Source organism: Gobio gobio (genome assembly GCF_949357685.1).
Source record: "Gobio gobio genome assembly, chromosome: 3".
Taxonomy (NCBI): Eukaryota; Metazoa; Chordata; class Actinopteri; order Cypriniformes; family Gobionidae; genus Gobio; species Gobio gobio.
In genome coordinates, this window is record NC_137099.1 from 70,094,909 (window position 1) to 70,166,997 (window position 72,089).

Consider the following 72,089-nt stretch of genomic DNA (forward strand, 5'->3'; position numbering starts at 1 on the left):
GCGGCCTGAGGGGACTTGGACGCCTTCCTACGGCTTCCTCCGCGACCCGGCCCGGGTGAAGGCTGCTGCTTGGACCGGGCGGGAGGGGCGGGAGCCTTAGGAGGGCGTCCTCGGCGGCGAGCAGCCCCTGTGCCGGGGCAGTACGTGTTTGAGAGCCTCAGTCTGCTTCTGGGCGGTTGAAAACTGTTGGGCGAGGTTTTCAACCGCTCCGCCGAAGAGGCCAGCCTGGGATATGGGGGCATCGAGGAAGCGTGTTCGCTCGGTGTCCCGCAGATCGGCCAGGTTTAGCCACAGGTGTCGCTCCTGGACCACATTTGTGGACATCACTTGACCCAGGGAGCGTGCGGTCACCTTCGTCGCCCGGAGAGCGAGGTCGGTGGCGGCACGCAGCTCATTTAAGAGCCCCGGATCAACTCCACCCTCATGCATGTCCTTGAGGATCCTGGCCTGGTAGACCTGTAGGATCGCCATGGCATGCAAAGAGGCGGCAGCCTGCCCCGCAGCTCTGTGCGATTTCGCCACCAATGTAGATGTGAATCGATAGGCTTTGGAGGGGTGCTTAGGATCGCCTCGCCAGGTCGAAGCGCTCTGAGGACACAGTTGCATCGCAACAGAACGTTCAACCTGGGGGACCCCAGTGTACCCGTTGGCCGCGGCCCCATCAAGGATGGAGAAGGCGGAGGAGACTGCAGACCGGTCACGGGAAGACAACGGGGACTTCCAGGACCGGGCAATCTCCTCATGCAGCTCGGGAAAGAAAGGTATTGAGGGCGGGGACTGACGTGAGTCAGCACGGGCCCCCAGATACCAATCATCGAGCCGCGAGCGTTCGGGACAGGGCGGAGGGTTCCACTCTATCCCTAGACTCGCGGCTGCCCGTGACAGCATGGCTGTCAGCTCTGGGTCCGACTCGGGCAATGCTGGCGCGCCCGAAGGCGGCAGCACAGCCGAGTCATCATCCTCAGAGGACTCAAGCCCATCCTGTGATGCGGTGACCGACATCGCGTCATCTTCCGGAGCGCCAAACGAAATGCACGAGGGAGCCGGAGCTGGCCCCGCGATTTCAGCCTGGACACTCGCGGGTTGCGGAACGCTAGAGGGGGTGTGGCCCGAGGCATGAGCGTCGGGGCTTTGTTCCACACCGTAACCCTCAGGTCACCCTGACCACCAGCCGAAGTACCGGCCACGGGGGGCACGGTAGATCGGGGTGTGGTTGAGGGGACTCTCACTTCATAACGAAGATCCTTGAGTCTTGACCGCAGGACCGCGATGGTCATGTTCCCGCAGTGGGAACATGACTCGTCCACGAACGCTGCTTGAGCATGCTGAACGCCCAAGCATACCAAGCAGAGATCGTGCCCATCAAAAGAATTCAGCGACCGGCCACACCCAGAAGTACACGGGCGAGACATCCTGAAAAGGACGTGCCACGTGTAAGCTCTTTTATGAGAGGAAGCTTCGCAGAGACGCCGAAGCGCCCAGGGACCACACACCAGCTGTCAGACGGACCACTGCGCAGATCAGCAGGCAGGCAGTATGCGATCACTGGAACGCGCCGTAGATCCAACGCCTCTGGAAAGCTGCTCGTCTCGAAGGCTTGACAAAGACTCAGTTGTAGGCTTGAAGGAGTGAAGAGGTTCTCTTGGCTCCAAAGCAGAAACATAATGCGATGTTGGCAGCGCACTTCCTTATATACCCACGCGGTGGGGCGGAGTTACGCATGCAAATTCCGCATTGCCCATGGCATTGGCACGCCATTGGGCGCTGTTTAACACCTCGAAGGTAATTGGCTTCTAGGCGAAACCCCCATTCGTTAGTCACTAACGTACGTCGTAGTGACTGAACGAAAGGGAACACTATTAGTTTACAGATTTTTCCTTATTTAAATTAAGACATTTTACTTTAATTTTCTGTTTTACAGTGTAGGTGTATTTTTACATTCAAACTGTAATTCTGGATACAAATATAACAAACTATATAGCAAACTAAATATCAAACAATAGTTGTTTTTAAAGAGTACAACTCTGCACTGCTCTCCAGGTTGAAACTTTCAGGCTATTTGCTGTCTTTCCGTGTTCTTTTGAGCGTGATTGGTCAATCTGAATGTCATCCAGAAATCTGGCCAATGACAACTGTGCACGCCTTCTACCGATCAAGTTTGAATACTCCCCCGTGGCCGTTGGAGTGGCTCGCGGGCGCGGCTTCTAGTGCTAATCTGCAACAGGACTGCTTCGTCGGTCCATTAATGGCATTACATGGATAATTTTACATCTGTTAAAATCTTATTTTGGACGAATTGATTTTGATCGTGGGATGTCGACTGAGAACGGAAAAACATAAATACGAACAGACTAAGTTACCAATGGCGGACAACAGACAGCAGAAGGTAACGTAAATCCCTTTATATTTTTTCTACTGTCACATCAAGATATAACGTTAGTGCATTAAAGACATCTGCTAATCGCGATTAACTTACATATTCTGTTTCTGTGTTTTGCTGTGTTGTAATACTGTTAAGATAGGGCTGGGTGTTATGACGATCATACTGACTATTGTTAGCGATTTTGCAGTTAACGTTAAAGCAGCACTAGGTAACTTTTCAACCTTTATAATTTATTTTCAAACCTCTTGTGATGATACATCGACTTACAATAGGTTGAATGACACGTCTGCCATAGCCTGACGGGGTCTGTATCGTTTTTAATCGTACTTTTAAACTTCGGGTTTCGGGTAGTAACCCGAGAAAAAAAAGAACTACAAAATCCGACTGCTTTACGCCATATACGTCACTTCCACCACCACCCCCACTTCCTTAAATTCGGACGTGCGAGCCCAACTATCATTTGTTTGCCGAATGTTATAGTCATGGCCGAAGCAGCACAGAAAAATAAGAAAGCAAAGGTTTTGTCGGAGGAAAGCAAAAAGAGCAAACGAGAAAGTGATCGGATTAAAGGCAGGACGAGGATCAACATTGGGCAGCGTTTGCTCGTTGGCGTGAGCTGGAGGAGGGGGGGCTACATTCTTGCAAGTAAATACGTAAGACGTACAAAATCATATTTTAGGATACCTAACATGTCTGTGATATTGGTTTATTTGTCTTGCCTCAAGCTATAATGCAAATCGATTTTTCAAATTTGCAGATTCATCTATGGTAGCTTGATATTATAATATTGACGATATATGGTTATTACCTACCACTCAAACATTGAATTGAAGTATCATATAGATTCTGTAAAACGGGAACCAATAGACTAGGCTACTATAATGACGCTGGCTTATAAACGTGAGCATCGCGATCATTTGGCGTTTGAAAAAAAATAAAACCCATGAAATTATATTCATATGACATGCTGAAACATATGCCACTGTACCTGGGATGAAGACATTTCACACGCGATGCAAGAAGAACACCTGCATGTGAACTCCTGCAGTGTTCAGGGCTATCATGGTTGTCATGTCAATAAATGCACGTGCGATTTATCCCCTGATGTAGAATGACAGTTTACGACAGTAGTAGAGGACAATACTGTTTCCCAACTGTAGGGGGACCCAGAGAGCAAAAACTACCTAGTGCTGCTTTAACATTACCTTTTTATATCGCGGAATGTGAATATAGCGTATATAACGTAGCACTGACTGTACTAAAAGTTTTTGACATTTTGACAAAGAAACATGCATGAATGTAGAATAATAAGCGGGACATGCATGTGTTAAAATAAGCCTCTCTCACACAGCATGCGATCCCGAAATCAATTATATTTCTGTAAAATGCGCACAGTTATCTCAGAAACCCTGTCATGTGAGGTATTCACTTGATTTAAACAGTCAGTTATGTCTGAAGTAGAGTTAAACAGTTCATGTTAACGTGGTGAAACCCGGATGCGTGTCATTGTGCATTCATTTCTAAAGGGGCAGTAGCTTAATAAGCTGCTGTCTGTCATAATTAATCAAAAAACAAAAGACTAGAGAAGACCTTCTGCTTCTTTAAGAATCAAATGTTCAGAATCAAGTGGTATTAATTCATAGAATACCATATAGTGAAGACTTTTAAAGCAGTATTATTCTGTAGCATTTTAATACAATTTCTATCAAAATAAATATATTGTGATATCGTTATTGTGAAATAAAATTTCTCATGTATGAATAATATGGTCATAATGCCCATCCCTACTGTCAGCTAGTTTCAAGATCAAGCTTGTCATAAAAAGTAAAGGAGCTTTGGGATGAGTAATCTGAGAACACTGTCATGTACAATCATTCACAGAGAGGACAGGAAACCACCATCCTTGGACTCTGAAGAATTAGAGGCAAACCAAGATTTTGGCTCTACTGTGAAGTTTTTGTATGGACCTGGTGAGTCCGTTTTGCAAGTCCATGTCAGTAAGTTGATAATTCATATTAATGTTTTACCAAACAAATTAATATTCATTTGTGTGTGTGTGTTTGTGTTTCTTCCCCCCTCATGATCCAGAAGTTTTGGGATCCATGATCCTGAAGAATTAAGGACAACTTTTACAGATGTTGACCCTGAATGTGTAAAAGGTAATCTTAAAAATGTTGTAATTATTTTAACGTTCTCAGTTTTTTTCTGTAATGTAGACGCATGCATTTTCTGTGAAGTTGCTTTGAAACTATATGTATTACATATATTTTTCATGATTTATTTGGCAGGTTGCAAGATGCATTTTATTTTGTGAGACTTTGCGGAGGAAGTATTCTTTGGCTCAGTCTGAAAAGGCCCAGAAAAGAAACGTTATGAAGAACATCACAAAGAACCGTCAGAGAAAGAGATGGGTAAGTTAAGAAAGTGGTTAAAGGGATTGTTCACCCAAAAATGAAAATTAGCCCATAATTTACTCACCCTCAAGTCATCCTAGGTGTATATGACATTCTTCTTTCAGACGAATAAAATCTGAGTTATATTACAAAAGTCCAGGCTAATCCAAGCATTAGAATTGGATTCATAGTTGCTCTGTTTTTGAAGTCCATAAAAAGTGCATCTGTCCGTCAAATAACTGCTCCACAATTTTTCCATAAATTGAACAGGGAAGGTGGTCGGCAGAAATTTTATTTTATAAAGTTTTAAATATGGATATTTTTCTTACACAAACGCATCGATTCGCTCTTTGTGTTAATAAAGGCCTTCTGAAGCGAATCGATGCGTTTGTGTAAGAAAAATATCCATATTTAAAACTTTATAAAATAAAATTTCTGCCGACCGCCTTCCCTGTTCAATTTATGGAAAAAATTGTTGAAAGTTCCCCTGCCGATCGAAAAACTAACACGACCAGGTCCGCACGTCATGACGTCAAGTACGCATCTTGAGTTTCACTTTCAACATTCAACACTTTTCCACAGAAGGCGGAGGCCGAAAGTTTACTTGATACATTTTTAAATATGGATATTTTTCTTACACAAACGCATCGATTCGCTTCAGAAGGCCTTTATTAACACCCCAGAGCCGCGTGGAGCAGTTATTTGATGGACAGATGCACTTTTTATGGACTTCAAAAACAGAGCAACTATTAATCAAATTCTAATGCTTGGATTAGCCTGGATTTTTGTAATATAACTCAGATTTTATTCATATACACCTAGGATGACTTGAGTGTGAGTAAAGTATGGGCTAATTTTAACTTTTGGGTGAACTATCCCTTTAAGCAGTTTTCCCCCCAGAATGTTACTATACTCCTCTCTGAGTTTTAGTGGTTAAATTACTGTCATGTTTTGTAGTGGCTGGAGACCAGGTCCTGGGTTGCACAAACCAACACAGAAAGGGACCTGTGGAAGACCGCAACTATAGAGCTGATGTCTGAAGATGATGCTGTTGTTGATGGAAGGCATGGTTAGGCTAGGTACTACAAACCAGACTAGGCTGACCCACACTACACATCACATCACCAGCCCATCATGGCAGTTTGAAAAATGTTCAAAACTCAAACAACATTGTGTTAGAGTTGGTCACAAATCCTTTATATTTCTAATTATAATTTTAATATTCAATTGTTCCATTTTATATTTTCTTTATTCCTATGTTTATATACTTAAACTTTTGTTGGTTCACATATATAGAATATTTACATATATTTTATATACACTTTTTAATTTATAGATTTCTTTCTCGTTTTATATTGTATACTTTGTATGTTTGTTCCTTTTTAGATGTCCATGTTCAATTCAATTCAATTCAATTCAAATTTATTTGTATAGCGCTTTTCACAATACACATTGTTTCAGAGCAGCTTCACAGAAAGTGCATTTCATAAATGTACATTGAAAAATGTTAGAAAAGAGAATGTTAAAGAAAAATGTTAGGATAAGTTAATCAATCATGTATTATTTTAGGCCATAACAACGCTGGCGTTGAGTCGTCTCTTCACAGGCGTCGAGTCGTCTCATCACAGGGGCATCTGAAGTCTCCATGAGAGGCTGGATACAAACTGGAGCTGACGAACTAGTTACCTCGGGACTAGTGTCCCGAGATAACAACAGAAAAGCAGATGGGAAATAATTAGCATAGCTGCTGTTCAGAATATTAATGCTGTTGGTGCGATTTAACTGTAGTATAAAACTTATTTATAATGTGAATGCTTGGCTAAAGAGATGCGTCTTTAATCTAGTTTTAAACTGGGACAGCGAGTCTGAACCTCGAACAATATCCGGAAGACTATTCCAGAGTTTAGGAGCTAAATGTGAAAATGCCCTCCCTCCTTTAGTGGACTTAGATATCCTAGGAATGACCAGAAGCCTCGAGTTTAGTGATCTTAAAGAGCGCGATGGATTGTAGGGCGATAAAAGATCAGTTAAATACACTGGAGCTAACCCATTTAGGGCTTTATAGGTCAGTAGCAATACTTTGTAATTGATACGGAACTTAATAGGTAACCAGTGTAGAGATGATAAAATTGGTGTTATATGATCATATTTTCTTGACCTAGTAAGCACTCTAGCAGCTGCGTTTTGGACTAACTGTAGCTTGTTTATTGATGATGCAGGACAACCAGCTAATAAAGCATTACAGTAATCTAGTCTCGAGGTCATGAATGCATGAACTAACTTTTCTGCATCAGAAATAGATAGCATGTTACGTAGCTTGGCAATGTTTCTAAGGTGGAAAAATGCCGTTCTTGTAACATATGAAATATGACTTTCGAAAGACAAGTTGCGGTCTAATATAACACCCAGGTCTCTTACTGTAATGGATAAAGCGACAGGACATCCTTCCAAGTTAAAGTTGTATTGTGAGAGGTTTTGTGGGCAATTTTTTGGACCAATAAGTAACACCTCCGTTTTATCTGAAATTAATAGCAGAAAATTACATGTCATCCAGTGTTTAATATCATCAACACACGCTGTCAGTTTAGATAATTTAGCGTTTTCATCTGGTCGTGATGAAATCTAACCTTGAGGTCATGAACATTGCTCTGACACACACACACACACACACACACACACACACACACACACACACACACACACACACACACACACACACACACACACACACACACACACACACACACACACACACACACACACACACACACACACACACACACACACACACACATTTCTTTCTCGTTTTATATTGTATACTTTGTATGTTTGTTCCTTTTTAGATGTCCATGTTCAATTCAATTCAATTCAATTCAAATTTATTTGTATAGCGCTTTTCACAATACACATTGTTTCAGAGCAGCTTCACAGAAAGTGCATTTCATAAATGTACATTGAAAAATGTTAGAAAAGAGAATGTTAAAGAAAAATGTTAGGATAAGTTAATCAATCATGTATTATTTTAGGCCATAACAACGCTGGCGTTGAGTCGTCTCTTCACAGGCGTCGAGTCGTCTCATCACAGGGGCATCTGAAGTCTCCATGAGAGGCTGGATACAAACTGGAGCTGACGAACTAGTTACCTCGGGACTAGTGTCCCGAGATAACAACAGAAAAGCAGATGGGAAATAATTAGCATAGCTGCTGTTCAGAATATTAATGCTGTTGGTGCGATTTAACTGTAGTATAAAACTTATTTATAATGTGAATGCTTGGCTAAAGAGATGCGTCTTTAATCTAGTTTTAAACTGGGACAGCGAGTCTGAACCTCGAACAATATTCGGAAGACTATTCCAGAGTTTAGGAGCTAAATGTGAAAATGCCCTCCCTCCTTTAGTGGACTTAGATATCCTAGGAATGACCAGAAGCCTCGAGTTTAGTGATCTTAAAGAGCGCGATGGATTGTAGGGCGATAAAAGATCAGTTAAATACACTGGAGCTAACCCATTTAGGGCTTTATAGGTCAGTAGCAATACTTTGTAATTGATACGGAACTTAATAGGTAACCAGTGTAGAGATGATAAAATTGGTGTTATATGATCATATTTTCTTGACCTAGTAAGAACTCTAGCAGCTGCGTTTTGGACTAACTGTAGCTTGTTTATTGAGGATGCAGGACAACCAGCTAATAAAGCATTACAATAATCTAGTCTCGAGGTCATGAATGCATGAACTAACTTTTCTGCATCAGAGATAGATAGCATGTTACGTAGCTTGGCAATGTTTCTAAGGTGGAAAAATGCCGTTCTTGTAACATATGAAATATGACTTTCGAAAGACAAGTTGCGGTCTAATATAACACCCAGGTCTCTTACTGTAATGGATAAAGCGACAGGACATCCTTCCAAGTTAAAGTTGTATTGTGAGAGGTTTTGTGGGCAATTTTTTGGACCAATAAGTAACACCTCCGTTTTATCTGAATTTAATAGCAGAAAATTACATGTCATCCAGTGTTTAATATCATCAACACACGCTGTCAGTTTAGATAATTTAGCGTTTTCATCTGGTCGTGATGAAATTTATAATTGAGTGTCATCAGCATAACAGTGGAAATTAATTCCATGTTTTCTTATAATATTACCAAGTGGCAGCATATATATAGAGAATAGCAGAGGGCCTAGCACGGATCCTTGCGGCACCCCATAGTCTACTGATGTTATCTTTGATTTTTCCCCATTTAGACAGACAAAATGGTAGCGGTCTGATAAATACGATCTAAACCAGTTTAATGCCTGTCCCTGAACACAAGTGTAATTTTGAAGTCGATCTAATAGTATTTTATGATCTATAGTATCGAACGCAGCACTAAGATCAAGTAGAACTAGTATTGAGATACAGCCTTGGTCAGAAGCTAGAAGTAAATCATTTGTGATTTTAACGAGTGCGGTTTCTGTGCTGTGCAGTGACATCATCACTTTGTGGTATAATATCTATATCGGTTGGGTTGGTTCCATGTGATATAATTAAATCTAGTGTGTGATTAAGACGATGAGTGGGACCAGTGACGTTTTGCTTGACCCCAAGGGAATTTAATAGATCTGTAAACGCAGCCCCTAACGCGTCATTTGTGTTATCTACGTGTATGTTAAAATCTCCAACAATTAATGCTTTATCGACGTTGACCAATAGATCTGAGAGAAAGTCTGCAAACTCTTTTAGGAAATCAGCATAGGGCCCTGGAGGTCTATATACAGTAGCTAAGGCTAGAGATAATACAGATTTCTTTCTTACATCTAATAGCGTAACATTTAGCACTAGTACTTCAAATGAATTAAACCTGTGACCTGTTTTCTGGGTAACATTTAGAATATCTCTATAGATTGTTGCAACATCGCCGCCACGACCAATCAGACGGGGCTCATGCTTATAACAGTAAGCATGTCGGATATAAGTAGCGATATCAAAGCAATCCGATTGTTTTTTATAGAGAATCGTATCGGAGATATGTTCACACGCTGTAAATAATAGAAAGTATTCGTTTGTAAGCGAGTATTAAGAAGAAAATCAAGGATTATGAATCAATTTGACGGAGCTCAAACACAAACAACGCGCTCACAACCCGCGCATGCGCCGTATGTTGCTTTTGATCTCCACGTTTTGTATTGTTGTTCCCTTTACGTTGCCTTCCTTTAGATGCATTTTGTTCACTTATCTTTTCCCCCATTCATTTTAACGTCTGTTTATAAGGCTCTTTGTTCTTTTTACTTGGTTACATTGTTTACTTGGAATATTTATGTGTATTTTATATACACTTTTTTTTTGTCTTGTAAATTTATTGTTCTCATTTTATATTTTTCACTTTGTATATTTATTCCTTTTTTTTAGATGTTCCTTTTTATGTACACTGTGAATTTTATTCCTTTACATCTCTGTCCTTTAAATGCTTTTTGTTCACTTTTTTTTCCTTTTGTTTCTTTGCCAATTCATTTTAACATATGTTTATAATGTTCTTTGGACTGTTTATATTTTTACATTTGTTCCTTTACTTTTTCATCCCTTTTAAATACATTTTGTTCACTTGTTTTTGTTTCCCCATTGTTTTAATGTTCTTTTATAATGCTCTTAAGAATGTTTTTTTTTTATACCTTTTTAATAAATATTTTAGACTTTCTCAAATAGTTTTGTGTGTATTTTTCTTTTCTTTTTTGGGGGGGGGGGGGTATATGTTCTATATTATATATGCATATATATATATATATATATATATATATATATATATATATATATATATATATATATATATATATATATATATATATATATATATATATATATATATATATATATATGAGCAAAATCTGCATAGCTGGCCTATAACCAATCAAGTCCCTATGCTACAAAACCTAGCCCACCCTTAGCCTTAGAAGTAACCAATAAAGTCACTTGACTGGGTTTTCAATGCGTCCTGTCCTCCGATAGCAGTCTGGGTTTTGGGAGTGATTTTAAAAAAACAACCAATCCAGTTTGAGATAAAGGACCAATAGGGGATAGAAGGCAAAGCTGTGAAAAGGAGAAGTGTGAAAATGTCTCCTGGGAAAAAACATTGATGGGATAACTTGCCATGGCAACAAATGGCTGTAGCATGGAAGTATACGGCCACAACATACATCCGAATTGGTATCATTTCGGATGTATACGGATATATACGGATCCATGGAATTTGACCTATATGGCCAGTATACTCCTGGATTCTTCCGAATTTCAGCAGTGTATACAGGAGTATACTGGTCCGGATACACCTTTTTTCATGCAGTGTAAACCATTTAGTGCTTTGTAAGTAATAAGCAAGATTTTAAAATGTATGCGATGTTTAATAGGCAGCCAGTGCAGTGTTGACAGAACTGGGCTAATATGGTCACACTTCCTGGTTCTAGTAAGAACTTGAGCTGCTGCGTTTTGGACCAGCTGGAGTTTGTTTATTAAGCGAGCAGGGCAACCACCCAGTAGAGCATTACAATAATCTAACCTTGAGGTCATGAACATTGCTCTGACACACACACACACACACACACACACACACACACACACACACACACACACACACACACACACACACACACACACACACACACACACACACACACACACACACACACACACACACACACACACACACACAACACACACACACTCACACTTATACACATTCAGTACCACATTCACTGAACCCCTCAATGCTGGATTTAGGGTTAAAATGAACTCTTCAGTATCTCTGAAGATTAGACTATAATTAATGTTATTTATTAATTTATCAAGTATAAATATTAATCATGTATAATAAATTATGATTCTATTTGTAATATACAATTTATGGCATTTAAAAAATTCTGCTCACATCTATTTTAAAAATACTCCAGATACTCAGACTTGACCGAACATGCCGTGGTCACTTGAAGAAAGTAATTTAATCGTTTAGGGTAATGTGATCCAGGGTGATAAGTCCTCAAGATTTTTTATTTTTCACAATAATTTCAAAACTCCATATTGGACACACAGTTTTGAAACAAATCACTTTTTAAAGTGGGCAAGGGTGTGTCTGAAAGAAAAAAAGCTTAACATTAAAGACTGAACAATAATTCAAAAGTGATCACAGCTTTATCAGAATCCCTAAAGAAAGCATGTTTGATTAGAAGAATTGTTAGAAATTGTTTTTGTTTCCTGCTTTCCACATCAACGCTTCACATTCCATCCCAGTAGGTGGTGGAAGTGCACCAAACCACCATTAAGTTCAAAAGAAGAAGAAGAAGAAGAAGAAGAAGAAGAAGAAAAGTCACGTCCCCTTAAAGAATCATATATCACGGTAAGTTCAACTTTCAGCCTTTAATATTGTGTAATGATGTTATATGACGTTCTGTCTTTATAAGATCATATCAAACACTGAACTGAAAAGAACAAAAACTGTGATGCTCATGAAATGGATTAGATATCAAAAGTGAAAGTTAAAAGTTGGTCGTCTCTGTTGATCTATGAAAAGTGAGACGTTACTTAAAGTGGTATTTCCATCTTTCTGACACTCCCTAATGGTTTGACATCAGAATGCCAGGGATGTTCTAATCTTTAGCGAAACTATAATGTAAAGCAAAACCATAAATGTGTTTCCACTGAAGCTATGTTTAGGTGAACAAACTAGACGTCTGTTAAATTAGAAGAGAAAATATAAGTTTTAGTCCATTTCATTTATGATTTATTGATGCCTTCGTTGTGTTCATATCATTGATGTTCGCAGGGAACATGTGCTGAAATGTTTAGCTTGAATTCACTGTAAATCATTTAAAAATAACGCGTCTGCTGAATGTTATGTTAATGTAATGCCCTCAGTGTTTCCATATAAAGGGAAGATGTCAGTCTTTGAGAACGAGTGCAGCGTCTCCAGAACCCAGCAGTGAGTCTCTGAGGAGTGACAGATCCATGAATAATCCCACAAATCCAGGGGATGGATTCAGTGACCTCTAACCCCAGGTGAGACACTGTCCACTACTGGAGACAGTAGACAGACTCTACAACATCACATATGATCTAAACTACTTATTTAGTGTTAATTACAGTGTAAAGAAGTGGATGAATTATCATACCTTTCCTTAGTATCTCCAGCAGAGGGAGTCAGAGATCTTCATCTCCAGATCCCAGCTGTGTGTCTCTGAAGAGCAATCAATCCATGGATCCGCCTGTTAAATTCAGTGACAGATCCATGACCTCTGACCCCAGGTGAGACATCGTCCAGTACTGGAGATAAACAGACTCATAAAACATCACAGATCATCTGAACTAATTATATTGTGTTAATTACAGCATAAAGATGAATTATCATATATTTTCTTAGTATCTCCAGCAGAGGGAGTCAGAGATCTTCATCTCCAGATCCCAGCTGTGTGTCTCTGAAGAGCAATCAATCAATGGATCCTCCTGTTAAATTCAGTGACAGATCCATGACCTCTGACCCCAGGTGAGACATCGTCCAGTACTGGAGATAAACAGACTCATAAAACATCACAGATCATCTGAACTAATTATATTGTGTTAATTACAGCATAAAGATGAATTATCATATATTTTCTTAGTATCTCCAGCAGAGGGAGTCAAATATCTTCATCTCCAGATCCCAGCTGTGTCTCTCTGAAGAGCAATCAATCCATGGATCCTCCTGTTAAATTCAGTGACAGATCGATGACCTCTGACCCCAGGTGAGATATATAATCCAGTACTGGAGACAATAGACATACTCATACATCACCTGAACTAATTATATTGTCTTAATTACAGTGTAAAGATGAATTATCATATATTTTCTTAGTATCTCCAGCAGGGGGAGTCAGAGACCTTCATCTCCAGATACCAGCTGTGTGTCTCTGAAGAGCAATCAATCCATGGATCCTCCTGTTAAATTCAGTGATGAAGCAGTGACCTCTGACCCCAGGTGAGATATAATCCAGTACTGGAGACAATAGACTCATACATCACCTGAACTAATTATATTGTCTTAATTACAGTGCAAAGATGAATTACCATATATTTCCTCAGTATCTCCAGCAGGGGGAGTCAGAGATCTTCATCTCCAGATCCCAGCTGTGTGTCTCTGAAGAGCAATCAATCCATGGATCCTCCTGTTAAATTCAGTGACAGATCCATGACCTCTGACCCCAGGTGATTATCAGCATGTGTTTGGTGATTTAACTACTCTAGTGAAACTAGTGTGAGACATTTATTTATAATAAAATAAGTGCACAATGTCAATGTTTACTTATATAGCAACATACATCTAATAAAATGTAGTACAAATGTGTACAGACCTAAGACCAAAATTTGTAGTTGTAATGTCAGGAAAAGTAATGTCTGCTTGTTGTTAAAAAAAAAAAGCAATTAGACATGCGCTGATATACGGTAATAGGATATATAACAATAATGACCATGCACTGTATTACTATCATGGGAACTAACTTCAAAATACAGTGAATAAGAATTTATTACGTATTTCATTTTGAGAATACTTTTCCATCAACCATTTAACTGTATTATATAACTGTATTATTTAATGGACATGAGCTAACATAATAATAATAATAATAATAATAATAATAATAATAATCAATTTTATTTATATTGCACTTTACATTTAAAACAATCTCAAAGTGCTACAGGGTCAAGAGTTAAAATTGAGTTTAAGAAATTAAAAGTAAAATTATACATTTCAGTTGTATGCTTTTTTAAAGAGATATGTTTTTAAGTCTTTTTTAAAAACATCTGTAGTCTGTGGGGCCCTCAGGTGGTCAGGGAGGGCCACAGCCTGGGGGCAGCAGAAGCAAAAGCCCTATCACCCATACGGCAGAGCTTGGTGCTGGGGGTGAGGAGGGTGTGTGAGGTTGCAGACCGGGTGCGTGAGGAGGTCTGGGGGTAGAGGAGTTCCTGTAGGTAAAGGGGGGCATGTCCATGAATGCACTGGTGAATGAGGAGGGAAACCTTGTACTCAATTCTGAGTGGGACAGGGAGCCAGTGTAGGGTTTTCAGAATGGGGGCGATGTGGTCACCCTCATCAGGATCCTGGCAGCGCTGTTCTGTATGTACTGGACACTCTACATGAACTGACAGTGAGGAGTTGTATTTTTAAACGATTGTTAACAAAGACTAATAACTTCTGTAACAATCGTTAATGTTAGTTAATACATTAACTAATGTTAACTAATGAAACCTTATTATAAAGTGTTACCTATTGTTCTTTATAATTCTTTTGCACTTGAATCTGTTTAACCCCCTCGAGTCGGCGGCCGCGCCGCCGCAATCGGCTCTCTTTTTTTCTTATCAGTGCCAAAGAGACTCAAATAACTGTCGTTTTTTATCATTCATGCAAGTGTTATACATCATTATATTCTGTTAAGTTTCAAATTATTTTTGTGTACAGTCACAATAAAAACAAATTGTTGTGCTTTTTGCAAAATAAGGGAAACAAACATGATTCGTGATCTTCAGCCTCTCTCTCAATGATGTCTAATCTTATTCTCTTCAGATAATGATCTGTAGCTTAGTAAAAACTTGACACACAAACATGAGACATATGTCTAATGAAACTTTGAAATGGCAGGTTTTAAATCATGTAAATCAAAATGAAAACAAATATTCTATGTTTATGATGTAATCTGTGTGAGATATCAGATAAAGTGGGAGATATCAGTCGACTCATTACTGACTTATTATCCGCTAATGCGGCCACGCCCATGGACCGCACACTCATTCAGATTCAAATACAGGCAATCCATGCGTTGACGCACACACATCAACTCATAAAAACACAACTAGTGAAGCTATGGTTCAGATACATCGCTTTGAGTAATAATCCTGGAATAATTCTCCTCACGGAAAGCTGATTCAGAGCTCATTGTGGTAGGCTAAGTTTATTCAGCTAGCATCTGTGAATATTAAACGCAAAAATACTGTTTAAATATAAATCCTGATGCAACAAATCCTAAGATGGCGCTGCGAGTAGTTCGCGAGGCTCTGGGTTTCTCCAGATTCTGCAATTTTGCTGTATTTTTCTTGCTCATCTCGGGTCTGTTCGTTCAGAACAGTTGTGCCTTAACATCGTACACCCGTGGTGAGATTTTGGATATTGGTTTGCGAATTTCCGACAGTTTTATGGACAATCTTCGACTCCTTCCTGAGATCGCTAGGACACCCGAGGCATGCACTCTACCCGGCCGGGCGAAAGTGCTCGCAGGCGGCATCGAGATCTTAAACAAAGGCGGGGGAAGCGCGGAGGTCTGAGAGCTAAGCTAAGGCTAAAGCTAAGGCTAACCCCACATCGGCTCTTTTTACCCAGCATTTTCCTTGCCAATGTACGGTCGCTAGTGAACAAAATGGAGGAGATTCGACTCAGCATCACACACAGCAAGAAACTTTTGAACTGTAACGTCCTAATCTTCACGGAAACCTGGCTAAACGGCGGAATACCGGACACCGCTATTGAGCTAGCGGGATGCCACACGCTCCGGGCGGATAGAACATTAGATGGCTCCGGTAAGACCAGAGGTGGTGGATTGTGCATTTACATTAACAAAGATTGGTGCACAAACTCTGCTATTGTTGGGAGTCATTGTTCAGCTAACATTGAGTTTCTCATGGTTAAATGTAGACCGTTTTATCTACCGCGGGAGTTCACTTCCACCATTATAACTGCAGCCTATATTCCCCCGGATGCTGATGCCAAGCTTGCTATGAAAGAACTTCACGCAGCCATCAGTAAACAACAGACTGATCACCCGGAAGCTGCTTTTATTGTTGCAGGTGACTTTAATCATTCAAACTTAAAGTCAGTGCTACCCAAGTTTCACCAGCATGTTTCCTGCCACACCAGAGGAAACAAAACCTTAGACCATGTTTACACAAACATGGCTGGCGCTTACGTTGCGACACCCCTCCCCCACCTGGGACAGTCAGATCACCTGTCTTTGTTCCTCACCCCCAAATATGCACCCCTCATCAACCGTGTGAAGCCATCAGTGAAGACCATCAAGGTGTGGCCTGCGGGGGTTCATTCCACACTCCAGGAAAGGTTTCTACACACAGACTGGAGTGTGTTTGCTTCTCAAGCCACCAGTGGTGCTCACACAGACATTGACTCTTACATCTCCTCTGTACTGGATCATATCAATACCACCATTGACAGTGTTACAACCCAGAAACAGATCACCACTTACCCAAATCAGAAGCCATGGATGAACAGGGAAGTGTGACTCCTTCTGAAGTCACGCAATACTGCCTTCAGATCAGGAGATTCACAAGCCTACAGTACATCCAGAGCAAACCTGAAGAGGGGGATCAAAAAGGCCAAGCACTGCTACAAGCTAAAGATAGAGGGTCAATTTTCCAACTCTGACCCTCGACTAATGTGGCAGGGCATTCAGGCCATCAGTGACTACAAACCCACCCACTCCACCCCCGCAGCCACTGATGTCAACTTCCTGAACAAGCTAAATTACTTTTATGCTTGCTTTGAAAGAGACAACAGAGAAACTGCCACCAAGCACAAACCCTCAGCTGACCCACCAATCACACTCTCCTCCACAGATGTCTGCAAGGCACTGAGCCGGATCAGCGCGCACAAGGCTGCTGGACCAGACAACATCCCTGGACGTGTTCTCAGGGCATGTGCGGAGCAGCTCGCTGGGGTTTTTACAGACATTTTCAACCTGTCTCTTGCCCAAGCAGCTGTACCATCATGCTTTAAACGCACTTCCATTGTGCCAGTGCAAAACAATCTAGCCCTAATGACTACCGCCCTGTAGCACTCACACCCATCGTTATGAAGTGCTTTGAGTGGCTGGTCCTGGAACACCTAAAAGACTCTGTACCATCCACATTGGAGTCACACCAGTTTGCCTATCGCAGCAATAGGAGCACAGAGGATGCCGTTTTTCCATGGCACTGCACTCTGTGCTCACTCACCTGGACAATAAGAACACTTACGCACGCATGCTGTTTGTTGACCTCAGCTCAGCATTCAACACTGTCATCCCAACCAAGTTAATAGCCAAACTTGGAGACCTAGGCATCAACACTTCAATGTGTAACTGGATTTTGGACTTCCTAACTGACAGACCCCAGAATGTTCGATCAGGATTTACCTGCTCCACGTCCATCACACTTAACAAGTGTGCTAAGCCCGTTTCTCTACTCCCTCTTCACCGCCGACTGCAAGCCTGTGTATGGATCTAATTCCATAGTCAAGTTTGCGGACGACACTACGGTGATTGGTCTCATCAGCAACAACGATGAGACTGCCTATAGGGAGGAGATCCAGTACCTGGCCACATGGTGCACTGAAAATAACCTGCTCCTCAACACCACCAAAACGAAGGAGCTCATCAGGGACTTCAGGAAGGAGTCAAGAGGCACACACGACACCATCCACATCAATGAAATGGCGGTTGAGCGTGTCTCCAGTTTCAAGTTCCTGGGGATCCACATCTCGGCGGACATGTCGTGGACGACCAACACCTCCAGCCTGGTCAAGAAGGCTCACCAGCGCCTCTTCTTCCTGAGGACACTGAGGAAGAATCAGCTCTCCTCGGCTATCCTGGTGAACTTCTATCGCTGCGCAATAGAAAGCATCCTGACCAACTGTGTGGCAGTGTGGTATGGGAGCTGCTCTGTTGCGGAGCGCAAGGCACTGCAGCGGGTGGTGAAAACTGCCCAGCGCATCACAGGGACTTCACTACCTGCCATCGAGCACATCCAGAGGAAACGCTGCCTGCATCGAGCTCGCAGCATCCTCAAGGACTCCTCTCACCCAGCCCACAGACTGTTTTCTCTCTTGCCCTCCGGCAGGCGTTTCAGGATCCACCGGACTAGGACCAGCAGACTAAAGAACAGTTTTTTCCCCAGAGCTGTCTCTTTACTGAACTCAAACCCCCGTTGATCCACTTCCCTCATATACTGTTAACTCTCCTCTCCCCCCTCACATCTGCCTTCACTTTGTTATTTGCACTACCGACTGTTTATTACAGTGACAACTGTTTACTTATGCACTTTGCACTACCATACCTTAACTGGATTATGCTCATTTGCACTGCAGACTGTTATTTACAGTACCTACTGTTTACATTTGCATTTTGCACCGTACTTCTAACTGTAATATGCAACCACCTTACACTTTCTCGGATAGCTTCTGTCCATAATTTATTGCACTACCTTAATCCACTACTATATTCCTCATTTAGCCTAACATATCATTGTGAATGAATGAATGAATGAATTTATTTTTATTTCGAGCAATATATAAAGACGCATAACAAAGACAATAAAGAAGCATTTTGTTTAGTCTGTACAACTAGTTAAATTCATCATACTTTAACATCACAATTCCAACTGTTGCTCGAAAAGGAGTGAGTAGAAGTCAACTTATTTAAACCCACCCCGGTTACAATTTAAACAGGAAAAACAACAAAACAAGAAAAGGAAAAAAACTAAAACAAAACAAAACAAAAAAATACAAAGATAAACAAAGGTAGTGCTTCCTTAATTATTGACATTATCCAAACCTTCCATTACAATTTTATATAAATTCATATGAGAAAAACTCCAAAAAGAAAAGAAGGGGAAATCCCCCCAAAATAGCAAAACAAAAAACACACATTCCTTAGATACACACCATATATTACCGCATGTAACAATTATGATAATACCAACAATGATAATCAGAATATCTACGAGGTAAGATAACACAGACTGTGAATACATAGATCTATACTATTATAGTAATACCAACAATACCAACAATGGTAATCAGAATACCTACAAAGTAAGATAACACAGACTCTGTATACATGATTTTACACCACACAATTAAACCACGCACTCCTTATAATGAGACAAGACCTTCTGTTTATACAGTGCTTTAAATTGATGGATGCTTTTACATTGTTTATGTTCGACTATTCCATAGCTTAACTCCACATACAGACACACAGAAACTTCTCCTGGTGGTTCTGATCGTTGGTAGTAAAAAGTTCCCATAACCCCTCAAACTATATAACTGTTCTCTCTGCGTGAATAACTTTTGAATGTTAGCAGGTAATGAGTTGTAAAATGCTTTAAATAAAAATTGTGCTGTATTAAATTTAACTAGGTCATGAATTTTTAATAATTTTGATTTAAGAAACAGTGGTTCCCTTTCGTTCAGTCACTACGACGTACGTTAGTGACTAACGAATGGGGGTTTCGCTTAGAAGCCAATCATCTTCGAGAATTCAACAGCGCCCAATGGCAGTGCCAATGCCATGGGCATGCGGAATTTGCATGCGTAACTCCGCCCCACCTCGTGGGTATATAAGGATGTACGCTGGCAACATCGCATTATGTTTCTGCTTTGGAGCTAAGAGGATCTCTTCACTCCTTCAAGCCTGATCTGAGTCTTCGACAGCTTTTCGAGACGAGCAGCTTTCCAGAGGCGTTGGTGTTACGGCGCGTTCCAGTGATCATCATACGGCCTGCCTGCTGATCTGCGCAGTGGTCCGCTAGACAGCTGGTGTGTGGTCCCTGGGCGCTTCGGCGTTCTCTGCGAAGCTTCCTCTCCTAAAAGAGCTTACACGTGATGCGTCCTTTTCAGGATGTCTCCTCCGTGTACTTCTGGGTGTGGCCGGTTGCTTTCTTCCTCTGATGGGCACAAACACTGTCTGGTATGTTTGAGCTTTCAGCATGCCCAGACAGCGTTTGTGGATGAGTCATGTTCTCACTGCGGGAACATGACCATCGCGGTGTTGCGGTCAAGACTCCATGACCTTTGTAAAGAAGTGAGAGTCCCCTCTACCACACCCCGATCTACTGAGTCCCAGAGGCCCAGTACTTCGGCTGGTGGTCAGGGTGACCTGAGGGTTACGGTGTGGAACAAAGCCCCAACGCTCATGCCTCGGGCCACACCCCCGTCTTGCACACTGCAACCCGCGAGTGTCCAGACGCAGATCGCGGGGCCGGCTCCTGCCCCCTCGCGCATCTCGTTTGGCGCTCCGGAGGAAGATGCGATGTCGGTCACCGCATCACAAGGTGGGCTCGAGTCCTCTGAGGATGATGACTCGGCTGTGCTGCCGCCTTCGGGCGCGCCAGCATTGCCCGAGTCGGACCCAGAGCTGACAGCCATGTTGTCTCGGGCAGCCGCGAGCTTAGGGATAGAGTGGAACCCTCCACCCTGTCCCGAACGCTGAAGGCTCGATGATTGGTTTTTGGGAGCCCGCACTGACACCCGTCAGTCCCCGCCCCCAATACCTTTCTTTCCCGAGCTTCATGAGGAACTCGCGCGGTCCTGGAAGTCCCCGTTGTCTTCCCGTGACCGTTCGGCGACTTCCTCCGCCTTCTCCGTCCTCGATGGGGCGGCAGCTAAAGGGTACACTGGGGTCCCCCCAGTTGAACTTTCTGTTGCGATGCAACTGTGTCCTCAGAGCGCTTCAACCTGGCGTGGTGATCCTAAGCACCCCTCCAAAGCCTGTCGATTCACATCAACCTTGGTGGCGAAATCGCACAGAGCCGCGGGGCAGGCTGCCGCTTCGTTGCATGCCATGGCGATCCTTCAGGTCTACCAGGCCAGGATCCTCAAGGACATGCACGAGGGTGGAGTTGATCCGGGGCTCTTAAATGAGCTGCGTGCCGCCACCGACCTCGCTCTCCGGGCGACGAAGGTGACCGCACGCTCCCTGGGTCAAGTGATGTCCACAAATGTGGTCCAGGAGCGTCACTTATGGCTGAACCTGGCCGATATGCGGGACACCGAGCGGACCCGGTTCCTCGATGCCCCCATATCCCAGGCCGGCCTCTTCGGCGGGGCGGTTGAGGTCTTTGCCCAACAGTTCTCAATCACCCAGAAGCAGACTGAGGCTATAAAACATGTACTGCCCCGGCGGCCAGCCGCTGCCTCCACCCAGCCGCCGGCACAGTCGCCTCAGTCTGCTCCACGCCGAGGACGCCCTCCTAAGGCTCCCGCCCCTCCCACCCGGTCCAAGCAGCAGCCTTCACCTGGGCCGGGTCGCGGAGGAATCCGTAGGAAGGCGTCCAAGTCCCCTCAGGCCGCCCCGCGCCCCGCTAAACGCCAGGCCAAGCGGCACTCCTGAGACGGACGGCTCAGGGATGGGAAATTCTTTCGAGGAGATGGTAGCAGGACCACTCCTTCCCCCGGTGGAGGGCCGGGGGAGAATCCTTTGTTCAGCTGCTGGCCCCTGGGTCAGCAGCACTCTATGTTGGTCAAAGAAAGAATTAACACTCCCATCCCTGAGCCCACAGAGTACGGTGATGACGGTGCGCGCCACCCACGGGTCCCGCCACTCGCATCCCACTCTGTCGCCAGCCTCCTGGCAGAGCAGACCCCAGTGGAACGTGCGTCCTTCCCTGGTCTCCTCTGTCAGGACGCAGCAGTCAACCGTGCCCCCGCACCGGGACGCCCCTCAGCCTCCCATGTCCGGGCCGGTGACGCTGCATCGCTGCAAACCCACACCGGGTACGTCTGTACTCCGTATGACCCCGCTGGCACAGTTTCTGGGAGTCTGGCTTCAGCTTCCAGGGCTGTCCCGCTGGGCCGCGCGGACCATCAGGCGCGGCTACGCGATTCAGTTCGCGCAGGTTCCTCCCTGCTTCCGGGGAGTCCGTTCCACCATGATCGGGGCCAACGCCCCCCGTCATGCGAGCGGAGATTGCCACCCTACTGGCGAAGGGTGCGATCGAACCTGTCCCTCCAGCCGAGATGAATTCCGGGTTTTACAGCCCGTACTTCATTGTACCCAAAAAGACCGGTGGGTTACGACCGATCCTGGACCTGCGCGTCTTGAACCGTTACCTTCACCGGTTTCTGTTCAAGATGTTGACAGCGAAACGCCTTTTCGAATGCGTTCGTCCAGACGATTGGTTTGCAGCGATCGACCTGAAGGACGCCTACTTCCATGTCTCCATCCTACCTCGACACAGACCGTTCCTACGGTTTGCTTTCGAGGGGCGGGCATATCAGTACGCGGTTCTACCATTCGGGCTATCTCTGTCCCCTCGCGTCTTTACGAAGATTGCCGAGGCAGCCCTTGCGCCCCTTCGGCAGCATGGGGTTCGCATCCTGAACTACCTCGACGACTGGCTCATACTGGGTCACTCTCGAGAGCAGGTTTGCGGACACAGAGATTTGGTGCTCCATCACCTAGCCCGTCTGGGCCTTCGGGTCAACTGGGAGAAGAGCAAACTTTGCCCCGCGCAGAGGATGTCTTTTCTCGGTATGGATATCGACTCGGTCGCCATGTGCGCGCAGCTTTGAGCGAGCGCGCGCAGTCTCTGCTGACTTCCCTTCGTCAAATCGAGGGCAAGAGTGCGGTTCCACTGAAACATTTTCAGAGGCTCCTGGGGCATATGGCATCTGCAGCCGCGGTGACGCCGCTCGGATTGCTTCATATGAGACTGCTTCATATGGCCCAGACGGGCTAGGTGATGGAGCACCAAATCTCGAGTCCCGAGATGGGCATGGCGGTCTGGCACGCTCCGGGTACAAGTGACTCGGGCCTGCTTACAGACTCTCACCCCGTGGTCGAACCTCAGTTTTCTACGGACCGGAGTGTCCTTAGAACGAGTTTCCAGGCATGTTGTTGTATCAACAGATGCATCATCCACGGGCTGGGGTGCCATGTGCAATGGACAAGCAGCCGCGGGCTCCTGGATAGGACCCCAGCGCCTTCTGCATGTCAATTGCCTCGAGTTACTGGCAGTACGGTTCGCCCTGCACCGCTTCCGAGCGTTGCTGAGGGGTCAACATGTACTAGTCAGGACAGACAACACAGCCATAGTAGCGTACATCAACCACCAGGGCGGTCTACGCTCCCGCCGTATGTCTCAACTCGCCCGCCATCTCGTTTTGTTGAGTCAGAAGCACCTGAGGTCCCTTCATGCTGTCCACATCCCCGGAGACCTGAACTGTGCAGCCGACGAGCTCTCACGGATTCAGCCTCTCCCTGGAGAATGGAGACTCCACCCCCAGACGGTCCAGCTGATATGGGAACGGTTCGGCGACGCACAGGTAGATCTGTTTGCCTCCCAGGACTCTTCCCATTGCTCCCTGTATTATTCCCTGACCAAGGGCACCCTTGGCACGGATGCACTGGCGCACAGCTGGCCGTCAGGGCTACGCAAGTATGCGTTTCCCCCAGTGAGCCTTCTTGCACGGGTACTGTGCAAGATCAGGGAGGACAAGGAGCAGGTCATGTTGGTCGCCCCGTATTGGCACGGCCAGACCTGGTTCTCAGAACTTCTACTCCTTGCGACAGCCCCTCCCTGGCCTATTCCTCTGAGACCGGACCTCCTCACTCAGAGACGGGGCACCCTTTGGCACCCGCGTCGAGCGTTCTGGAAGCTCCACGTGTGGCTTCTGGACGGGACGCGGCAGGTTTGAGGAGCCTTCCACCTGCTGTGGTTGCTACCATCACTTCCGCTAGAGCTGAGTCTACGCGACGTCTCTATGCGTTGAAGTGGAACCTCTTCGTCACATGGTGTTCTTCCCGCCAAGAAGACCCCTGGAAATGCCCGATCGGGTCCGTGCTATCGTTTCTCCAGGAGGGGGTGGAGCGAAGGCTGTCTCCTTCCACCCTTAAAGTGTATGTGGCCGCAATATCTGCCTACCACGATCTCCTGGGAGACAAAAAGGTAAGTCAGCACGACCTGATCATCAGGTTCCTGAGGGGGGCGAGGAGACTGAATCCTCCTCGCTCTCCTCTCATTCCCTCTTGGGACCTCTCAGTAGTCTTAAGTGCTCTGCAGAGGCCTCCCTTTGAGCCTTTGCGGTCGGCTGAGATTAAGTTCTTGTCTATGAAGACGGCTCTGCTGACCGCATTGGCCTCGCTTCAGAGGGTCGGGGACCTGCAAGCATTTTCGGTTGACGAAGCGTGCCTTGAGTTCGGGCCGGCTAACTCTCACGTGATCCTGAGACCCCGGCCCGGATATGTGCCCAAGGTTCCCACCACTCCGTTCCGAGATCAGGTGGTGAACCTGCAAGCGCTGCCTTTGGAGGAGGCAGACCCAGCCTTGGCATTGCTCTGTCCAGTACGCGCTCTCCGCGCCTATGTAGACAGTACGCGATGTTTCAGGACCTCAGACCAGCTCTTTGTCTGTTATGGTGGAGAGCGGAAGGGAAGTGCTCTCTCAAAGCAGAGGTTGTCTCACTGGATAGTGGACACCATTGTTTTGGCTTACCAGCAGCAAGGCCGACCATGTCCCCTTGGTGTGAGGGCACACTCCACCCGGAGTGTGGCCTCCTCTTGGGCTCTAGCGCATGGCGCCTCGCTAACAGACATCTGCAGAGCTGCAGGCTGGGCGACACCCAACACATTCGCCAGATTCTACAATCTCCGAGTGGAGCCAGTGTCCGACTTTGTACTCGCCCCTACGGGTGGCCGGTAATGGGCCAGGCTCAGGTGTCTTCGCTTGCTCGCCATTCCACTCCAAGGACTGGATACGTGCGATTATTTTCCTCAGGTGAGTTCCCCGAGAGCCCTGAGCTCCTCCAGCACTGCTTACGCCAACATCAGTTCAGTCTGCCCTTTCGAGCCCAGACCCTCATGTCCGGCCAGGTGCTCCGTGTGCATGGTTCCCCTCCGGCGACCCCCACACAAGTATTTCCACCGTAAGCCTCCTCAGCGAGCAGGTGTCTTTCCCTTGGCAAGTCCCTGCCACCCCTAGGGTTAAAAATCCACCTTCGGCTGGTACCCTAGAGATCTTCCATATGCAGCCCTTAGCGAGTCATATGTGTGTTCTTAAGCCCTCCCTACGGGTAGGCATCTTGGCATTCCCTCACTGAGATATGCTTCCCAGTGTACCTTGGTATTCCTGTGATAAGTGGGAGTCCTTCGTCCGTACTAGTCTTACGACAGGGTACTCACACTTACGCAGGGCACTGGATGACAGTTGAGTGGCGTTGTTGTATTGGAACCCCCATTCGTTAGTCACTAACGTACGTCGTAGTGACTGAACGAAAGGGAATGTCTCGGTTACGTATGTAACCCTCGTTCCCTGAGGAGGGAACGGAGACGTACGTTTCCTTTTCCACGTCAGCTGTGCTGCCTGGAACGCGGAGTTCAGTCTTGGCTCCTGCAGCAGCGACATAATGCGATGTTGCCAGCGTACTTCCTTATATACCCACGAGGTGGGGCGGAGTTACGCATGCAAATTCCGCATGCCCATGGCATTGGCACTGCCATTGGGCGCTGTTGAATTCTCGAAGATGATTGGCTTCTAAGCGAAACCCCCATTCGTTAGTCACTAACGTACGTCTCCGTTCCCTCCTAAGGAAACGAGGGTTACATACGTAACCGAGACGTTTGGCTTTATTTATAATTGCAAGGCTTTTGGAGACTTTGGTTTTTATGTGTCTGATGTGAGTTTTCCAAGTTAGTTTATTGTCTATTATAACTCCTAAAATTTTTATTTCAGAAACATTTTCAATTTGTATCCCATCTATCTCAATCGTCTTATCCATTTTTTTTCTTATAATTACCAAAAAAATATAGCTTTAGTTTTTTCTAAGTTTAAAGATAATTTATTACTATCCATCCATTTTTTTATATTGTCCAATGCATTTGATAATTCTTCAGTTGCATCAATTATAGCCATAGATGTAGATCTTTTGCTTCTAAATCCATATTGACTTTCATTAATCAGATTATATTTATCAACACATTTTTCTAATCGATTATTAAATATTTTTTCTAAAATTTGTGAAAATTGAGGAAGCAATGAAATTGGTCTATAATTAGTAAATGTATGTTTATTGCCATTTTTGAATAGAGGAATAACTTTTTGCAATTTTCATTTTCTTGGGAACACAACCATTTTGAAGTGACAGATTACAGATGTGCGTTAGAGGTGTTTTGATGTTATTTATAACTTTTTTTAATATTGCCATATTGATGGAATAACAGTCCATAGAGAAGTTATTTTTGGACTTTTGGACAATATCCATTACTTCTTCCTCACTAACTGCTGAAAGGAAGATGGTGTTTGAATTGTTCTCAATTTTATCAATATTGTGCTCAACATCTGGGATAAAATTGGATTGTATAACTCTATCTGTAAAATTCTGTTTATAGTAATAACCATCTGTATATTATATTCATAGTACATATTCACCTTTAAATTCTGTTTATAGTAATAGCCATCTGTATACTTATTCACTGTACATATTCACCTGTAAATTCTGTTTATAGTAATTACCATATCTCTATTTATATATATATATATATATATATATATATATATATATATATATATATATATATATATATATATATATATATATATATATATATATTTATATATATTCAGTACATATCCATGTCCTGCACTTATGCAACCGTTGTATATCCTGCACTTGCTGCTATTGCACTTCTGGTTAGACCTAAACTGCATTTCGTTGCCTTGTACTTGTACTTGTGTAATGACAATAAAGTTGAATCTAATCTTGAATCTAAAACATGACGCAAGACTGTTTAGACAAGATTTATTTGGCCTGTTTTCGTTTTGTATAAATTGTATCTTCATTTTAAGCAATGTTTTTAATATAGTTGCTTCTTATTTTATAAGAAATCAATATAACAGACAATAGCCTTAGCGTTGTATGGCACGCGTCTCATAAATTAACTTAAGATTGAAATGATATTTGAGTATTAATTGCCTTTTTTACAGTGAATTTCGTTTTGTATAAATTGTATCTTAATTTTAATCAATGTTTTTAAAACGAATTTTGCTTCATATTGATGTTTAAATATTATACCTATGTTGTTATTTTTTTGTTTGTTTTTTTAGAAAGTTAATTGCTTTCTTTAAACTGAATTTCGTTTTGTATAAATTGTATCTTAATTTTTTAATATACTTCATATAATATAACAGACTTGTATAATAAATATATTAGTATATTTGATACCAATATAGCAGACAATAGCCTTAGCGCTGGCTCATGCATTTCACGTGTTTCTGACTGAAGCTCGAAATGATATTAGAGTATTGTGTATATTTGATCGTTTACAAATGATTCAGAAAATATTTGCCATTGAAATGACTGGGAAAAAGTGTCCCAATCAACCTAAAGTCACCATATACTATTTGATATCATAATTGCATTGCATTATGTTGTTTTAAATCCCAAATATTTTACTTATAACATTCATCATTACCAATTATTCAGTTATTTGTATTTATTGAATATTGAATTGGGTTCAGTGTCACAATATTGCTGTTTTTTTAGCTCTTCTTTCAAAAACATTTCTGATTGAAATCTTGTTTCTTTTTTTGGCAGAAAAATTAGCTTGCTTTAAGTAGATTTTTCCCCCAGAAACTTTTATTTTTATTTTTTTTATTGTTACTGTACTTATCTAGTAAACCTAAAATCTATTAGGCCTACCTGAAGCTCATTCATTATGCAGCTCATTATTATGCAGGTCTTTTGTTTCTCAGGAGTGATCACATTATTATAAGGCCTGAGTAAAGAAAAAGTGTTTTACAAAATGTAAATGAATATATTGTTTTATGTGAATGAGTAGGTTCAATGATTCTCAAATCATTTTGAAGCAAAAACTCGATGCAAAAACACCCAATAATCAAAGGTCTTGTGAACACATCTATTGTGTGTTTTGAAGCCTTAATTTTAAAACATTTTTTTTAAATTATGCATAAACATGATTCTCTCAAAAATGCAAGCATGTACATGCATGTTGCTCACATATTATGGTAGCCTAGTTTGTGCTGAACACAGTGTAATTACACTTTTGCCATTAATATGTTTATAAGCAACTGAAAAATGCACAAATGTCAGAGCATGTCAAAACTTCTAAAGGGCCCCAAAACAGCTCAGACTCCTAGGGGTTAAAACATGTCTACTTTATACATCTTTGTGTATTGCTTTATCGAATTTAAATGTTCAGTTATTTTTGTCATAAGAAAAAACATATTAAACCTGTTATAGTATGACAACCCTTTTTTGCAACTTATGCCGAGATCCATTGTTTTCAGTGTTGTAAGAATACTAACTTCCAACACTTATTTGTTTTTAAGATGACAGTATTGACAAAAAATATATAAATAAACAGTTAGTTCAGTGCTGTTGTTATCAAAATATATTCCAGAAAATATGTTGTACTTTAATGTACAAATGTTGTATATAAGAGGAATCTGTTAAACTGACACTTCTGTCATAAATATGTTGCTGTTCCTGCATGTTTTATTCACAAATATGTTTTTATGTTTGTATTTTGTTACCATTCAGAGATGATCAGACTGGAGACCAAGATTCTCCTCAACAAGTAGATGATATTGTACAGAGAGTCAAACATAGACTCAAAACCAGCATGAAGAACAAGTATGAGAGATTATTTGAGGGACTGAAACTCCAGGAGAATGAAGCCCTCCTGAACAGGATCTACACACAGCTCTACATCATAGAGGGAGAGAGAGAAGGAGTGAATGAAGAACATGAGGCTTTACAGATGGAGAAAACAGCCAGAACACAACACTCACAAGACACTCCAATCTACTGCAATGACATCTTTACAGCCTCACCTGAACCAGGACGTGAGGAGAAAGAGCAGATCAAGACTGTTCTTACTAAAGGCATCGCTGGAATCGGAAAAACCGTCTCTGTGCAGAAGTTCATTCTGGACTGGGCCGAGGGAAGAGCCAATCAAGATGTAGATTTCATGTTTGTGCTTCCATTTCGAGAGCTGAACTTGATCCGAGATCATCAGTACAGTCTTCACAGACTTCTGCTGGACTTTTATCCTGAACTTCAAGATCTGGACTCAAGGAATTATGAGGAGTGTAAAGTTGTGTTCATCTTTGATGGCCTGGATGAAAGCAGAATCACACTGAGGTTTTCAGACGCTCAGGAAGTTTCTGATGTGACTGAGACTTCATCAGTGGGTGTGTTGATGTCAAAGGAAGTTTCTGATGTGACTGAGACTTCATCAGTGGATGTGTTGATGTCAAAGCTCATGAAAGGAGAGATGCTTCCCTCGGCTCTCATCTGGATCACCTCCAGACCAGCAGCAGCCCATCAGATCCCCTCCAAATACATCAACCGTCTGACAGAGATTCAGGGATTCAATGAGCCTCAGAAGGAGGAATATTTCAGGAAGAGAATCAGTGACGAGCATCAAGCCAGCAGAATCATCTCACACATCAGAAGAGCAAGAAGCCTCCACATCATGTGCCACATACCCGTCTTCTGCTGGATCTCATCCACTGTGCTTCAGAAGCTCCTTGAAGAAGATCCGAGTGCAGAAATCCCTCAAACTCTGACTGAAATGTACATCCACTTCCTGAGGATTCAGATCAACTTGAGGAATCAGAAGTATGAAGAGAGAGATCCAGAGAAACTCATGTCTTCCAACAGAGAAGTGATTGTGAAACTTTCTGAAGTGGCTTTCAAACAGCTGATGAAGGGCAATGTGATGTTCTATTAGGAGGACCTGAGAGAGAGCGGCATAGACGTCACTGACACTGCAGTGTATTCTGGGATTTGCACTGAGATCTTTAAGGAGGAATCTGTGATTCATCAGAGGAAAGTCTACAGCTTCATTCATCTGAGCATTCAGGAGTTTCTCGCTGCTTTCCATGTGTTTTACTCACATGTGATCAACAAGGAGTTACTGCAGTTTCTTAAAGTATCTTTGTGTGTGCTGCTAAAAACAGCAGTAAATAATTCTCTCAAGAGTAAAAATGGACACTTGGATCTGTTCTTGCGGTTCCTGCTGGGCATCTCACTGGAGTCCAATCAGAGACTCTTACAGAGTCCAATCAGAGTCCAATCAGAGACTCTACTGACACACACAGTGAACAGCTCAGAGAGCATCAGGAGAACTACACAGTACATTAAAAAGAAAATCAAAGAACATGATAATTTCTCAACTGAAAGATCCATCAATTTGTTCCTCTGTCTGCTGGAAGTGAAAGATCAGACTCTGTCCAGAGAGATTCAGGAGTTTGTGAAATCAGACAAACACTCTCTAACACTCAAAGACAAGAAACTCTCTCCTGCTCACTGCTCAACAATCGCCTACATGCTTCAGATGTCAGAGGAGCCGCTGGATGAGCTGGACTTCAATAAATACAAGACAACAGATGAGGGGAGAAGAAGACTGATACCAGCTGTGATCAACTGTAGAAAAGCCCAGTGAGTGTTTAACAGCTACATAATCATGTGTTTATTAACTACTTCTACTCTTTTAAAATAAAAATAACAATGATCATTATGCTTAAATGAAAGTTGTTCTCCTAAAGTTCAAGCTGTAGTCTCTGTAAACAGATTAAACGTGTCTGTCAGAGATCCTTTTCCATCCCATCTCTAACTCTTCTCCACTGTCTCAATTCTACTCTCTAACTAATAAAGCCAAAAAAGGTCATAAAAATAATATAAAAAATAATCTTGCTTGGCTTCTAATTCAACTGAATGAGCATTGGTAATTACTGTTGAAGAGTCTGAGCCTGTGAGACTAACCACAAGGATGACAACAAGGATGATTAAATATGGATGATTAAATATGTTAATGTGAAAAGACTCTTGACTACAGGGATAAGTGGGTTTATAAAAGTCTAAACCTATTTACAGAGGAGCAAATGGTAAAAACAGTAAAGAAGTAGTAGTACAAGAGTATTGGAGTGATGGAGGTTAGATAAAGGAGATACAAGAGAGCACAGAAAGAGAACGGAGAGCGGAAATCTACTGGAGACCTTTGTAGTTGAAGGTATATATAAGGAGGATAATGAGTGCAGTGATGAGTTACAGGTTTGGCTGATGGAGCCTGGTGAAACCGTGAGATTTATGAGAGCCTTGCACTTTTATGCAGTACAGTATGATGCAAAAATGTTCATGATTACCACACTGCATCACATTTGTGGACTAATATCATGCTAATGCATCCTGATGTTTACCAAAGAAGGATTAACTTGTCAACTAACATAAAACGGTAGTTTTAAATAATGCCAACCAGACGCAATTTTAAAAGGAAATAGGCAGCAATCAATACAAAATAGGAAAAGCCCAAACATATGCACATACATTTTTTATGCTCTCACCTACATTTAATTTAGTCCCACACTGTAACAAGTATCCTCAGGTGTGTCACCTGCTTACGGTATTGTGTTGTATTTCATCTCTTTCAGTTTTAGAGGCTGTAATCTCACTAGTCAGCATTATCCAACTCTGTCATCAGCTCTACAGTCTGCAAACTGCTTGCTCAGAGATCTGAACATGAGCTTCAATGACCTGCAAGATTCAGGATTGAAGTTGCTGTCTGATGGATTGAAGAGCCAAGACTGTCAGCTGGAGAAACTGAGGTATTTTACAATTGTATAATTGAACAATATATTACAACAAAGTAAATATTAGCAGGATTAGTGGCAGTAATTGTATTATATATTAAAATGAGTTGTTATTGGGTTGTAAATGAGCAAACCTGTTCCCCATCCCAACCAGCAAGGGGAAGAAGTTGTCCTAGAGGGTTCAAGGAGTTTTCAGTTTTAAAAACTAATGTGAAAAATTCTGTAGATTTTTCTGTTTTGGGTTATATTGGGTAACATATTGGGTTTTGTCGAAGTCTGAGCACATGTACACACACACACACACACACACACACACACACACACACACACACACACACACACACACACACACACACACACACACACATACTGGTACGGGTGGTTTATAAGGACTTTTTCCCCTAAAAAGTTCCATCCTGGTTTATGGGGACCCACCTTTCCTTTTGTCATAGAGATTAATAAGAAATATTAAACTGCTCCTTATGGCATGGGGTAAAAATCTGACTGTTCAGAATTCAATTCTAATTAAACAGTCTGGAAATATGAAGACCTGACAAACTAAAGCACTGTAAGGACAGGGTGGGAGTGGGCGTTTCCTGACTACATTATGAATTATGAGGACTACTGTGGTTTATCTGGACATCACTCACATACACACACATACACACACCAAACCCTTAATTATGAGGACTACTGTGGTTTATCTGGACATCACTCACATACACACACACACACACACCAAACCCTTAATTATGAGGACTACCCTGGTTTATCTGGACATCACTCACACACACACACACACACACACATATTAAACTTTACCCATGAGAGTACCACATCACGCAAGTTTGTTTAAATACCAGCATATAGAAAAACAAAACAAGAAACTATCAACAATTATTCAACCTGGCTCAAACTTAAGAGAGACTTCAGAAAATAAACCTGAGCTTGTAATGTGAGATTTAGCAGGTGTGAAGCGAGTGAAGAGCAAAGATAGAAGAGGGGAAGAGAAATATGGAAATATTTTAGCTTTAAAAATGAAGAAATTCAAAAACCAAATGAGAGTTTACCAGTTAACCATCACTGACAAAAATGCAGTCAGCGACTAACTGAGTGACTAATTTGTAAGAATACACAAATATCGGTAAGAGCACACATATTCATGCATGCATTTGTTCAAAAATGTAGATTAGATTTATATAATTGTACAGTTCGAGACTATGGTTTTATTGAAAATTATATAAGCATTTTTCATTATTGAACCTTGAAATGTTACCATCCTAATTTATTAATTAGATTAAGTTGTTTTGTCTAAAAATAGTTTTGAATAAAGCAAAATGGTGTTTCATTTGATGGTATTTCCTTGTTATTGTGAAAATAAATTATTGTTCAAGACTTGGTATTAGTATCTAAATTAACATTGCTGACCATTTAGGTTTAACTGGACCTCACACACACACTCTCAAACACCTAACTAACCCTTGATTATGAGGACATTCTGTGTTTAACTGGACCTCACACACACACACACACACTCAAACACCTAACTAACCCATGATTATGAGGACATTCTGTGTTTAACTGGACCTCACACACACACTGAAACACTGAAACACCTAACTAACCCTTGATTATGAGGACATTCTGTGTTTAACTGGACCTCACACACACACACACACACACACACACACACACACACACACACTCTCAAACACCTAACTAACCCTTGATTATGAGGACATTCTGTGTTTAACTGGACCTCACACACACACACACACTCAAACACCTAACTAACCCATGATTATGAGGCCATTCTGTGTTTAACTGGACCTCACACACACACTGAAACACCTAACTAACCCTTGATTATGAGGACATTCTGTGTTTAACTGGACCTCACACACACACACACACACTGAAACACTGAAACACTTAACTAACCCATGATTATGAGGACATTCTGTGTTTAACTGGACCTCACACACACACTGAAACACCTAACTAACCCTTGATTATGAGGACATTCTGTGTTTAACTGGACCTCACACACACACACTGAAACACCTTACTAACCCTTGATTATGAGGACATTCTGTGTTTAACTGGACCTCACACACACACACACACACACACACACACACACACACACACACACACACACACACACACACACACACACACACACACACACACACACACACACACACACACTCAAACACCTAACTAACCCATGATTATGAGGACATTCTGTGTTTAACTGGACCTCACACACACACACTGAAACACCTAACTAACCCTTGATTATGAGGACATTCTGTGTTTAACTGGACCTCACACACACACTGAAACACCTAGCTAACCCTTGATTATGAGGACATTCTGTGTTTAACTGGACCGCACACACACACACACACACACACACACTCAAACACCTAACTAACCCATGATTATGAGGACATTCTGTGTTTAACTGGACCTCACACACACACTGAAACAGCTAACTAACCCTTGATTATGAGGACATTCTGTGTTTAACTGGACCTCACACACACACTGAAACACTCAAACACCTAACTAACCCATGATTATGAGGACATTCTGTGTTTAACTGGACCTCACACACACACTGAAACACCTAACTAACCCATGATTATGAGGACATTCTGTGTTTAACTGGACCTCACACACACACACACTGAAACACTCAAACACCTAACTAACCCTTGATTATGAGGACATTCTGTGTTTAACTGGACCTCACACACACACTGAAACACTCAAACACCTAACTAACCCTTGATTATGAGGACATTCTGTGTTTAACTGGACCTCACACACACACACACACACACACACACACACACACACACACACACACACACACACACACACACACACACACACACACACACACACACACACACACACACACACACACACACACACTCAAACACCTAACTAACCCTACCCTTGATTATGAGGACATTCTGTGTTTAACTGGACCGCACACACACACGCACTCAAACACCTAACTAACCCATGATTATGAGGACATTCTGTGTTTAACTGGACCTCACACACACACTGAAACACCTAACTAACCCTTGATTATGAGGACATTCTGTGTTTAACTGGACCTCACACACACACACTGAAACACTGAAACACCTAACTAACCCTTGATTATGAGGCCATTCTGTGTTTAACTGGACCTCACACACACACACTGAAACACTCAAACACCTAACTAACCCTTGATTATGAGGCCATTCTGTGTTTAACTGGACCTCACACACACACACTGAAACACTCAAACACCTAACTAACCCTTGATTATGAGGACATTCTGTGTTTAACTGGACCTCACACACACACACACACACACACACACACACACACACACACACACACACACACACACACACACACACACACACACACTCAAACACCTAACTAACCCTTGATTATGAGGCCATTCTGTGTTTAACTGGACCTCTCACACACACACACACACACACACACACTCAAACACCTAACTAACCCTTGATTATGAGGCCATTCTGTGTTTAACTGGACCTCACACACACTGAAACACTCAAACACCTAACTAACCCTTGATTATGAGGACATTCTGTGTTTAACTGGACCTCACACACACACACACACACACACTGAAACACCTAACTAACCCTTGATTATGAGGCCATTCTGTGTTTAACTGGACCTCACACACACACACTGAAACACTGAAACACCTAACTAACCCTTGATTATGAGGCCATTCTGTGTTTAACTGGACCTCACACACACACTCTCAAACACCTAACTAACCCTTGATTATGAGGACATTCTGTATTTAACTGGACCTCACACACACACACACACACACACACTCTCAAACACCTAACTAACCCTTGATTATGAGGACATTCTGTGTTTAACTGGACCTCACACACACACACACTGAAACACTCAAACACCTAACTAACCTTTGATTATGAGGCCATTCTGTGTTTAACTGGACCTCACACACACACACACTGAAACACTCAAACACCTAACTAACCTTTGATAATGAGGCCATTCTGTGTTTAACTGGACCTCACACACACACTGAAACACCTAACTAACCCTTGATTATGAGGACATTCTGTGTTTAACTGGACCTCACACACACACTGAAACACCTAACTAACCCTTGATTATGAGGACATTCTGTGTTTAACTGGACCTCACACACACACACTGAAACACCTAACTAACCCTTGATTATGAGGACATTCTGTGTTTAACTGGACCTCACACACACACACTGAAACACCTAACTAACCCTTGATTATGAGGACATTCTGTGTTTAACTGGACCTCACACACACACTGAAACACCTAACTAACCCTTGATTATGAGGACATTCTGTGTTTAACTGGACCTCACACACACACACACACACACACACACACACACACACACACACACACACACACACACACACACACACACACACACACAACACACACACACACACACACACACACACACACACACACACACACACACACACACACACACACACACACACACACACACACACACACACACACACACACACACACACACACACACTCAAACACCTAACTAACCCTTGATTATGAGGACATTCTGTGTTTAACTGGACCTCACACACACACACACACACACACACACTCAAACACCTAACTAACCCTTGATTATGAGGACATTCTGTGTTTAGCTGGACCTCACACACACACTAAACCTGTAAGAGTAAAACGCACACCTAAGGAAAATGTGCTACAATGTGCTGTTGCTATATTAGCCAACACAATTGGAGCAAAATGCAAGTTAAATGAACCTGGTTGGAGAAAATTCTGTGATCAAACAAACAGACACAGCAACACACTGGAAATAAAACCAAATTATATTGCCTTCCAATAAATGCATGTATTTGTACATATCTTTTAAAACAATGTTTTAACAAAATATAGTGTTAACTCAGCCTCTTCTGGCCCAACAACACTTTAGGACAACTTTAGGACTTTTAGGACAAGCCACAAACATTAATGGAAGGCGACAATGATCTCTTGAACTCTTAAGAACTTTTTTTTTTCAGCATCAAACCTCGGTTCCTCACGAAATCCCTTATATTTTGGGCTGTTCTGTCTCTCAGAACAGGGTCCTCTGCAGTCTTGCACTGCTCACACTCTGCCTTTGTTGCGAGGTGTCCTTTTGAAATATGGATTTTGAAATGTTTAAAGACAGCATTCACTTCATTTGGGCTCCATGGCCTTTTCACAATTTTTCTCGATTTGGTCTCTGCAAAACAAACAAACATATACATGTATACCAATATGTATATACTTGGAATAATTTGATATACACAAATGTTTAAATACCTCTGGAGTTCTCAGTTTCATCCAGATTCATTTTTCTTTTTCCTAAAGGGGAAAAAGCAACAAATAAAATGTATTCCAGCCCTACAATCCAAACTGTTTGGGACCGTCTGAAATATCAGCAGATAAGCACACAGGGCAAGCTAGTCTCTGGTCCTGAGTAACACAAAAAGGACCACATTTACACTGAATTACTGTGAAAGCAAAAAATAAAACATGAACCCAAAATAATCATGTATCCTTTTTCTCAAATACAGTGGGGAGAACAAGTATTTGATACACTGGCGATTTTGCAGGTTTGTCAACTTACAAAGCATGTAGAGGTCTGTCATTTTTATCATAGGTACACTTTAACTGTGAGAGACGGAATCTGGTCTTGGCCATTGTGGAGAGGTTGGAGTCTGTTTGATTGAGTGTGTGGACAGGTGTCTTTTATACAGGTAATGAGTTCAAATAGGTGCAGGTAATGAGTGGAGAATAGGAGGGCTTCTTAAAAAAAAAAAACAGGTCTGTGAGAGCCAGAATTCTTACTGGTTGGTAGGTGATCTAATACTTATGTCACGCAATAAAATAAAAATTAATTATTAAAAATCATACAATGTGATTTTCTGGATTTTTGTTTAAGATTCCGTCACTCACAGTTGAAGAGTACCCATGATAAAAATTACAGACTTCAACATGCTTTGCCAATTTTGCAGGTTTTCCTACTTCCAGTGTATCAAATACTTGTTCTCCCCACTGTAAATCTCGAAATATGTGCACACACATACCTGTGGAGCTGTCAGCCTCATCCAGGCCCATTTTTGTTTTCTCTAAGGGAAAGAAAGCAACACACTATTTCTCTTCTCTACATGGCAAACAGTTTCTGACCATCTAAAATTTCAAATAAATGTGTGACCCTGGACCACAAAACCAGTGATGCAAACCAGTGATGTTTTTATGCATTTGTGGCAACAAAACTTTGTACCAGTCAAAATGATCAATTTTTCTTTTATTCCAAAATCATTAGGATATTAAGATCATGTTCCATGAAGATATATTTTTAATTTCCTACCGTAAACATAAACATTATATAAAACATATACAAAATTTTTTAAGTGGATGCAGCATAATCGCCAAAAGAAATGGACAACTTTAAAAGGCGATTTTCTCAGTATTTAGATTTTTTTTTACACCCTCAGATTCCAGAATTTCAAATAGTTGTATCTCTGCCAAATAGTATCATATCCTAACAAACCATACATCAATGGAAAGTTTATTTACAGCTTTCAGATGATGTATAAATCTCAATTTAAAAAGATTAATGTTGTAATTACAAATTCATTTGATTTTTTGATAACAAATTTGTTAACGTTTCAAGACAGCATTAATTAAAGTTTCTTAAGGGTCAAGTTATCTGCATCTCCTGTGCTGCATCAAGCCATCGCATAATATCTGTCACCACTCAGAGTAACGTTACAGCGTTTAAGACTCCAATAAAATTATAAAGTAAGTATTCCATCACAAATAAATCTCACAATCAGTAAATCTGGCTGTTACAAAACATTATAATATTATTTTATAATTTTTTTTTTGCCAGTATGGTTTCTAATCAAGCCGCCCTCGGAACGATAATGTTGCACAAGAAACACATGAACATATATGTTAGGTTGGATTTCTTTTTTTTAAAGCTTTGGTAAATATATAAATATAAATTAAAACATACCGTTGGAACTTTCTGTCTCATCCTGGGTCAACTCCATCCCTTCATTTAGAAAATGAAACCATACTTAAACTTGACAACCCAAATACTTTGTTTATGATAATCAGAAATGTGATGTAGTGAATACACTATACCAATGCTCACTGGAATTAAACTCATTACATACCTCTTACTCCATGGACAGGCTCAGACTCTTCTTCATCATCATCATCATCGCTTATTTCTTCCTCGTCTAATTCCAGATCAATTTCATCTATAGAAAAACATATTTGATAAACACCCCCCCCCCCCCAAACACACAAACATTAGTACGCATATATAATTCCTAAATTTTCTTTATCTACTGCATTCACCTCAAAAAACATTTTCTGAGTTACCTAATTAGCTTTAAAGTCATTATCTACATCTGATTTAAAAAAATTCTGTTACTGTACTGTAACATCATTATTATTATTAATATCATCATCATACAAAATAATGCACATACCTTCTATCTCAATTTCATCAAGAGACTTTCCTTGGAAATTGACGAGAGTTCCTTTCTCCATAGCCAAGAGCAGCTTGGAAATTTTTGCAATTTCTATAATTGCATCTGGCAACCGATAATAGTCTCTATGGACCCGAATGTCATGGCCCAGAAAGTTGGCTAGTTGATCAAGCTCATTATCCTTGAGATTAAGTATCTGGGACATTGTTGCCACCTGCTTACGGAGCTGTGTAGACCGGAGATATTCTGGGTGCTGTGCACCACAGTGACTTGCAAAAAGCCTGATACAGTCCTGTCCTCTGAAGTAGCTGGTGGGTGAGCACTTGGGTCTTCCAAATAGGAATGGGTTGTTCTTGTCTACTTCACATGCATCTCTCTTGTCCACAAGAAGTTTTAATGCTCTGACAAGTTCAGGGTTTAACAAAATTGCAACTTTTCTCCCTTTCTTGCCCATTATTTCCACTCTGCTGAAATGCCTGGACATTTTTTGCTCAAATGGAGAGAGACCGACGGCGATATCATCATGGAGCTCAGTCTGGTCTCTTTTCCTGAAACACTCAAGTGTCATTTTTGAAACCTCTCCTGCACGACGTCTATTAAAGATTATTACTTGTGCAAGTGTCACTTTGGCGAGTTCTGCATATGTTTGTGGAGACTCGTGATTTTTTAGGCTTTCAAAAGCATCAGAGGATTTTTTCTCTAGATGCTGGTGGAGAAGCTGCACATCATGTGTGAATGGTATAGTTGATGGTTTATTGAACTTTGATTTGCTCAAAGTAGCAAGAGCAGCATGGGAGACATGTTCTGCCCATTCACTTGAGCACAGTCGTTTGAATCGCTCTGCTGCTTTTGTCAAACAATCATCCTCTGATGCAATGGCCCTGCAGAGAATGATGTCACCGATCTTGTTGAGTGAGTGTCCTAACTTCAACGCAAGGCTTGGTGTCTTATATGAGTGGCTCTTTTCATCATAGCCAGCAACATCTTTCACTGCATCAATGACTTTGTAAAAATTGTTTGGCTTCACAGCATCTTCAAAACTGAATATGGAATATTTTTTTCTCAAGCTTACCAAGAGTCTGCCCATTTCCCGAACCTTCTGTCTGATGTATTCGGATTTGGTTGGATCACTTCCATGCTTGTTGTAAAGACACTGACTCAACTGCAGTATGAGGAAATCATTTCGAACCACAGATGAAATGTCATCACTCTTCATGTTTCCCAAAATCTTCCAGACCTCTGAAGATATTGCCTGGGAGAAAGTTGACTCTGCGATATCAGCCAAAACTAAGACTTTGGCCTTACCAGTTGCTTCAGACTCTGAAAACATCTTTGAAGGGCATCTCCGTGTATGGCGCCACAGCTCCTTGCGAACAAACAGGCCTTTACAGTATACGCAGTGCACATATGTTTTAGAACTCAGCTCAATTTCTGATCTTCCTGGCCGCCTTCTAACTTTCAGTGGTCCACTTTTACTTTCCATAACCTCTTGATTATGTTCATAGTTGCCTCTGTTTCGTAATTTCTCAAGTAACCTTTTTCTGTCCTTGGAGTGTTTAGGGAGCAAGAATGCAGCAGCAATTTCTGTCTCACTGTCTTGATGCTTTTTAAAGTGGCGGGCAATTTTAGACTGAGGTTTCTTGCAGACATAACAGTAATTTTTGTGGGTGGAAATAGTGTTTTTGGGGCTTGGCACATTGTCAGTCTCTGACGGTTCATAAGAAGACACTGCTTGAGTTTTCTTAAAACTCTGAAGCATCTCAGTATTGTTTTTAGTAGTATCATGCTCATCACATATGAGGTCTTGAGCAGAACTGGATCTGTCACTAACCATTTCTTGCTCAGTGGATGAACAGCGAATGGGTTGTGGTGGCACACTCTTTGCTCTCACAGAAGACTCTGAAACAGCTGGTGTGGAATTTGGTGGATTGCATATATCGACAGAAAGACTATCATCACTATCGCTATTTTGTCTAGAGTTCGGGATGAAGTCATCAGAGGAGGATTCTTCACTATTTTTATCAGCGCAAGGAGAATACTCTTCATCAGAGCAAGATTCTTCAGAATTGGAAAATTCAACATCTGGCAAAAAAAAAAAAAAAAAGATAAAATAATACAAATAGTGTACCCTGCTTATAGTCCAGCAGTTTTGATGTAACAAACTTGAAAATGTTAAAGAAGGTGATGTAAAATAAATTAACATACCAGTGTCATATTCTTCAGGAAGCAGGTTTTGTGCCATGATCTTGAACATACTGAAAGAAAATTTAAGTATAAAAATAAGCATGCTTTTAGGTTATATCAGATTACTGCATATTTTCAAACGCAGAAAACAATGATTTGAATAAAACTACACAATTATTTTGAAATAAAAATACCAGGAAATTACAGGACAGCCCATTTTGTTTTCAATACAAAAATGAGCACACAAACATACATACATTTGCATGTAAGGCCAAGCCATTTTCGACTTGTCACAGGTCCACTGCAATCTTCACAAGAATCCAAACTGGAGATAACAGCACTGTGGCACATGGTGGCACTATAACAAAATGGATTTATTAAATCAACTTCATATGTTGAACAAAGCACAAATTTCATTCCAAAGTGTGGTGTGAATGGGCCTTAACGGTTTAATTGTCTTTGACTGAACGTTAACGCAATTATTGCTGCATTGAAAGCATATCCAGTGTGTAAAAGTGTGCATATTAAGTCTACAACTTATCCACAATAAAGAAGCTGACACATGCGCAAATCAACATCTTTTCCTCAAAAAACCCTAACCCTAACCCCAACATGACGGTCCTCTTAGTGGAGAACGGTCCTTATATTTCAGGTCAGTGTCATGCCCATCCCCCAACACACAAGTGGTGAAAATGAATGGAGAGCGAGGGACATTTTACTTGAGTTTGAGATGTCACAACAACGTCTTCAAGACAACAGTCCACGTAAACCAGACTAGTATGATGCCCAACCATCCTACACTTAATATTGCCTGTGTCACAGAGAAGTAAACAATTAAGGAACATGTGCTCACTTACTTTCTCTTTCCCGGATGAGGAAGGATTCACACTGCATTCAGTTACAGCCACCGAGGTCTCGTCACACATTTCCTGTAATTGTAAGAAAGACAGGTATAACACATTGGCAAGGATGTTTGGCAATTGGCCTATAAAGTCAAACAAAATCACATACCCGTTACTATATATTAGGGGTGTAACGGTACACAAAACTGACGGTTCGGTACGGATTCGGTACAGCAGTTTTACAAAATTGCTTTTTATTAATTTTTATTCAACAGTGGTTTAATGAAAAAAAATGTGTCTGTCCTTAAATTAATTAAATTATAATTAAAAGTTTCTTAAAGATAATGCTGTAAACTATATAGGGAGCCCTTACTTACATTTAGCTATTAAAGATTAACAACAGAGCCCAAACTATTAGCCTAAATTCAGTTGCTATTTATTTTTAGATATAATAATCAACACTCATATGCTTCACATAAGGCAGTTTTTGCATTAACTTCTACATCTAATTATTTTTATTCGTTGTTGAAATATAATCATTTAGTGGCTGTAATTTCCATGACAGGTTTATTTAAACATACATTAAATAAACAAGACATCACTAACAGGCTAAGTAGAATATAATGAATATATAACGGCTAATATAATGAATATATAACGGCTAATATAATGAATATATAACGGCTAATATAATGAATATATAACGGCTAATATAATGAATATATAACGGCTAATATAATGAATATATAACGGCTAATATAATGAATATATAACGGCTAATATAATGAATATATAACGGCTAATATAATGAATATATAACTGCGAATATAATGAATATATAACGGCTAATATAATGAATATATAACGGCTAATATAATGAATATATAACGGCTAATATAATGAATATATAACGGCGAATATAATGAATATATAACGGCTAATATAATGAATATATAACGGCGAATATAGTGCTTGTATTCAGTGAAAGAGTGGATTTCTCTAGTGAGCTAACAGCTGTGGACACTGAATGACTTCTGAGTAAATGTGATTCTGCATGACATTGTTTACAAGCCGTTTTATTGTCTTTCCGCGGTTGAAACACAGATGGAGCGATTACACGACATATGATACATTTCAGTAAGCTGTAATGTATCCTCAACATACCTTAAGAGATATTAATTTATGTTTATTCTTTAGGAAGAGATGATCGCATTGACTCGCGCGCTGCCGCTTTAAGTTGAACTGATACGCGTCTATCAGTCACGTCACATTAAAGAGCATTAAAACGGCATTTATCGTTTGCATTTCGTGATTAAATGGACTGAATACTCAATATGTTCGTGTGGGAACTCGGATTGAAGTGTGTTCCGCGCTCACAACAAGCCTACTGTTAACTGTTAAAGATTAGCTCATAACCGTTCAGGACACGCGTGCACCGAACCGAAAGCCCTGTACCAAAACAGTTCAATACGAATACGTGTACGTTACACCCCTACTATACATAGATCAACATACCATTTCATTTCCAGTCAGAGCTGAATCTGCTTTCTTTGCAACCATCTTTGATTTGGTCATCTGAAATCAGACAAGCAATTGTATGCTGTTGTTATAAAATGGTTTCATTCTGATGCGTAACATTTAACAAATTAGTATGAATGTGGATGTTATTCATTTGTAATTTATGCTTTTTCCCCTATAAAACTACCCTTAAAATGCAGATATTAGATTAGATTAGATTAGATTAGATTCAACTTTATTGTCATTACACAAGTACAAGTACAAGGCAACGAAATGCAGTTTAGGTCTAACCAGAAGTGCAATAGCAGCAAGTGCAGGATATATACAATGGTTGCGTAAGTGCTGGGCATAAAAATGTACTGAATATATATAAATATGTATAAGTAGAGAGATGGTTATTACTATAAACAGAACTGAATTTACAGATGAATATATACAGTGAATAAATATAAATAAACAGATGGCTATTACTATAAACAGAATGTAAACAGAATGTACAGGTGAATATGTACTATGAATATAATATACAGATGGCTATTACTATAAACAGAATTTTACAGATAGAGGTATACAATAATATGTTAGGCTAATATGAGGAATATAGCAGTGGATTAAGGTAGTGCAATAAATTATGGACAGAGCTATCCGAAAGAAAGTGTAAAAGTGCAGTGGAAAGTGGTTGCATATTACAGTTAGAAGTACGGTGCAAAATGCAAATGTAAACATGGTTACTATAAATACAGTCGGCAGTGCAAATGAGCATATTCCAGTTAAGATATGGTGGTGCAAAATGCATAAGTAAACAGTTGTTACTGTAATAAACAGTCGGTAGTGCAAATAACAAAGTGAATGTAGGTGTGAGGTAGGAGAGTTTGCAGTTTATGAGGGAAGTGGATCAACGGGGGTTTGAGTTCAGTAAAGAGACAGCTCTGGGGAAAAAAAACTGTTCTTTAGTCTGCTGGTCCTGGTCCGGTGGATCCTGAAACGCCTGCCGGAGGGCAAGAGAGAAAACAGTCTGTGGGCTGGGTGAGAGGAGTCCTTGAGGATGCTGCGAGCTCGGTGCAGGCAGCGTTTCCTCTGGATGTGCTCGATGGCAGGCAGTGGAGTCCCTGTGATGCGCTGGGCAGTTTTCACCACCCGCTGCAGTGCCTTGCGCTCCGCAACAGAGCAGCTCCCATACCACACTGCCACACAGGTGGTCAGGATGCTTTCTATTGCGCAGCGGTAGAAGTTCACCAGGATAGCCGAGGAGAGCTGATTCTTCCTCAGTGTCCTCAGGAAGAAGAGGCGCTGGTGAGCCTTCTTGACCAGGCTGGAGGTGTTGGTCGTCCACGACATGTCCGCCGAGATGTGGATCCCCAGGAACTTGAAACTGGAGACACGCTCAACAGCCATTCCATTGATGTGGATGGTGTCGTGTGTGCCTCTTGACTCCTTCCTGAAGTCCACCATGTGGCCAGGTGCTGGATCTCTTCCCTGTAGGCAGTCTCATCGTTGTTGCTGATGAGACCAATCACCGTTGTGTCGTCCGCAAACTTGACGATGGAGTTAGTTCCATACACAGGCTTGCAGTCGGAGGTGAAGAGGGAGTAGAGAAACGGACTTAGCACACAGCCCTGTGGTACACCAGTGTTAAGAGTGATGGATGTGGAGCAGGTGGATCCTGATCGAACATTCTGGGGTCTGTCAGTTAGGAAGTCCAAAATCCAGTTACACATTGAAGTGTTGATGCCCAGGTCTCCAAGTTTGGCAATTATATTAGGCAAGAAAACCTCCCTAAATGCAAACCCCTCACTTCTAGCTAAGGACAGGATGAATTTTAGTAACTAAAAAAGGTCTGTTCAAATAAAAAACAATATCTATAGAGTTATAGTTGTAAAAATGTCTCATAGAAAATAGCAAAGTCTACAACTGAGCTTAAACGATGACGGCACAGAGAAACAAAATTGATAAAAATCCCTTTCAAAACGATTTTATCCAGCTGAGAAACGCTAAAAACATTGACAGCCAATCAGCATCAATTATCCTATAACCAGCTTGAGTATTTAAAGGTTTAGTTCACTTCAAAATGAAAATTTCATGAATAATTTGCTCCCCATTCCATCTAAGATGCTCATGTCTTTCTTTCTTCAGCGGAAAAGAAATGAAGTTTTTTGAGGAAAACATTCCAGGTTTTTCTCCACATAATGGACTTCAATGGCAACCAAAATGTTGAAGGTCCAAATCAATGCAGTTTCAAAGGAAGGGCGTCAGAGGCTCTGCACGATCCCAGACGAAGAATAGGGTCTCATGTAGCAAAGCGATTGGCCGTTCGGACCTTCAACCATTGGTTGCCATGGAAGTCCATTATGTGGAGAAAAATCCTGGAATGTTCTCCTCGAAAAACTGAATTTCTTTTCGAATGAAGAAAGAAACATGAGCATCTTCGATGAGATGGGGGTGAGTAAATTATCAGGAATTTTTCTTTTTGAAGTTAACTAATCCTTTAAGCAGCAGTCAAGCATGCGATTACGATAAACAGAACGATACTGTCTGGACCCTAATATAGTTATGGTTGGTGTGAATGGGCCTTAACGGTTTAATTGTCTTTGACTGAACGTTAATGCAATTATTGCTGCATTGAAAGCATATCCAGTGTGTAAAAGTGTGCATATTAAGTCTACAACTTATCCACAATAAAGAAGCTGACACATGCGCAAATCAACATCTTTTCCTCAAAAAACCCTAACCCTAACCCCAACATGACGGTCCTCTTAGTGGAGAACGGTCCTTATATTTCAGGTCAGTGTCATGCCCATCCCCCAACACACAAGTGGTGAAAATGAATGGAGAGCGAGGGACATTTTACTTGAGTTTGAGATGTCACAACAACGTCTTCAAGACAACAGTCCACGTAAACCAGACTAGTATGATGCCCAACCATCCTACACTTAATATTGCCTGTGTCACAGAGAAGTAAACAATTAAGGAACATGTGCTCACTTACTTTCTCTTTCCCGGATGAGGAAGGATTCACACTGCATTCAGTTACAGCCACCGAGGTCTCGTCACACATTTCCTGTAATTGTAAGAAAGACAGGTATAACACATTGGCAAGGATGTTTGGCAATTGGCCACTACAACGAATTCTAATATCAACCAAAGTCTAAATATCTACTGTCCCTTTCATGGCTACGTTTTTTTAATAATCTGCATCATATAAAAAAAAAAAAAAAAATGACTTGTAATACATGTTGACTTTCAGTGATAAAAAAGTATTTAAGAGATTCACCCTTAAACGCCAAGGCCAAGAGGAATCCCCATAGTTGTATGTGACCTCCTCACCTGGAAAGATATGTTTTATACTAAACAGGCACAGGCGTGGCCGTCCGCCAACAATGATTGTCTTGACTTTACAGTTTGGATTTCTGTGATCATCATTCACCAGTCGTCCAAGTGAACCGTCCTCTTTTGTTGCATCTATGCTGTGAGAAAAATAGAGCAGTAAGAAATTTAAAACAGACACATACTGAGACATAAGGTTCTAAATTAACATTATATATTTTTGGGGTTAGGCTAAACTTGGCCCATTTAACTTATATTCAAATACACAATGTGACAATTAACTTGCCTTCCTAAGAGTTTAATAGGTGAGATGATCCACTTAACGTAAAAAAATAACAAAACTAACCCTTAGGCTAATGCCCCCCTGTTGAACAATAACCATGTTATTGATTATCACTAACTAAGGCTGCGTTCACACTGCAGGGCTTAATGCTCAATTCCGATTTTTTTGAAAAAATTAGATTTTTTTGCAAGGCCGTTCACATTTCCAATTAAATGCGACCTTTTGTGATCTCCTGTGTGAACGTGAAATGACCCAGAAGTGACCCGCATGCGCAGAAGAGTACTCAACGGTCAACGACGTCACTTGTTTCGCCATTTCGCTGGAAATGTTTTCAAAAACCGCCCGGTTCCGATAACAGCCCTCGAGTTTGGCCTGAATAGAGCTGTCCCCCCAAATATTAATTAACTCCGAAATCTCGCTTCCCTTCCACTGACTGGTCTCAGCATCGTCCGCCCTAGTTGTTTATCTTCTCATTCCCGCCTACTTCAACGTACAATGATGACGTTTGTCGCGTATCAACGACGTGCGGGTCGGATACATGTGACCTGGCAGTTCAGACTGAAGACGCATTTCAAAAGATCGGATATGTATCGGATTTGGACCACATACCCAAGTGGCCTGGGTCGCATTTGAAAAGATCGGATCTGTGTCGTTCAGACTGTCATGAAAAGATCATACACAGGTCGCATAAGGGCAAAAAAAATCGGAATTGGGTCGTTTCAGCCTGCAGTGTGAACGCAGCCTAATAAGTTCCTAATGTTATAAGAACCCTAGCAAATCTGCTATCGTTATAATAATAATCATAACTGTTGTTTTTGTAAGAACTACTTTGCTCTGAATACGAACCAAAAATAAATAAATAAACCAAAAAAATAACAGCCAGCTTACCAGTAGCGTGTTCCATTCCATGTGAAGTCAAACAAGTAGTTGCCTTGAACATCTTTAACATGTTTACTTTGAGAGAGAATCCCACGGTATTCAACAACAAAGGTGGATGGTTCAATGTGCTCAAGTGCAAACACACCTCTCCCTAAAAAGGCCAAATAATAATACTAATAAAACAACATGAATGAACCCCAGTGCAGATATTTGTTACACAGCTCACCAACTTATCCTTTTAAACGGTTCAATCCTGTAAAACTGTGTGATGTAATATGAGGTGAAAATAAATCAAGCATCAGTTTTCACTGATATACAAGTTGAATTTGGTTTAACTATTCACTACATCATTTTAAGTGTTTATTTTGAAATAAAAACATTAAATTGTTTAAAGTTATCTCTTCAACCTTTATGAAAATATGAAAATGCTTGAATGTGAAAGATCACGTTCAGACTGCCAGCAATACGGTGTAGCTCTCATTGTGTTATATGTGAATGCCCACTTCCTCTCTGATTAGATTTGCCTGCAGTCTGAACAGAGTCAAAGCGCCCTGAGCACAACTGACCTTTAAATGTGTTGATCTGCCGTCCCTCAATGAAGGCTTTGTCTTTGCCTGACAATATGTGTTCTCTTGCATCCTGCTCAGGGTTTATTCTCTTCTTTCTTCCCATGTGGACTGAAAACATTCCAGACAACATTTTGTTTTTTATAAATGCTTTATATACAGTACATTATTGTCAGACTGTAGTTAAGTCTATATATACACAACATAAATACAACAATAAATACAACATTTTACACATAAATAGTTGATAAGTGAGATGTTTGAAGTTTGTTACTATTGATAAGAAACAGTCTAAGATTTTAAATTCAGTCCATTTTAATCCCATTTTAGCTCTTTAATGTGGCACCTCAGATCAAATGAAGCTAAACTCTAAAAATTAACTATAGAGAGAAAGATTTAGAAAATGTTCCATGTGCAATACCTGATACATTCAAATAATCAATATAAAATAGAATCGAAAGCATGCAAATTAAAATCTAATGAAATCATAAAATATGTTAATATCCAGCCCTAATATATATATATATATATATATATATATATATATATATATATATATATATATATATATATATATATATATACACACACATACATACATACACACACACACACACACACACACAATATATATACATATATATATACATACACACACACACACACAATATATATATATATATATATATATATATATATATATATATATATATATATATATATATATATATATATATATATATATATATATATATATATATATATATATATATATATATATATATATTATTTCTGTATCATACTGTATTAAACTGTAAGTCTTTACCAGTCATGACAACACAGATTCGATTTATTTTATTTGTGCCACATTAAAATGTAAATTAATCTCAAGCATCCATGGCGTCGTATATGTACGATTATGTTTCATCAACTAATACTTATATGTCTATGAACAACAAGAGAAATAAACTTTAATAGCATGTGCAAGTTGTTTAGAGACGCCATTTTAGCTGCTAATGGGCGAATATTAGCCCGATAAGCTGCCATGTTTAAAGGTAATGTAACTAGTTAGAAATCGTCTGACTCATGACACTAAACGCCATAAAGGTAGAATATATAAATTAACACACTTACCTCCAATATGATAAAGTTAAAATCTCCCGTAACTCCTCAACTTGCTCGAATTCTGCTAATTAATCTTAATTATGATCACACCGTCACACCACACACGTCTTCAGGGCATAGGCGTGCTGACTTTGACGGATGTCAAATGCAGCCAATCACTGACGCGTGCTGACTTTGACGGATGTCAAATGCAGCCAATCACTGACGGGGATTCCAGCGTTCCACCAATGAATCGCGCGCTTGGGCTGGTCTGGGTGTATGAAATGTGTATGATCCTGCAGTAGCACCGATTTGCACATAGGGGGAGATTATACACTCTGAGCACAAACTGGCACACACTGAAAAACGGGTACAACGGATTTATAAGGACATATTGAGAAAAAGCGGGAGGTGGTTAGGCGCGACCTAATAAGCCTTTCTACACTGCTCGACTTATGAGGACATTAGTGCTGTCCTCGCAGTTACGGCATGTCCTCATAGAGTCGGTATGTATCCATGGTTTTTGTCCTCATAATCCGGTCGCACCAACGCACACACACACACACACACACACACACACACACACACACACACACACACACACACACACACACACACACACACACACACACACACACACACACACACACACACACACACACACACACACACACACACACACACCTATCTATTGGCAGACAGCAGTCCTTGATGTCCCCCATGCACATTTAAGGGCACCTAAGTTACACATAATCAACTCTTTTGTTGGAAGTCAAGTCAAGTGTACTTTATTTATATAGCGCTTTTAACAATGCAGATTGTTTCAAAGCAACTTCGCAGTGTTAAAAAGGAAAATAATGCAACAGAATTTTATTTTATTTTATTAATTTTATAAAACGTGATGTCATTTAGCTCATTTCAATTATCATACAGTGACAATGTGGGCTTTAGATCAGTAAATAGATCAGTAATTTAGTTTATATGGTTCATTTAATTTAATAATTAGATTTATTTGGATATTTAGTAGAAAAATGTATTGTCCCCAACTGAGCCAGCATGCCCTAAAGCATGGTAATGAGACAGTGGGAACCGGGTTGCATACACAATCCAAGATGTTCTCTTTCTAAGGATGGAACTTTGCTTTTTGCTGTTGACACTATGTGGAACAAAATACCCACTACGCCATGCTGAGGAAATGCTGCCTACTAGGTTGTGAAATGCGCCAAAGTGAGCATAACATATCGTGACAAAAAGCATATCAACCTAAACACATCCTATGTGTATTTACAGAGGCACTTTACCCTAATACCAGTGTCCCATTTTATCAGAACATATTCTGACCATAGAGAGCAGCCTACCACAGCATGTACAATTCTCCATCTTCAGTAGTTAGTGAGAAGGGCAAGCCCACAAACTTCAGAATGCCACGACCCAAAGGAAAGCAATGTCTCTCCTGAATAGATCTATAAAGCGAGGGAGACATACTAGACTAGGCAGAATAAGAATGGGATGCAAGTTATTTTCCTATTTATCCAACTCTGACTATTTTTATTTTCAGCATGAAATCTTTTTTTCCTGTTTAGATTGCAGTTCTGTCGTCTCACTGGTCAGTGTTGTGAGAGTTTGTCATCAGCTCTTCAATCCTCAAACTGTGTCCTGAGCGAGCTGGATCTGAGTGACAATGACCTACTGGATTCAGGAGTGAAGCTGCTCTTGGATGGACTGAAGAGTCCAAATAGTCAGCTAAAGATACTGAGGTATTATAAACATATGAGAGAATGTGGTAACACTTTACAATAAGGTTCATTAGTTAACTACATTAGTTAACATTAACTAATAATGAACTGCACTTATAAAACATTTATTTATCTTTGTTAATGTTAATTTCAACATTTAATAATGCATTATTAATTATTAAAATGGGACACTGGCATTTGTGTTTGTAGAGGATCCGACTGTTTATGTGTGAGTGTGTGTGTGTGTTCTGCTCTTTTTTCAGTCTTTCTGACTGTAAACTCACTGCTGAGTGTTGTGAGAGTGTGTCATCAACTCTTCAATCCTCAAACTGTGTCCTGAGAGAGCTGGACCTGAGTAACAATGAACTGCTGGATTCAGGAGTGAAACTGATCTCACGTGGACTGAAGAATCCAAAGGTTCAGCTACACATCCTGCGGTACAAAAAACATATGAGAGATTATTTACAGTCTGACGGTCAGAATGTAGATGTGTGTATGTAGATGATCTGACTGTGTGTCTGTAGGTTGTCTGGCTGTATGGTCACAGAGGAAGGCTGTGGTTATGTGTCTTCAGCTCTGAGTTCAAACCCCTCACACCTGAGAGAGCTGGATCTGAGCAACAATGACCTGCAGGATTCAGGAGTGAAGATTATTACTGAAGGACTGAAGAGTCCAAACTGTCAGCTGCAGATACTGAGGTATCTATAAACTAGATAACTATTCACTAAATTTGCTCTGGTTCTTATCTCTCTTTGTGTGTGTGTGTGTGTGTGTGTGTGTGTGTGTGTGTGTGTGTGTGTGTGTGTGTGTGTGTGTGTGTGTGTGTGTGTGTGTGTGTGTGTGTGTGTGTGTGTGTGTGTGTGTGTGTGTGTGTGTGTGTTTTTTTTGTGTGTGTGTGTGTGTGTGTGTGTGTGTGTGTGTGTGTGTGTGTGTGTGTGTGTGTGTGCGTGTGCGTGTTTTTGTAGATGACCTGACTGTGTGTTTATAGTTTGTCAGGCTGTATGGTGACAGAAGAAGGCTGTGGTTATGTGTCTTCAGCTCTGAGTTCAAACCCCTCACACCTGAGAGAGCTGGATCTGAGCTACAATAACCCAGGACAATCAGGAGTCAAGCTGCTCTCTGACAAACTGGGTGATCCAGACTGCTCACTGCAGATACTCAAGTACGAGACCCTGTTTGCGCCTGGTATCACAATTAGTCTTGTCTGCTAAATGTTCAGGGTTCCAAACTGTTTTGTGATCCATTCATTGAAAACATACAGTAGTTCACATTTTCACCACATTTTAACACGTATCTGTTTCAATGTGTCCTGGACAGGAGTGAAGGAACATCTGTAAATCACCTGTCAATAAAAAATGTTGGGGGGATTTCAAATAAGATTTTTAAAATATATTAAAAATAATAATATGTTTAAATTATCTAAATCCAATTAGAAGTCTGCTGAGGCCATCTAATGGGCCCCAGGCCCCTGGTTATACTGATAACCGGTCCCTGCAGTGTATATTCTAGGTATCAATCACATGTTTTTTTAAGTGGTTCATTTAAGCCCTTGAGCTATACACTAAAGAAAGTCATTTTAGACTTACAGTAGTATTTTTTTGTTATGCTGCTTATGTTCTGTCAGTTTTCTGTCCTCAAATTGATTAATGCGCCAAAGTGAGCATTATACGAGAAGAATGTGATATGTTTGTGTGTTAATAGTGTGGATCATGAAGGAAAGGTCAGGTGTTCAGGAATATCTTCATTAAAAGGTAGGTACACACACACACACACACACACACACACACACACACACACACACACACACACACACACACAGAGTTGATGTGTTTTATAAAATGTTTCTCTTCTTATATTCAGATGGATCTGAACTCTTACTGGGAAACATTGATGAATATGTTGCATTCTTTGTAAGATCAAAACAAAGAAGCCAGCCATATGGTCTAGCAGCCATATCCTGATCATCCAGACAAATTTGAAGTGTCTTTAGACTCATTGTGGAGAGAGTCTGACCGGACGCTGTTACTTGGAAACTTAACAGAACAAGTTTGCTGTTATAGTAGTGGCATATAAAGGAATCATCTTGGAAAAAAAAGCTCCAAAACCCTATTTTTGGATTAAATGAAATATCCTGGAGTCTGAACTGCTCTGAAGAGAGTTTCAGTGTCACAATAATAACAAAACTGATTTGCCTGCTTTTCTCGGCCGGTCTAAGAAACACATTTTTTCATTCCACTGTGCTACTCTTCCATAGTTTTTCTATGTAAACATGCTAGATTGGCGTGTTTGACCGTTGCGCTCATGCAATTTTTTTTGTTGCAGCGGCTCATGCATGGCATTATAAAAATGCAGCGCTCTTACTAAAAAAAGTTGAATTTGTCTAATTTTTCCCCCCATGTCACTGCCTTTGTAGAGCTGCTTTGCATAGCTGGGGATCCTCTCAAGGTATAGTTCACCCTAAAATGAAAATTCGGTAACAATTTCTATGAAGAAAAGTGCTTATGCTTATAAATATAAATGGGGCTATAATTCATTGTAAGTAAGTATTACTATTCTATAAACAGATGTATTAAGACCCATATTGCATTATAAGAACAGTTATAGTTACATTCATATTATTTTTATAATTACTTATAAGCCATGCATTTGCTTTTTCAATGTGCATGCTCATAATCCATTATACATTGATTTATAAATGATCAAATATAAAATTGTTCCAGAGACACTTGTTTGCTGCACCAATTAGTTATTAATTATGTCTGCCTTTAATGGCTAATGTTTGCATTAGAGGTGATGAATGGTAATTTTGATTTGTTAAAATCTATATCTCCTCAGCCATATGCATGGAATTGCTTATAGCAGTTTGGAATTATACTTAAAAAAAATATTGTTACAGTGTTTTGCTAGTGTGTAACAACTGTTCCCTTTCGTTCAGTCACTACGACGTACATTAGTGACTAACGAATGGGGGTTTCGCCTAGAAGCCAATCACCTTCGAGGTATTTAACAGCGCCCAATGGCGTGCCAATGCCATGGGCATGCGGAATTTGCATGCGTAACTCCGCCCCACCTCGTGGGTATATAAGGAAGTACGCTGGCAACATCGCATTATGTTTCTGCTTTGGAGCCAAGAGTATCTCTTCACTCCTTCAAGCCTGCTAACTGAGTCTTTGTCAGCCTTCGAGACGAACAGCTTTCCAGAGGCGTTGGTGTCTACGGCGCGTTCCAGTGATCGCATACTGTCTGCCTGCTGATCTGCACAGTGGTCCGTCTGACAGCTGGTGTGTTGTCCCAGGGCGCTTCGGCGTTTTCTGCGAAGCTTAATATAAGAGCTTATAAAAGAGCTTACAGGTGGCACGTCCTTTTCAGGATGTCTCGCCCGTGTACTTCTGGGTGTGGCCGGTCGTTGAGTCCTTCCGATGGGCACAATCTCTGCTTGGTATGCTTGGGCGTTCAGCATGCTCAAGCAGCGTTTGTGGATGAGTCATGTTCCCACTGCGGGAACATGACCATCGCGGTGCTGCGATCAAGACTCAAGGATCTTCGTAATGAAGTGAGAGTCCCCTCTACCACACCCCGATCTACCGTTCCCCCCGTGGGCGGTACTTCGGCTGGTGGTCAGGGTGATCTGAGGGTGACGACGCTCCGACGCTCATGCCTCGGGGCACACCCCCCTCTAGCGCTCCGCAACCCGTGAGCGTTCAGGCGGAGACCGCGGGGCCTGCTCCGGCACCCTCGCGCATCTCGTTTGGCGCTCCGGAGGACGATGCGATGTCGGTCACCGCATCACAAGGTGGGCTCGAGTCCTCTGAGGATGATGACTCGGCTGTGCTGCCACCTTCGGGCGCGCCAGCATTGCCCGAGTCGGACCCAGAGCTGAGTCTAGGGATAGACCTCCGCCCTGTCCAGAACGCTCGCGGCTTGATGATTGGTTTTTGGGGACCCGCGCTGACTCGTGTCAGTCCCCGCCCCCAATACCTTTCTTTCCCAAGCTGCATGAGAAGATTGCGCGGTCCTGGAAGTCCCCGTTGTCTTCCCGTGACCGGTCTGCAACCTCCTCCGCCTTCTCCACCCTTGATGGGGCCGCGGCCAAGGGGTACACTGGGGTCCCCCCAGTTGAGCGTTCTGTTGCGATGCAACTGTGTCCGCAGAGCGCTTCAATATGGCGTGGTGATCCTAAGCACCCCTCCTAAGCCTGTCGATTCACATCAACCTTGGTGGCGAAACCGCACAGAGCTGCGGGGCAGGCTGCCACCTCTTTGCATGCCATGGCGATCCTCCAGGTCTACTAGGCCAGGATCCTCAGGGACATGCACGAGGGTGGAGTTGATCCGGGGCTCTTAGATGAGCTGCGTGCCGCCACCGACCTCGCTCTCCGGGCGACGAAGGTGACCGCAAGCTCCCTGGGTCAAGTGACGTCCACAAATGTGGTTCAGGAGCGACACCTGTGGCTAAACCTGGCTGATATGTGGGACAGCGAGCGAACACGTTTCCTCAGTGCCCCCATATGCCAGGCTGGCCTCTACGGCGGCGCGGTTGAAAACTTCGCCCAACAGTTTTCAACCGCCCAGAAGCAGACTGAGGCTATCAAACACATACTGCCCCGGCGGCCAGCTGCTGCTTCCACCCAGCCGCCGGCACAGTCGCCTCAGCCTGCTCGCCGCAGAGGACGCCCTCCTAAGGCTCCCGCCCCTCCCGCCCGGTCCAAGCAGCAGCCATCACCCGGGCCGGGTCGCGGAGGAAGCCGTAGGAAGGGGTCCCAGTCCCCTCAGGTCGCCCAGCGCCCCGCTAAATGCCAGGCCAAGCGGCGTTCCTGAGACGGACAGCTCAGGGATGGGAAATTCTTTCCAGGAGATGGTAGCAGGACCACTACTTCCCCCGGTGGAGGGCCGGGGGAGAATCCCTTGTTCAGCTGTTGGCCCCCGGGTCAGCAGCACCCTAATTTGGTCAAAGAAAGAATTAACACTCCCATCCCTGAGCCCCCAGAGATCGGTGATGACGGTGCGTGCCACCCCTGGGTCCCGCCACTCGCATCCCTCTCTGTCGCCAGCCCCCTGGCAGAGCAGACCCCAGTGGAACGTGCGTCCTTCCCTGGTCTCCTCTGTCAGGACGCAGCTGTTAACCGCACCCCCACACCGGGACGCCCAACAGCCTCCCTTGTCCGGGTCGGTAACGCTGCATCGCTGCCCCACACCGGGTAGGTCTGTAGTCCGAATGACCCCGCTGGTGCAGTTCCTGGGAGCCTGGCTTCAGATTCCAGGGCTGTCCCGCTGGGTCGCGAAGACAATCATGATTCAGTTTGCGCAGGCTCCTCCCTGCTTCCGGGGAGTCCGCTTTACTATTGTCGGGGCCAATGCCCCTGTCATGCGAGCGGAGGTTGCCACCCTACTGGCGAAGGGTGCGATCGAGCCTGTCCCTCCAGTCGAGATGGAGTCCGGGTTCTACAGCCCTTACTTCATTGTACCCAAAAAAGGCCGGTGGGTTAAGACCAATCCTGGACCTGCCATGTGCAATGCAAGCAGCCGCGGGCTCCTGGACAGGACCCCAGCGCCTTCTGCATGTCAATTGCCTCAAGTTGCTGGCAGTACGGTTCGCCCTGCACCGCTTCCGAGCGTTGCTGAGGGGTCAACACGTACTTGTCCGGACAGACAACACGGCCACTGTAGCATACATCAACCACCAGGGCGGTCTACGCTCCTGCCGTATGTCTCAACTCGCCCGCCATCTCGTTTTATGGAGTCAGAAGCACCTGAGGTCCCTTCGTGCTGTCCATTTACATTTACATTTACATTTAGTCATTTAGCAGACGCTTTTATCCAAAGCGACTTACAAATGAGAGCAATAGAAGCAACTACAACAGTCAGAGGCTACAGTATGCAAGTGCTGTAACAAGTCTCAGTTAATCTAACACAGAACACACAGGATTTTTTTTTTTTTTTTTTTTTTTTTTTTTTATAAATAAATTAGACAGACAGAAAAATGAATAGAATGTTAAGTGCTATTCTTGATTGGTCAGGTGCTGCTGGAAGAGATGCGTCTTTAGATGTTTTTTGAAAATGGCTACAGACTCGGCTGCTCGAATTGAGATAGGCAGGTCATTCCACCAGGTGGGGGCAGTCCAGGAAAAGGTCCGTGACAGTGATTTCATGCCTCTCTGGTATGGCACCACAAGGCGTCGTTCACTGGTAGAACGCAAACTCCTGGAGGGTGTGTATGTCTGAACAAGCGAGTTAAGGTAAATTGGTGCAGAGCCAGTGGTTGCTTTGAAGGCGAGTACCAGTGCCTTGAATTTGATGCGAGCGGCTATTGGTAGCCAGTGGAGTCTGATGAAGAGAGGCGTGACGTGCGCTCTCTTCGGCTCGTTAAAGATCACCCTCGCCGCTGCATTCTGGATCAGTTGCAAGGGTTTGATAGTGCATGCCGGAAGGCCTGCTAGAAGAGCATTACAGTAGTCCAGTCTGGAGAGAACAAGAGCTTGGACCAAGAGTTGTGTGGTCTGCTCTGATAGGAAGGCTCTAATCTTCCTAATGTTGTATAATGCAAATCTGCAGGACCGGGTTGTTGCAGTAATGTGGTCAGTGAATTTTAGCTGATCATCGATCACAACTCCAAGATTCCTGGCTGTCCTGGACGGAGTTATGGTTGATGATCCTAGCTGAATGGAGAGATTGTGATGAAGTGCTGGGTTGGCTGAGACCACAAGCAGTTCAGTCTTTGCAAGGTTGAGTTGCAGGTGATGTTCCTTCATCCAGGCAGAAATGTCTGTTAGGCAGGCCGCGATACGAACACCAACCGATGGATCATCTGGTTGAAATGAGAAGTAGAGTTGAGTGTCGTCTGCATAGCAGTGATAGGAAAAGCCATGTTTCTGAATGACCGATCCCAGTGATGACATGTAGATGGAGAAGAGAAGTGGTCCAAGCACTGAGCCCTGTGGAACTCCAGTGGCTAGATGATGTGACTTAGACACTTCACCTCTCCATGACACCCTGAAGGACCTACCTGAGAGGTAAGACTTGAACCACTGGAGAGCAGTTCCTGAGATGCCCATCTTCATGAGAGTTGACAGGAGGATCTGGTGGTTAACTGTGTCAAAAGCAGCAGACAAATCCAGTAAGATAAGTACTGTGGATCTGGAAGCCGATCTTGCCTGCCTCAGTGCCTCCGTAACCGAGAGCAGGGCAGTCTCAGTTGAGTGGCCGCTTTTGAAGCCTGATTGGTTGATATCCAGGAGGTTGTTCTGTTCAAGAAACGTAGAGAGCTGGTTAAAAACAACTCGCTCGAGTGTCTTTGCAATGAAAGGCAGAAGGGATACCGGTCTGTAGTTTTCTAAAAGTGCTGGGTTCATAGAGTGTTTCTTAAGCAGTGGGGTTACCCGAGCCTGCTTAAATGCTGTGGGGAAAGTCCCGGTGTGAAGAGAGGTGTTGACAATGTGAGTGAGTGCAGGAGTAACAGAAGAAGAAATGGCCTGAAGGAGGTGAGTGGGGATAGGGTCAAGCGGACAGGTAGTGGGGTGGTTGGAAAGGATGAGTTTGGAGACTTCAGCTTCAGGGAGCAGAGAAAAGGAGGGGAGTGTATGTGTTATGGTTGTTGAGATGTGCGTGTCGGTTTGTGGTGCGGAGAATTGGCTGCTGATGGAGGAGGTTTTTTGTGTGAAAAATGATGCAAAGTCATCAGCTGTAAGAGTTGATGAAGGAGGGGGGGGAGGAGGACAGAGGAGCGAAGAGAACGTTCTGAAGAGTGCACGAGAGTCAGAGCAGTTGTGTATTTTGTTGTGATAGTATGTAGTTTTAGCAGTGGAGACGTTACTAGAGAAAGAAGCGAGAATAGACTGTCCACATCCCGGGAGAACTGAAACGTGCAGCCGACAAGCTCTCACGGATTCCGCCACTTCCTGGAGAATGGCGACTCCATCCCCAGATGGTCCAGCTGATTTGGGAACAGTTCGGCGACGCGCAGGTAGATCTGTTTGCCTCCCACGACTCTTCCCACTGCAGCCTGTACTATTCCCTGACCGAGGGCACGCTCGGCACGGATGCACTGGCGCACAGCTGGCCGCGGGGCCTACGCAAATATGCGTTCCCCCCAGTGAGCCTTCTCGCACGAGTACTGTGTAAGATCAGGGAGGACAAGAAGCAGGTCATTTTGGTCGCCCCGTATTGGCACGGCCAGACCTGGTTCTCTGAACTGCTACTCCTTGCGACAGCCCCTCCCTGGCCTATCCCTCTGAGACCGGACCTCCTCTCTCAGAGACGGGGCACTCTATGGCACCCGCGTCCAGCGCTCTGGAAGCTCCGCGTGTGGCTTCTGGACGGGACGCGGCAGGTTTGAGTGGCCTGCCACCTGCGGTGGTCGCCACCATCACTTCCGCTAGGGCAGAGTCTACACGACACCTCTATGCGTTGAAGTGGAACCTCTTCGTCACCTGGTGCTCTTCCCGCCAAGAAGACCCCTGGAAATGCCCGATCGAGTCCGTGCTTTTGTTTCTCCAAGAGGGGTTGGAGCGAAGGCTGTCTCCCTCCACCCTGAAAGTGTATGTGGCTGCAATATCTGCCCATCACGACCTCTTGGGGGACAAGAATGTAAGTCAGCACGACCTGATCATCAGGTTCCTGAGGGGGGCGAGGAAACTGAATCCTCCTCACTCTCCTCTCGTACCCTCTTGGGACCTCTCAGTAGTCTTACGTGCTCTGCAGAGGCCTCCCTTTGAGCCTTTGCGGTCGGTCGATATTAAGTTCCTGTCAATGAAGACGGCTCTGCTGACCGCATTGGCCTCCGTTAAGAGGGTCGGGGACCTGCAGGCATTTTCGGTTGACGAAGCGTGCCTAGAATTCGGGCCGGCTAACTCTCACGTGATCCTGAGACCCCGGCCTGGATATGTGCCCAAGGTTCCTACCACTCCCTTCAGAGATCAGGTAGTGAACCTGCAAGTGCTGCCTTTGGAGGAGGCAGACCCAGCCTTGGCATTGCTCCGCGCTTACGTAGACATGACGCTGTGTTTCAGGACCTCAGACCAGCTCTTTGTCTGTTATGGTGGAGAGCGGAAGGGAAGAGCTCTCTCAAAGCAGAGGTTGTCTCACTGGATAGTGGACACTATTGTTTTGGCTTAACAGCAGCAAGGTCGACCATGTCCCCTTGGTGTGAGGGCACACTCCACTCGGAATGTGGCCTCCTCTTGGGCTCTAGCGCATGGCGCCTCGCTAACAGACATCTGCAGAGCTGCAGGCTGGGCGACACCTAACTCATTCGCCAGATTCTACAATCTCCGAGTGGAGCCAGTGTCCGACTATGTACTCGCCCCCCAGAGGGGCCGGTAATGGGCCAGGCTCAGGTGTCTTCGCTTGCTCGCCATTCCTCTCCACGGACGGGATATGTGCGATATCTTCCTCAGGTGAGCTCCACGAGAGCCCTGAGTTCCTCCAGCACTGTCGACGCCGACATCAGTTCAGTCTGCCCTTTCGAGCCCAGACCCTCATGTCCGGCCAGGTGCCCCGTGTGCATGGTTCCCCTCTGGCGACCCCCACAGGAGTATTTCCACCATAAGCCTCCTCAGTGAGCAGGTGTCTTTCCCTTGGCAAGCCCCTGGTTAAAAATCCACCTTCGGCTGGTACCCTAGAGTTTCCCATATGCAGCCCGCAGCGGGTCATATGTGTACTCTCTAAGTCCTCCCCACGGGTAGGCATTGTTCTCTCACTGGGATATGCTTCCCAGTGTACCTTGGTAATCCTGTGTTAAGTGGGAGTCCTACGGCCTTAAGTGGTGGGATCTCACACTTACGCAGGGCACTGGATGACAGCTGAGTGGCGCGGTTATATTGAAACCCCCATTCGTTAGTCACTAACGTACGTCATAGTGACTGAACGAAAGGGAACGTCTCGGTTACGTATGTAACCCTCGTTCCCTGAGGAGGGAACGGAGACTTACGTTCCTTAGCCACGTCAGCTGTGCTGCTCGAACGCGGAGTTCAGATCTTGGCTCCGCAGCAGATACATAATGCGATGTTGCCAGCGTACTTCCTTATATACCCACGAGGTGGGACGGAGTTACGCATGCAAATTCCGCATGCCCATGGCATTGGCACGCCATTGGGCGCTGTTAAATACCTCGAAGGTGATTGGCTTCTAGGCGAAACCCCCATTCGTTAGTCACTAACGTACGTCTCCGTTCCCTCCTCAGGGAACGAGGGTTACATACGTAACCGAGACGTTTCTATTAATGATTTATGCCCCCCCCCCCATTATTTTATTACAGGAATTGTTGTTCATTAGTTACATTTACAAGTAAACAACTTAAATGTATAATGAGCACATGGGTGGGTGTGAGTGTGTGTGTGTGTGTGTGTGTGTGTGTGTGTGTGTGTGTGTGTGTGTGTGTGTGTGTGTGTGTGTGTGTGTGTGTGTGTGTGTGTGTGTGTGTGTGTGTGTATAAGCAAAGTAACCATTCATTATTTATTACCATCTTCATTACCATCACCACCACCACTCCTCACCACCATCATACTGCCATCATTGTATTGGTTAAAAAAAATGATTTTGTGCTTTTTTCTCCTATGTAATGATTACCATTGTCACCACTTTCTATAGATACATTAATTTTAGATAGTAAGTTAATAATAGAAGATAATATAATAAGAGAATATAAGATAACCCTCCCCCCACATCTCTTCAGTCCCTATTTTCTCCTATACTTTTTTTCCTCTTTCCTTTCTTTTTGTATGTTATGTGTAGTGTCTAAGGTGCATTAAAATAAGGGGTACAGTGTGAGAGTGTCTCAACTTCTCAACTTGGGACAGAGATGCTGTCCTAGGGAGACCACTTCTCACCTGTCTTGCCTGCCTAAGTCTTTATGAGGTTTTTCAATGTGTATATAATATATATATATATATATATAAAAATATATAATTTTTATTTTTTCCTTTTTTTTCCTCTCTCTTCTACGTTGTGGTGCATTAAAAACACATGAAAAGAGTAGGGGGGAATTGGAAATAACCAATTGATTTAACTATAACAGTAGTGATAGCAATGAAAACCAAGTTAGTAATAACAAAACAGCAATAATAATAATAATAATAATAATAATAAAATAATAATAATAATAATAATGGTGATGATGGCAATGGTGATAATGATGAGAGCAACGAAAATAACAACAGCAATTACAACCATAAAAAATAATACTAGTAATCATAACAATAACAGTAATGAAAATAATGACAATGATGACAATAATAACAAAAATGCAGTAATATCCGTGCGTTGATTAAAAGGTGGAAGGACTCAGAGTTGAGAGGATAGAGGGGATTCATTGTAAGAGGTCAGAAAGTGTTGGATGGCAGAGGTCAGTTTCAGATGTGTAATTATAAGGGGGAGATGTGTATTCCATTGAAATGAAGTCTGTAATAAGGTTTTTCCAGTGGTTAATGTGTATTTTGTTACGAGTTTTCCAGTTCATGAGGATAGTTTTCTTGGCGATGGTTAGAGCTGTGAGGAGCATTTTAGAGTTGATATTTTTATCAGAAATTATTGTGAGGTCCCCCAGCAAGCAAAGAGAGGGAGATAGTGGGATGCGGCAGCCCACTGTAGCAGATAGTGATTGTGTGACCTCTTCCCAAAAGTGTTTGATTGGAGTGCAGTGCCAGGTTGCATGGATGTATGTATCTGTAGATTTCTGATTGCAATGTGTGCAGACTTCTGATGTGAAACCCATTTTAGCTAATCTATTGCCCGTGTAATGTGTTCTGTGTAGTGTTTTGTACTGTATTAATTGAAGATTAGCATTTTTGGACATGAGATAGATGTTTTTACAGATTTGGGTCCAGAAGTTGGCATCAGGAGCTATTGAGAGATCGTTTTCCCATTTTATTGTTGGTAAGTATGTGGTCTGAAGTTGATTTGAAATGATTTTGTATATTTTTGAGAGAAGTTTCTTTCAAAAGAAAGAAAGGGGTGAGGTTAGATGGAGCTAGTATAGAATTTGTGATTTGGTGAAATTTTCACCTGGCTGTCAGAGTGGAAGCTATAGTTACAGCATGTAAAACATGTAAGCCAATTGAGAGCATAAGATCAGCTGAAACAGATCAGCTGAAACAGATCAGCTGAAAGAGGGGCGGAGTTAGAATTTCCCAATCAGCTGATAGCGGAGCTTGACTACGTGGCCTGCCAGAACTAACGCTGGCGCTTGATTTCTGTCAGGTCCACTAAAGTCAAAAAACACAATAGACAAACATTTAGTACAATTTTTTAATTGCATATTTTGTAAAGATTTAGATTTGGCGGTATGGCTCTGTTCTAAATTCCCCATCCTTTCATGAGCTCCATGAAAAGCCAAGACAGGGAACAGCAGCAGATTCTGGGGACGACCTCCCATTTAACTGGGAGGGCAGAGCAAATCCCCCAACAGACCATACCAGGCAATCCTCCCTGGCTCTTCCAGCTGATTGAAGAGACAGCAGAGGATACGAAGATGAGAAAATGTAATCTATGTGAAGCTAGCACGAGGAATGTAGCTACAGTTAATGATACGAGTAAATAAATAGTAAATAGGCGATATGGCGCTGTTCTTAATTTCCCTTCGTTATCATGGTGAGCTCCATGAAATCAAAAACAGGGAACATCAGCAGCTTCTAGGGGCAATCCTCCTATTTAATAGACTGGAAAGTAGCGAAAATCCCCCCAACAGACCATACCGGGCAATCCTCCCTGGCTCTTCCTTCTAATCGAAGAGCCACGGAGGATCCAAAAAATAAAAAAGCGTTCCGAGAAGGTTGTCTAACTGATTTTAATTGTAAGATCTAATCGATCTACGTGAAGCTAGCATGATGAATGTAACCGCTAATAATATAAGTAATTTAAATTTATATATGGAGCAGCACTCATAGGTTTCTAATGGATGGCTCACGCATCGGGCCAAATATAACGAACATAAGCGGCTGAAGACACATCGCCTCATGGCCTCAATGTAGAGACTGGAGTTGCAGTTGCAGGAAGCGGCAGTTGTAGCAGCCTCTATGCACAGAGAATGAGCTGTATAATGCTCTGAGGGAAGCTTGCGGTAGGCATAGCAGGCGGAGACAGGAAGCAAACCAGACTCTGGGCACAAGCTTTCCCTCCTCCAAGACAAATAATGGATCCTGTTGAACAGCTTGTGGATGGCTCCTCAGGTAGGCTAACATAGATGACAAAGCAGAGTCAGATTCAGAGATAAAACGCCGTTCATCCCCTTATCCTATCAGTGTAGTGTGCTTAGGATTATGCTGAAGTGCTAGGAATAAATTGATACATAAGAAATGTGAGGTCATGTGACCGCGAGTAAAACGTATTAGCAATATATCAGGTTTAAACTACCGCTTTAATAATATCAAATTCCCATAGTGCCTATAGCTTTGAGGAAAAGCTTATTATTTAGGGTGAGTCTAAGGGTGAAAGAGTAATCCGTGCAAGTTGATACACCAGAAAAATAGTGTTGTGGTAATCTTAATCAAATCTGAAAAGTACCTCCAAAGTTCTACTCTAAAGTTAGTTATAACTTTAAGAACAAGTGTGTTTCCAATAGCACCTACAGTTTTAAAACGAGCACGTTTCCAAACTCTACTATAGCTAACGATATCGCTTTAAGACAAGCCCATTTCCAACATCTATAGCTTGAGAAAACGTAGTTTTCCAGTAGCTATATCGCTTTAAGACAAGCATGTTCCTGACACCATAGCTTTATCAACAAGCTATTTCCAATATACTTATAGTTTTACCAAGCATGTTCCCAATATCACTATAGCTATAACAACAAGCACTTCCAATATTACAGCTTTAAGAACACGCATATATCCCAATATTAACTATAGCTTTAAGAACAAGCATTTCCAATATTAATTATAGCTTTAAGAACAAGCATTTCCAATATTAATTATAGATTTAATAACAAGCATTTCCGATATTACCGTAGCTTCAAGAACAAGCATTTCCGATATTAATTATAGCTTCAAGAACAAGCACTTCCAATATTAATTATAACCTTAATAAGAAGCACTTCCAATTTTAATTATAGCTTTAAGAACAAGCACTTCCGATATTAACTATAGCTTTAAGAACAAGCTTTTCCCATATTAATTATAGCTTCAAGAACAAGCACTTCCGATGTTAACTATAGCTTTAATAACAAGCATTCCCAATATTAATTATAGCTTTAAGAACGAGCATTCCCAATATTAATTATAGCTTTAATGACGAGCACTTCTGATATTAACTATAGCTTTAAGAACAAGCTTTTCCCATATTAATTATAGCTTCAAGAACAAGCACTTCCGATGTTAACTATAGCTTTAATAACAAGCATTCCCAATATTAATTATAACTTTAATAACAAGCATTCCCAATATTATAGCTTTAATAAAAGGCACTTCCGATATTAATTATAGCTTTAATAACAAGCATTCCCAATATTAATTATAGCTTTAATAACAGGCACTTCCGATATTAATTATAGCTTTAATAACAAGCATTCCCATATTAATTATAGCTTTAATAACAGGCACTTCCGATGTGAACTATAGCTTTAAGACAAGCATTCCCAATATTAATTATAGCTTTAAGAACGAGCATTCCCAATATTAATTATAGCTTTAATAACAGGCACTTCCGATGTGAACTATAGCTTTAAGACAAGCATTCCCAATATTAATTATAGCTTTAATAACAGGCACTTCCGATATTAATTATAGCTTTAATAACAAGCATTCCCATATTAATTATAGCTTTAATAACAGGCACTTCCGATGTGAACTATAGCTTTAAGACAAGCATTCCCAATATTAATTATAGCTTTAAGAACGAGCATTCCCAATATTAATTATAGCTTTAATACAAGCATTCCCAATATTAATTATAGCTTTAAGAACAAGCACTTCCGATAGTAACTGTAGCTTTAAGAACAAGCATTTCCAATATGAATTATAGCTTTTAAGAATGAGCACTTCGAAAATTAATATAGCTTTAAGACAAGCACTTCTGATATTAATTATAGCTTTAAGAATGAGCACTTCCAATATTAATTATAGCTTTGAGACCAAGCACTTCTGATATTAATTATAGCTTTAATAACAGCATATCCTACATTAATTATAGCTTTAAGAATGAGCACTTCCAATATTATAGCTTTAAGAACGAGTGCGTTCCCGATTTCAACTATAGCTTAAGACAATATTTCTAATAGCAACTTTAGCTTTAAGAATGAGCACTTTCAATATTATAGCTTTAAGACAAGCGCTTCCGATATTAGTTATAGCTTTAAGACAAGCACTTCCGATATTAGCTATAACTTTAATAACAAGCATTTCCAATATAAGTATAGCTTTAAGGCAAGCACTCAATATTAGATATAGCTTTAAGAACGAGCACTTCCAATATTAATAATAGCTTTAAGACAAATGTGTTCCCAATCGCAACTATAGTTTAGACAATTTCCCATATCAACTTTAGCTTTAAATGAGTTACAATTTACAAATACCAACTATAGAGACAAGAACAATAACCATAAGCCTAACATTTTACTGAAAACGACTAAGCTTAAGCAATGCAGATACCATTGTCAATTACGTTGCCAAATTACCTGATAATTTTAACAGAGTTAAAAATAAACTTAGCTTCGTGAAGACAGATGAATGAGTGTGAAATTGCCAGCTGAGACATAGGCTTGATATACTTAATTTGTGGAGTGCAGATTTCTCTGAAATTGTTCTTGAGTCAGTCACATAACATTAGTATACCTTCAGAGAGTCCATGAAAATAATGCAGCGATGCAAACTCCAAATTAGACAGTTTGTGAACCATGCGACGAAAACGCGAGTCTACGTTTACAACCTGAATGAATGTGAGGTGAACCGTGTGGGGGCGAATTGCTCTCGCTATATTTCACACTGCACAATTCCTTGTGATATGATTCTGTTTTGCTTGCCGAATTCCACATTTAATTAGCTCCTGACAAATCTTGTTTTAAAGCAAAACATGCATTTGAGCAGTGAGTGATTTCAACTAATAAATACCTCTCTGACGACCACCTCTCAGGATCACGTTCATGACGATCGGCCGCCACCCATCGCTGCAAACACACTGCAATGGAGCACGTATCCCAGAGCCCGAGACACAAAACCCAGTAAAACGTTTGCCAAATGATAAAATAACAGGCTCAGCAAGTAGGGTTGCTTTCGTTGAGGAAATAGCTTGTAACGTTAGACTTGAACCGCCATACTCGGGTAAGCTGCGAAAAATAAATAAATAAATAAATCATTCGTACGAGACAGCAGTTAGTCTAGTAATAAGCTGACGAAAGTATCCAACACATGGTCATAATTGTTACTGCTCCCATAGTTATGAAATAGTACATGTCCTGGTATAATTCTGATGAAAATGCAGCTGCAGCTCACGTTCGTCTTACGCAAGTATGTAAATATTGAATACATATTTGCCAAAATAATGCTCACATTGCGTGATTGAATCATTAGCCAACACATAGCCTACTTATCTCACTCAAAACGAACATAGAATTGCTGTAGCTCCGTTTGATACATGAATACAATGTGAAAGGCAATTGCACTTTAAAAAGCCTTGTGTATGGTTTGGTGATTTGATAAAGCAGACTGCACAAAATGCATAGATGATAAAGCATAGGAAAACCATAAATTCTTATCCTGATTGCAAAGCAGCGTGCAGCAGAAGCGTCCAAGCAGGCAGATTGAAGTGAAGCTATGTTTAAGTAAGCCGCCCTGTTTGAGAGAAGCCAATTCAGAGCATAAGATCAGCTGAAACAGATCAGCTGAAAGAGGGGCGGAGTTAGAATTTCCCAATCAGCTGATAGCGGAGCTTGACTACGTGGCCTGCCAGAACTAACGCTGGCGCTTGATTTTTTTTATTTTTTCTTCCAGTTGGACTTCTTTTTCTTTTTCCTTCTTTTTTTTATGGACTGAATATGATATAAATTTTCCCCGTAATACCACTTTCCACGTTTCCCAGAGCAGTGATGCTGACGACTCTGGAGAGTCATTTATTTCAAGGAAGGATGTCCACTCTCTCTTGAAGTAGCTGTCAAATTCTGGATCCTTTAAGAGTGATGTATTAAAACGCCATCTGGTGGGTTACTTCTGTATTGCAGGTGGGTTCCATGTGAGAATTACCGGAGAATGGTCACTAATATTGATGGGATGAATTTTGGTTTCTATATTTGGTATGATTGAATTACTGGTTAGAAAGGGATCAATGCGGGAGTAGGTTTGGTGGACATTAGAATAAAAAGTATATTCTCTGGCGAGTGGGTGTTGTATCCTCCAACCATCACCAAGACCAAAATCACTCATGAACTGTTTTATTGTTTTGGAGGACTGCCAGGATTTGCCGGTATGTTTTGACCTGTCCAATGATGGATTGATTACAGTGTTATAGTCTCCCCCTATAATTATTGGACCGCTGGAAATGTTTGAAAGAGAGGAAAAGAAATTTGAAAAAAAAGAGGGATCATCAGAGTTTGGTCCATTAATGTTGCCAATTGTGATTGGATTATTGTTGATTGAAATGGTAATAATGATAAAACGGCCTTCACATTTACATTTAGTCATTTAGCAGACGCTTTTATCCAAAGCGACTTACAAATGAGAGCAATAGAAGCAACTAGAACGGTCAAGGGCTACAGTATGCAAGTGCTGTAACAAGTCTCAGTTAATCTAACACAGAACACACGACAAATTTTTTTTTTTTTTTTTTTTTTTTTTTTAAATAAATTAGACAGACAGAAAATGAATCGAATGGAATGTTCAGTGCTATTCTTGATTGGTTAGGTGCTGCTGGAAAAGACGTGTCTTTAGCCGTTTTTTGAAAATGGCTACAGACTCGGCGGCTCGAATTGAGATAGGCAGGTCATTCCACCAGGTGGGGGCAGTCCAGGAAAAGGTCCGTGAGAGTGATTTCATGCCTCTTTGGTATGGCACTACAAGGCGTCGTTCACTGGCAGACCGTAAGCTCCTGGAGGGTGTGTAAGTCTGAACAAGCGAGTTTAGGTATATTGGTGCAGAGCCAGTGGTTGCTTTGAAGGCGAGCACCAGTGACTTGAATTTGATGCGAGCAGCTATTGGCAGCCAGTGGAGACTGATGAAGAGAGGCGTGACGTGCGCTCTCTTCGGCTCGTTAAAGACCACCCTTGCCGCTGCATTCTGGATCAGTTGCAAGGGTTTGATAGTGCATGCCGGAAGGCCCGCTAGAAGAGCATTACAGTAGTCCAGTCTGGAGAGAACAAGAGCTTGGACCAGGAGTTGTGTGGCCTGCTCTGATAGGAAGGGTCTGATCCTCCTAATATTGTATAACGCAAATCTGCAGGACCGGGATGTTGCAGTAATGTGGTCAGTGAATTTTAGCTGATCATCAATCACAACTCCAAGATTCCTGGCTGTCCTGGACGGAGTTATGGTTGATGATCCTAGCTGGATGGAGAGATTATGATGAAGTGCTGGGTTGGCTGAGACCACAAGCAGTTCTGTCTTTGGAAGGTTGAGTTGCAGGTGATGTTCCTTCATCCAGGCAGAAATGTCTGTTGGGCAGGCAGCGATACGACCACCAACCGTGGGATCATCTGGTTGAAATGAGAAGTAGAGTTGAGTGTCATCAGCGTAGCAATGATAGGAAAAGCCATGTTTCTGAATGACAGTTCCCAGTGATGACATGTAGATGGAGAAGAGAAGTGGTCCAAGCACTGAGCCCTGCGGAACTCCAGTGGCTAGATGATGTGACTTAGACACTTCACCTCTCCATGACACTCTGAAGGACCTACCTGAGAGGTAAGACTTGAGCCACTGGAGAGCAGTTCCTGAGATGCCCATCTCCATGAGAGTTGACAGGAGTATCTGGTGGTTAACTGTGTCAAAAGCAGCAGACAAATCCAGTAAGATAAGTACTGTGGATTTGGAAGCCGCTCTTGCCTGTCTCAGTGCTTCGGTAACCAAGAGCAGGGCAGTCTCAGTTGAGTGGCCACTTTTGAAGCCAGATTGGTTGATATCCAGGAGGTTGTTCTGTTCAAGAAACGTAGAGAGCTGGTTAAAAACAACTCGCTCGAGTGTCTTTGCAATGAAAGGCAGAAGGGATACCAGTCTGTAGTTTTCTAAAAGTGCTGGGTTCAGAGAGGGTTTCTTAAGCAGTGGGGTTACCCGAGCCTGCTTAAATGCTGTGGGGAAAGTCCCGGTGTGAAGAGAGGTGTTGACAATGTGAGTGAGTGCAGGAGTAACAGAAGAAGAGATGGTCTGAAGGAGGTGAGTGGGGATAGGGTCAAGTGGACAGGTAGTGGGGTGGTTGGAAAGGATGAGTTTGGAGATGTCAGCTTCAGAGAGCAGAGAAAAAGAGGGGAGCGTATGTGTGATGGTTGTTGAGATGTGGGTGTCGGTTTGTGGTGCGGAGAATTGGCTGCTGATGGAGGAGATTTTATTTGTGAAAAATGATGCAAAGTCGCCAGCTGTAAGAGTTGATGAAGGAGGGGGGGGAGGAGGACAAAGGAGTGAAGAGAATGCTCTGAAAAGTGCACGAGAGTCAGAGCAGTTGTTGATTTTGTTGTGGTAGTATGTAGATTTAGCAGTGGAGACATTAGCAGAGAAAGAAGCAAGGAGAGACTGATACAGGGTCAGGTCAGTAGTGGTTTTAGTTTTTCGCCACTTCCTCTCTGCCGCCCGGAGCCCAGAACGATGTTCGCGGAGAACATCAGACAGCCAGGGGGCAGAGGGAGTGGTGCGGGCTGGCCTGGTTGAAACGGGACAGAGGTTGTCCAAGCAAGATGTTAGAGTGGAGCAAAGAGTGTCAGTAGCACTGTTAGTGTCCAGTGCTGAGAACTGAGCAGGTGGAGGGAGTGAGGATGAAACCATAGTGGATAGACGGGAGGGAGAGAGTGAGCGT

General features: G+C 42.2%; 1 protein-coding gene across 1 annotated transcript; it reads left to right on the top strand.

Moving 5' to 3' along the window:
• Positions 1–12,063: 12,063 nt before the first annotated feature.
• On the top strand, positions 12,064–54,137 carry LOC307124272 (uncharacterized protein; the record flags this gene model as incomplete). The annotated part of the gene is given in 16 exon segments (XM_079813318.1): positions 12,064–12,136; positions 12,655–12,795; positions 12,919–13,041; positions 13,157–13,279; positions 13,395–13,517; positions 13,628–13,750; positions 13,855–13,977; positions 29,090–30,281; positions 30,285–30,994; positions 31,984–32,157; positions 52,024–52,197; positions 52,440–52,613; positions 52,701–52,874; positions 53,165–53,338; positions 53,878–53,963; positions 54,037–54,137. Coding segments are annotated over 15 exon segments (3,600 nt in total). The 5' UTR covers positions 12,064–12,136; positions 12,655–12,769.
• Between the last annotated feature and the right edge of the window lie 17,952 nt (positions 54,138–72,089).